General features: G+C 35.8%; 2 protein-coding genes, 1 long non-coding RNA gene and 2 pseudogenes across 3 annotated transcripts; all 5 read right to left on the minus strand.

Moving 5' to 3' along the window:
* Positions 1-25,814: 25,814 nt before the first annotated feature.
* On the minus strand, positions 25,815-26,372 carry LOC113305368 (F-box/kelch-repeat protein At3g06240-like). The gene has a single exon (XM_026554422.1). The coding sequence runs from the start codon at positions 26,370-26,372 to the stop codon at positions 25,815-25,817; it is 558 nt and encodes a 185-aa protein (XP_026410207.1).
* A 1,310-nt stretch (positions 26,373-27,682) lies between these two features.
* Positions 27,683-30,526, minus strand: LOC113305369 (annotated as a pseudogene).
* Positions 27,683-31,808, minus strand: LOC113305370 (annotated as a pseudogene).
* On the minus strand, positions 27,683-33,700 carry LOC113301132 (pentatricopeptide repeat-containing protein At5g43790-like). Its single transcript, XM_026549899.1, has 8 exons — positions 30,000-33,700; positions 29,794-29,881; positions 29,509-29,568; positions 29,374-29,413; positions 29,170-29,255; positions 28,300-28,359; positions 28,108-28,199; positions 27,683-28,016 (listed from the first exon to the last, which is right to left on the minus strand). Exon 1 carries the CDS (start codon positions 33,642-33,644, stop codon positions 31,824-31,826), a length of 1,821 nt encoding a protein of 606 aa, XP_026405684.1. The 5' UTR covers positions 33,645-33,700; the 3' UTR covers positions 27,683-28,016; positions 28,108-28,199; positions 28,300-28,359; positions 29,170-29,255; positions 29,374-29,413; positions 29,509-29,568; positions 29,794-29,881; positions 30,000-31,823.
* A 20,922-nt stretch (positions 33,701-54,622) lies between these two features.
* On the minus strand, positions 54,623-57,558 carry LOC113305475. Its single transcript, XR_003338504.1, has 2 exons — positions 57,351-57,558; positions 54,623-55,062 (listed from the first exon to the last, which is right to left on the minus strand). It is a non-coding gene; the product is annotated as an uncharacterized LOC113305475 (long non-coding RNA).
* Between the last annotated feature and the right edge of the window lie 14,531 nt (positions 57,559-72,089).

The following is a 72,089-nucleotide window of genomic DNA, read 5'->3' on the forward strand; positions in this document are numbered from 1 at the left end:
AGAATCTGTTAAGAATGGATTATCACAAGATCGTCTTTAGAACTAACAACAGTCTAAAGATCCCTGTCGAAACTCTGAACTAGTTTGAGTGAATCTTATATCAGAAGAGAAGATTCTCAAGCTTAAACAAACTAGGTGCAATCAAAGTTCAACCACCGTTAGTCAATCAAATCAATGAAAACAAAAGATAAACCGCAATTATCTAGTTTCCCACCAACGGTACACGCTAGAGCTTCTTAATCCCAAAGAAGACTTTAAACTGAGAGGCTGTCAGAGATTTCTCCTAATTAGGTTACTCTCCTCTCCGAATAGGCGTCTACACCAGTAACAACACAACAAAGAGGAATCTTGTATTTACAAAGGATTAGTTTGCTAGAAATGCAAACTTTAGTATTTATAGACTAGGAAGTTTGGACACCATGGAATTTCCAAAACCGAAAATATTCTCAAGATATTCATTAAAGCTCAAATTCGGTTTCCATAATTCTTGGAAATGCTCTGTCCAAAAATAATGATCGAAATCTCTTAGAAAATCTTTAATTAGTAAATGCACATTACTAATTCTTATTTTCCTAAAAATGAAATTAATAACCTTAATTAAAATATTTTTAACTTATTTATGTTTCTATCATGGGATTCTCTTCCCTTAGCTATTAAGGAATAACTTTAAATAATTAAATAATAAAAATTCACAGCATGTGTTCAAAGTATGTCGACATCCTAACTTTGTAAGTTCTCTTTCATACTTACAACCTTGAAACCGATTTTCCACACTTCCAAACAAGTTTAGATTGGTTCATATGACTTTCAAGAACTATGCGATTGATCAAATATCATTCAATCACAAATCATGGGTGTAACGGTTCTACGAAAAGAAGTTTCGGTTCTACCTCCATGTGAGTATTGTGCATAGTCACACTAGCTTTCCAAAATTCGGTTGACTAGGTACTAGGATGAGTTCCCCACATATATATGGTATCTAACTTGAATGTGTTGCACATGTCCATAGGATCGGTTCCCCTTTGCCTAAAAACGTGTTGCACATGTCCATAGGATCGGTTCCCCTTTCTGCTATAAACCTGTTGCACATCATACAAGGATCGGTTCCCCTTTGTGATGTACTGCACCTCGTACTAGGATCGGTTCCCCTTTTCCCAGTTCTGGTCAGACATAAAATCACAAACCCGATCACACCATCTCAGGTGATTACTTAAGATTGGTTTCATTAATAAAAGTCATACCAATACATAAGTCAGGCCTTTGTGAATAGTTTTACCAAGAACACAAACAAGTCATGAACGGTTCTACTAAATCACACATATTGGATGTTCACAAGATATGCAATGAATAACAATCCCAATAACGCCTGTCAATTTCCTTTTCGATGCACAAACAAGTTTATGAACTTACTTCCTTAGAACACATGTAAACATTGTTCCTTAGGATGAAATCCTCACCTCATACCCACACATAATCGCAATAACATTCAAATGATCATGGCGATGTCTTATCTACAAAGTTTAATGGTTAAGCAATAAACCTCGTATTGTATTCCTTAATACTATGTCTACCTAGAGTTCAAATAAGCTTCGCAGTTTTGTTTTCAATATGCACGACTTGTAAGATACGTTACGGAATGAAACAGTTCAAGTCAAATATCACAAACCTCAAGTGGAAGGATGATTGTTGTCGTTGTAGCTCCTTGTTTCTTCACATCTTCAAGTCTTCTCAATACTTGTAGTGTCTCATTATCCTAATACTTTCAAGCTAACCTATGCGAAGTTGACTCTAGTACATAATCAAGCGACTCTTAACATGAGTTTTGATTCACTAAAATATGACAACCAAACTTGACATACCAATGCTTGGTGGGTTCAACCGAGCAATGCTCTAACAATGTTCCCCTTTGTCAATATTAGTGACAAAACTCTTACATCACATGGATAAAAAAATTACAAGAATTCATTACACATACGCTTGATTCCCGAATTCAACAACACAATAAACTGCTTATATTCAATCCTTGAAAATGCCGTTGTTGACATTATAATAACAAAGATAATACTCCCCCTAAGGAATATAGGTAGATATTCAATATGCACGTCTTTGTTATACTAATTCATATGACATGTTATTCCCCCTTAGTCTGTGTTTTCACCTTTTTCGTTTAGATAAAACGTTTAAGCACCAATATTCTTTTCCTTAGCGATACCAATCAATATAAAATCAACGCCAGTATCACTTGTTTACTCCATATATTTCTCCCTCTTTTTGTTACAAAATGACAAAGGAAAGAAAAAATAAAGGACAACACGAAAAGAATCTTAGAAATCTCAAAATAGACTTGCAACATATAGAGTTAGGCACGAGGGTTCCACACATCATGTTTTGATAACCAATATCAAAACCGAAACTACAAGTAGTTTTATTTTGATATGTTACCAAGGAAACAATTGTCCGAAACAATTTTTCCAATTTAATTTAGCAAAACAAAAATCAACTAATCACCTTAGTCCCTTTGCTAAACCGATTGTTCAAAAACAGCCGCTTAATTCTATAAGACCAAAATAAAGATAACTCTATTTTTCTCATCAGGTTCTAATTATCCATAAACTTAGACCTTTCAATTTTAAACAAGACAAGTACTAGGTTAGTTAACTAGCATTTCTTGTTAAGGCATTCGATTAGACTTGAATAACTGAAACCTCACTTTGATAAGTCTAACTAAGATCAGAATTAACTTAGTTTCTCTTATCCGGAATCGAATTGGACTAAACAACTCATCCCGTAATCCTTTTATTTCGTTAAGCCATAAATAATTCATACAAACCAAGATAAATCAACTTGCATAATTATTCACCTCAACTGGAAGCAATTGAAACAACATAAGCATTAAAACACCGCAATTGCACCGAAATTTTGTAAGCCTAAACAATTGATACCACACAATAAAGCAAGATAACAATAGTTTTTCTTAACTGGAACTAATTGAATCACACACATCCACACACACATCATGGAATAAACATCAATTGAACCGAAATTTTGTTAAGCAAAAGCAATAAATATATATGATATAAACTCATGCTTTTCTTATATAAACAGGAAAACAATTAACTAACAAGATTGTTACCTCAAATTTTGCATCCACTTCTCCAATATGATTGCATCTTCGTCCAGGGAGAATTGATATCGAAATATCATCATGTTGTCATCCTTATGAAAAAACAAAAGAATAACAACAACCAACCTTTACCAGAGAAAGGTTGAAAATCGGTTTTAACAATTGCAATCAAAAGTTGAAAACCGTCGAAACACATATGCTTTTATGCTAAACCAAAACCGATTCAACATATTGTGACTTTTTCACATATTGTTTCTACCAGAACCCCTCATCATTCTTTGATAAAGCCTACCAACATGGGCTAGAACTTAATCCTTCTAAATCAAAAAGTCACCCAAACCACAAGGGTTCACAATATATGAGATCGAATATTAAGGTAGTAAAACCGAAATCAAACATCCCACAAACATACATAGCAATAATATAAAAGAATTCAAGCACAGGCTACGTAAACCGAAAACTATCACAAGAAAATTATAAATCAAATAATTTTATTCATTGAAGAAGCGGGGATATAACAACCGCACCCAATATTTAGATTAGCAATCTGTATGGACTAACTCCAATATACTTTCTAGAGAATCAACTAGACAGTCAGACTGAATCTAGATAAAAGTATATCAAAGGAGTTAATATCTCAATCTCTCGATTTGATCTATACTCAAGCAAATAGAAATCTGTGGGTCTTTATCAAATACCAGAGAGATAACTTGGATGGTACCAAAGACCAATATCCAAGTGTCAATCAATTTAAATCAACAACCAAAGGTTGGATATTCTAATTGATTGATATAACGCACAACCTGTGATATTTCAATTATATAACAAAATACAATGCAGAATAGAAATAACACAGACACCAGAATTTTGTTAACGAGGAAACCGCAAATGCAGAAAAACCCCGGGACTTAGTCCAGATTGAACACACTGTGTTAAGCCGCTACAGACACTAGCCTACTACAAACTAACTTCGGTCAGGACTGTAGTTGAACCCCAATCAATCTCACACTGATCCAAGGTACAGTTATGCTCCCTACATCTCTGATCCCAGCAGGATACTACGCACTTGATTCCCTTAGCTGATCTCACCCACAACTAAGAGTTGCTTCAACCCAAAATCAAAGACTTTAATAAAAAAATATGTATCACACAGAAAAGTCAATTGAAATAGATAAATCCGTCTCCCAGGAATATACCTATGAGTTTTGTTCCGTATTTTGTTAAAATCAAGGTGAACAAGAACCAATCAATAACCCGGAATTATATTCTCGAAGAACAGCCTAGAATTATCAATCACCTCACAATAAACTTAATCGACTAGCGAAACAAGTTATTGCGGAATCACAAACGATGAGACGAAGATGTTTGTGATTACTTTTTATCTTGCCTTTCGGAGATAGAAATCTCAAGCCAATTATTTCAATTGTACTCGTACGATAGAAACAGCAAGATCAGATCACACAACTACAAGAAATTAGTATCGGTCTGGCTTCACAATCCCAATGCAATCTTTAATTCGTTCACCCGTTTGAGAAAAGAAAACGAGAGGTTAAAGGAGAATCGACTCTAGGTACAACCAGTATCACACATAAGGTGTGGGGATTAGGTTTCCCAGTTGCCAGAGTTCTCCCTTATATAGTCTTTCAAATCAGGGTTTGCAATCAATGTTAGCTTAGTAACAAAGCATTCAATATTCACCGTTAGATGAAAACCTGATTAGATTCAAGCTAATATTTATCAACCGTTAGATCGAAAACATAGCTTGTCATATACAAATAAAATGCACGTTTCTAGGCTCGTGTAACCGTACCCAAACTTGTACATCAGTTGGTTCAACAATAGTTAACCAAATGGTTAGCCATATGATCACTTCCATATCAACCATATTCTTCTTCACCATAACTAGTTCAAATGACTCAAATGAACTAGTTAGAGAGTTGTTCAATTGCTTAGATCTTATGTAACTTCACAAGACACAATCGAAGCAAAAAAGATTTGATTCACTCGAATCGGTTCATGAACTTTATATCCACGGTTTGCAAAAGCATTTCTTAATAATATAAATATGAGTTCAAGAACAATCGTTTTTAGACATAACTTACTCAAGTTCGCGGACTGGGTTTGCGGACTTAAGTTCCCGGAAGGAGTTCACAAACTCCAGCAGAAATTCTCGGGTTTGAGAACTTCGCCAGTTCGCAGACTGAGTTTGCGGACTGAGCTTGCTGAGTGAGTTTTCAAACTCTAACAGATGTTCTCGGATGAGAACTTCCGCCAGTTCGCGGACTGAGTTCGCAAACTGTGCAAACAATTCCGGTTCTCTTGATCAACAAAGTTCGCAAACTTTGGTTCAAGGAATAAGACTTATACATATATGTGTTTCCACAACAATGCTTATATCCATCAATGGTTATATAATCTGAACTCTCATTTCAATCATTGGAGAATTCTCAGAGGACGTTATATAGTTGTTATTCACAAACCATTTTTCATCAGAGCAATGCTCTAACATTCATAATAGTTTTATTCATAATAGACCAATACAATCGTTGAAAGAAATCAAAAATTGATGTCTATTCTTTCTCTCAGTTTTTGTGAAGATTGTTTTCAAAAACTGGATTCAAATTCCTCTGAGCACTTCCCCTTTCAGAAGATTTGTTCATCTCCAGCAGTTGAGAATGAAGATTATCTAGTAATTCTTTTGAATCCTTTATCATCAGTTGATGATATCTAATACAACCTTTAACAGAGTGAATCTTTTTTCTTAGAGAGTCTTGAGAGTTATCATGAAGAGGAACATCATGAGTTTCAGTCATAACTGATGCACAGAGTGCTAAATCATCATGAGATGACCCTTCTTTTGCCGATTTCTCCATTGAAATAAGATACTTCTTTCGGACCGGAATAAGATATATAAGATGGGAGAAAATCAAGGAATAATTTGGTTTATGGAAACCGAAACCATTTTTCCCCAAAATAAAAGATATCTAATATTTTTCACTTAAGAAACAGTCATGAACAACCGGCCCAGATTTATGCTTCCTCACAATCAGAATTTTGGGAAATAAGTGAGGATGCATTCTTCAACACATTCAGTTTGTGTTGAGGTGAGAATTACTCTCACTATAGGTAACAAAAACATCCTTTGGATGACTTATAAGCACAATAGACTGTGCTTCCTTGCGTTCTTTCTTTCTCTTGTGATTTCATGATTTTGCAATTTCTTTTTGAGATATATTAAACTTATCAGCCTTCAAAAACTTTATCCCCTTAAGAAGAGTCTTGATAAGTATATTGTGATGGAGGTTTCCACGAGAGATTGTGGTGTGGTTATTTCCTCCATTTAAAGAGCGTGATGTCCTATTATTAAAAGTACTAGTTTCTGATACTTTTGGTATTTCACCAAATTTTTCTTTTTCAGATTTTACCATACATGTTTTATCTGAAAGGAACTTCAAAATGTTTTCAAGTACCGGGCTTAACCTTTCATTTTTCTTAATTCCCAACTCACGTTTTTCTAGGAGTTGATTATACTCACCGGAATCATCACAGTTAGAGTTGGCAAGAAGTGCATTGCAATTGGATATTTCTTCATTGGATTCTTCCTCCGGAATATCATCAAGGGTGGAGACATACGCCCTATTGCACTTTCTAGTTCTTCTGCTGGAACAGTGTTTTGCCATATGTCCGAATCTTCGGCACTTGAAGCATTGAACTTCATCATTACCCTTTTTATGGCAAACTGATAATGTATCAGGAATACGTTTATCAATAGATAAAATGTTCTTAATCCGTTGCGCTAGAAGCACAATAGTTGAGTCAAGATCTTTTTCAACGGGTGCCTTAATCTCTTGGCAACGTTTCTCAGTTTGATTCTTTAGCAGAATTTCTCTATCAAATATATTTAACTTTCTTACAAGAGATCTTCGATAAAGTGTAGAAATATCATTTCCTTCTATTATGGCATGTTTCTTAGACTCGTATCTGGACGTTAATGATCTGAGAATTTTGCATACTATTTCCTTTTCAGGTGTTTCCTTTCCAAGGAATAAAGATGCGTTAACAATCTCATAAAGTTTAGAGTTAAACTCCTCGAAAGTGTCGTTATCATCCATATTGAGATGTTCCCATTCAGATGAAAGGGAAATAAGTCTAGTTTCTTTTTCAGATTCATCTCCCTCGAATACAGTCTCAAGAATATCCCATGCTTCTTAGAAGTTCTACAAGCCAGTACATGATATATAAGATCATGACTAACTGCATGAATGATGGCATTCAAACCATCAGAATTCTTCTTTGCAAGAATCCTTTCTTCAAGAGTATAGGACGCTAAGCATTTAAACTCAGACTCCGAATAGTCTATCGAACCTTGGTATCCGTCTTCGATTAATAACCATGTAAATCTCGGGATTGAAGAAAGGTCTTCATAGCCGATTTCCATAATGGATAATTAGTCCCATTAAATCTTGGTGGTACGTTAACTGAATCACTCATTAGATTCATTCTTATAGGTTGGATAGCACCAAACACAGATTGTTAGATCTTTTCGTGTTTGCGTGCTCTGATACCAATTGGAAAGGAGAGGGTACCCAAATATACCTCAAGATAAAACTTTTCCTACCTGTAAGTCCTTTTTCCGAAAGTGATTGTCTATGGACTGAGTCGAGACAATACAACTAATCGATCACACGATGGATACGAGACCGAGACAATACAACAACGAAGTATATTACTTGATAAAAAGGTTTAGACTTAACCAAATACAATAGGATTCACTTATCAAGTAAATAGGAATTAACGTTTGTGTCATTTACTTTAATTATAATAAAACAGTTATAATGCGGAAATATAAAGTAAATGACACAACAAGATTTTGTTAACAAGGAAACCGCAAATGCAGAAAACCCCGGGACCTTGTCCAGAATTGAATACTCTCGGGATTAAGCCGCTACACAAAATTACACCTAACTTCGTATAGTTGAGACCAAGCAACTAAACCTATAGTTCACATAGTTTCGTCTGTATTTCCACGCCTCCAACTTATAAATAAGTCACGTACTTGGAACAATTCCTTTGGTTCGTATTCCAAACCGTAAAAGAACAACAAATCTGTTTGGTATCAACTCTATTCAACCAAGTGATATGAGTCGGACAAAGGCTCTTCTGTTTATCTTAACATAAACTCCTTCATCAGGTCCTTAGATCTATCTTATGTTCAATTACCGAAGTAATCGTTTAAGATTAAGCCAACAACACTATTAATCCAAAGAATTGTGTTGATGCCGATCTACTCAATTAATCAATCTAATCTATCACAAGGATAAACCGATTATTAATTGGATCCTCTTTTACCGAAACAAGTATTGTGCACACCACAGATTATGAACCCACAAATCAGAAATCTTCAATATCTTCTTCGTATTCAAATCTTCTTAGATATTCAATAATAACATGCACACAATCAATTGAATATCTTGTTATCAATCACGCAAATAACGGAGTATGTTAACAATCGATTATCACAAGATCGTCTTTAGAACTAACAACAGTCTAAATATCCCTGTCGAAACTCTGAACTAATTTGAGTGAATGTTATATCAGAAAAGAAGATTCTCAAGCATAAACAAACTAGATGCAATCAAAGTTCAACCACCGTTAGTCAATGAAATCAATGAAAACAAAAGATAAACCGAAATTATCTATTTTCCCACCAACGGTACACGCTAGAGCTTCTCAATCCCAAAGAAGACTTTAAACTGAGCGGTCGTAAGATATTTCGCCTAATTAGGTTACTCTCCTCTCCGAATAGGCGGCTACACCAATACAACAAAGAGGAAACTTGTTGTTACGAAGGATTTGCTTGTTAGAAATGCAAACTTCAGTATTTATAGACTCGAAGTTTGGACACCATAAAATTTCCAAAACCGAAAATATTCTCAAGATATTCATTAAAGCACACATTCGGTTTCCATAATTCCTGGAAATGCTCTGTCCAAAAATAATGATCGAAATCTCTCAGAAAATCTTTAATTAGTAAATGCACATTACTAATTCTTATTTTCCTAAAAATGAAATTAATAACCTTAATTAAAAGATTCTTAACTTATTTATGTTTCTATCATGGGATTCTCTTTCCTTAGCTATTAAGGAATAACTTTGAACAATTAAATAGTAAACATTCACAACACGTGTTCAAAGTATGTCGACATCCTAACTTTGTAAGTTCTCTTTCATACTTACAACCTTGAAACCGATTTTCCGCACTTCCAAACAAGTTTAGAATTGGTTCATCTGACTTTCAAGAACTATGCGATTGATCAAATAACATTCAATCATAAATCATGTGTATAACGGTTCTACCAAAACAAGTTTCGATTCTACCTCCATGTGAGTACTGTGCATAGTCCCACTAGCTTTCCAAAATTCGGTTGACTAGGTACTAAGATCGGTTCCCCACATATATATGGTATTTAACTTGAATGTGTTGCACATGTCCATAGGATCGGTTCCCCTTTGCCTAAAAACGTGTTGCACATGTCCATAGGATCGGTTCCCCTTTCTGCTATAAACCTTCTGCACATCATACAAGGATCGGTTCCCCTTTGTGATGTACTGCACCTCTTACTAGGATCGGTTCCCCTTTTCCTAGTTCTGGTCAGACATAAAATCACAAACCCGATCACACCATCTCAGGTGATTACTTAAGATTGGTTTCATTAATAAAAGTCATACCAATACATAAGTCAGGCCTTTGTGAATAGTTTTACCAAGAACACAAACAAGTCAAGAATGGTTCTACTAAATCACACATATTGGATGTTCACAAGATATGCAATGAATAACAATCCCAATAACGCCTGGCAATTTCCTTTTCGATTCACAAACAAGTTTATGAACTTACTTCCTTAGAACACATGTAAACATTGTTCCTTAGGATGAAATCCTCACCTCATACCCACACATAATCGCAATAACATTCAAATGATTATGACGATGTCTTATCTACAAAGTTTAATGGTTAAGCAATAAACCTCGTATTGTATTCCTTAATACTATGTCTACCTAGAGTTCAAATAAGCTTCGCAGTTTTGTTTTCAATATGAACGACTTGAAAGATACGTTACGGAATGAAACAGTTCAATTCAAATATCACAAACCTCAAGTGGAAGGATGATTGTTGTCATTGTAGCTCCTTGTTTCTTCACATCTTCAAGTCTTTTCAATACTTGTAATGTCTCATTACCCTAATACTTTCAAGCTAACCTATACGAAGTTGACTCTAGTACATAATCAAGCGACTCTTAACACGAGTTTTGATTCACTAAAACATGACAACCAAACTTGACATACCAACGCTTGGTGGGTTCAACCAAGCAATGCTCTAACAGAAGTTCCGAACTGATTGATACATGTGTATCTTCCTCTCCCCGGGAACTAGTAATCCTTAAGAAGGATTAGGGATAAAATTGTAATTTATGAGGGATTACTGATTTAAAAGCAGTATTCCTATAGAAGGAAAATAGATTCCTAGGAGGTTTGGGAAACCAAACCAAAGTAAGGAAATATACCTAGATAAGTAAATACTTCCTAGATAAGGTAATATACCTAGAAAAGGAATTATTCCTAGATAAGGAATTATTCCTAGAAGGTTTGAGAAACCAAGCCATCAGCTATAAATAGAGATGTTTATCTCATTGCTAAGACATATCTGGAGTGTGGTTTGTGATATAGACACACTTAAATGTAGAGAGTGTGGTTTTACCCCTAGAAAATGAGGTTTAACACACACAACTAGAGAGAAGTTTATGAGGCAATTGATTATTGCAAAAGCAAGCTTAGCAAATAGTTTAAGGTTATTTACCTAGAGAGATTGTGAGCGTAAGAAAGAGAGAATTATAATAGTTTACTTGTTCATAATCTAGAGATGATATTTTCTCCGAATTACTTTTTTTGGTGTTTTCGTTTTCTTCTATTATTATTTTGAGTTCTGCCTCTATAATAATAGTCACCAAGTTAAAGGGATCAAAATGTATCAAGTTGGTATCAGAGCAAGGTTCGTTTCTTTTAGGGAAGATTCCTGTGATTTATCGTATTCACTATATCTCTCTACAAACAGCTTGGTGAGTTATTCGAGAATCAAGAAGACGTTAAAAGAACAAGGGAACCACGGATGACTAAGTCAGACGATGATCCTACGAATAGCGAACCACAAACTGTGGAAGAAAAGGTGGCTGCGCTACAAACATACATTAAATTGATTCAAACTACCCTTAGAGAATTGATTGAATTTATTCGTTCCCGTACACCCAAGTCTAAGAAGAAGAAAAATCTTAAATCTTCACATAGAGTTTCAGAAGATGAGGAGGAAGAAGATGAGGAAGCAGAGGACGAAGAAGAAAAAGATGGTAAGTTTCTTAAACGTTCTACTTCAACTAAACTTCACGGTAAGAATCTGAAAATTGATTTTCGTGTTGATATTCCACTTTATGATGAGAGTGTCTTGGATGATTGGATTGAACGTCTAGAGACGTATTTTTCTTTTTTTGAATACAGTTCAAAAGAAAAGATTTCTTTCACGACATTGAAGCTACAAAAGCATGCTCTAACTTGGTGGAAATATTATCAAAGACAAAACCTAGGTAAGGGGATATTGTCGTGGAAAAGATTCAAGGAAGTTGTAAGGAAACAATTTTATCCAGTTGGATACCTTGAGGAAAGATGGTTCAAGTGGTACAACTTGAAGCAGTCATACAACCAAACCGTGCAAAAATATACTTCGGAATTTCAGAATCAAGCTATGGTTTTGGATTTAGACTTGGAATATCATGTTATCTATATGAAGTATATTTTCGGGTTCCATGAGTATATACTGAAGGAGTTGAAGATGTTTTCGGTGGATACTATCTCCGAAGCAAGCATAAAAGCTAATGCCATCGAAGGAAGGCATAGAAAATCTGATATTGAGGGTAACACCAAGGGGAAGTCTGGAGGTTCCGTCGCTAAAGGAGATGAAAGGAGCAAAGAGGATAGGAAGTCTAAAGACAAAAAAGGATTGATTTGCACTCATTGAAAACAAACAAGACATATTGTCGACAAGTGTTGGATGAAGTATCCTAATCTAAAACCAAAAGGGTTGCAGAAGAGAGAAGCCATGATGGAAACACTAGTCGCACAAGCTCCAATAGAAGTCCAAGGAATAATGGAACCCAACTCAAACCTCTCTCTTATGGAAGGAGCAAAATAAGGACCTTTAACAGATGACCTTAGGGAACGACTCTTCACAGTTAAGATGCAGGTTAAGACAACATTTATAGATGTTGTTATTAACCCGAGAAGTTATAAGAAGTTACTTTCACATTCTTTAGTACAAAAGTTGGGTTTCAAGACTTTCAAACATCCGAAACCCTATCCTTTCGGGTGGCTTCAAAAGGAAGGTGGGCTACAGATTGCAGAGCAGTGTACGTTCAAGTTTGCTTTTGATGAGTCATACATTGATGAGGTTATATGCGATGTGGTTCCATTAGATGTTTGTCAGGTAGTACTTGGTAGTCCTTACTTGTGGAATCAAGATGCGGTTTTACATAGGAGAGACCAGAAGTATACCTTTACCAAAGATGGGAAAGCTTTTGTAATACGAGCTATAGACTCTCCTCTTGAGGGAGCGATCTTGATTAAAACCACTCAGGATAAACGGTTGGTGAATGCTAGTACAAATTTCATTCTCCTTGTGACCCATTCTATTGAGGAGAAGCCGAATAGAGTTTGTTTGGAAACCCTAACCAAACAACAAGAACACGACCTAGGAAGGTTAAAGATGTTTGAACCACTATTAATTGATAATGACTGAGATGACAAGATGATATTTCCACATGTGGGATACTTTTGGTTTGATAGAGAAGAACCACTCGAAGAGGAATGCATTACGGAGCGAAGAGTGACTAAGACAAGACAAGAAGATAAGGACGCTTTTCTAATTGGAAAGTCAAAGTCAATTTCCCGGCAATGAGAGATGGTTCAGTACGGTGAAGGGAACTCTCGGGTTCCCTAACCACCAAATCTAACTTTCACAGGATTTCAAGTTCTTGAGGGGGGGCGCATGATACATGTGTATCTTCCTCTCCCGGGAACTAGTAATCCTTAAGACGGATTGAGGATAAAATTATAATTTAGGAGGGATTACTGATTTAAAGCAGTATTCCTATAGAAAGAAAATAGATTCCTATGAGGTTTGGGAAACCAAACCAAAGTAAGGAAATATACCTAGATAAGGAAATGCTTCCTAGATAAGGTAATATACCTAGAAAAGGAATTATTCCTAGAAGGTTTGAGAAACCAAACCAAAAGATATAAATAGAGATGTTTATCTCATTGCTAAGACATATCTGGAGTGTGGTTTGTGATACAGACACACTTAAATATACAGAGTGTGGTTTTACCCCTAGAAAATGAGGTTGAACACACATAACTAGAGAGAAGTTTATGATGCAATCGATTATTGCAAAAGCAAGCTTATCAAATAGTTTAAGGTTATTTACCTAGAGAGATTGTGAGCGTAAGAAAGAGAGAATTATAATAGTTTACTTGTTCATAATCTAGAGAAGATATTTTCTTCGAATTACTTTTTTTGGTGTTTTGTTTTCTAGTTTTCGTCTATTATTATTTTGAATTCCGCCTCTATAATAATAGTCACCAAGGTAAAGGGATCAAAACGTATCATTGATGCTACGCCACGACCATGTTGTATTGGATTTTTTATTCAGATCAAAAAGGTTTCCATATGGATAATACTCCGCCTTTAAAGATTTAGACATAATTGAAGACTGATCCTTACAGAGTTTCCAGCCCGAGTTAGCCGACAAGGCTCTGTTAAAAGTGTGCATATCATGGAAACCGAGACCACCTTCTGACTTAGGATGACAAACCCTTCTCCAAGTAACTATTTTCCAACCTTTATTAGTTTTTCTTATTTCTCCAGAAAGATTGTTGAGAGGAATTCATCTTGTTAATGGTGACTTCTGGTAGTTTAAAACTTTGCATATGATAGATAGGTATAGCATTAGAGACATTCTTAATCATTACAGATCGAGAAGCTTTTGACATAGTACTTGCATTCCAATTTGAAAAGCGACGATTCATCTTCTCTTGCAAGACACCAAAAGGCACTTTCCTATTTCTCCCAACGAAAAATGGCAATCCCAGATAATATTCCTCTTTTAGATTCATCTCACGTACCTGCAGAATACCACTGAAAGTTTGACAAGAAGAATGAGCCATCTTCGAACTAAAATAGACAGCAGACTTGTGGAAATTTATTAGTTGTCCAGAACACACACTAAACTCCTCAACAACTTGGAGAAGTTTGTTAGTCTGATCAAGAGTAGCCTTGCAGAATAAAATACAATCATCCGCGAAGAGTAGATGATTAATTTTAGGGGATGATCTTGATATCTCCATACCTGTGATTTTCTTAGTTCTTTCACAGTGAGCTAGAACTCTTGAGAAGGATTCCATAGCCAAGATGAATAAATATGGAGATAAAGGATCTCCTTGACGTATGCCTCTTGATGGATTAAAAGATTTAGATGGGCTGCCATTTAGAAGAACTTCAATCTGAGTTATACATATAATTGCTGTATGAGTTGACAAAACTTATCTCCAAAACCAAACTTTTTAAGAACATCAATCAGAAAATTCCACTCTAATTTTTCGAAAGCTTTCGACATATCCATCTTGAGTGTTAAGTGACCGCTGCGACCCTCTTTTCTTTTCATAGCTTGGAAAATCCCCTGAACAAGACAAACATTCTCAGAAATAATTCTCCCAGGAACATATGCAGCTTGCATTGGAGACATAATTTTTGTAACATGTTTCTTCATTCTAAGAGACATAATTTTTAAAATAATCCTGTATACTGTATTGAATAATGCAATTGACCTGAATTCCTTAGGTTTACTTGGAGATTTCACTTTGGGAATGAGTGAAATTCTAGTTTTGTTGAGTTCTTTGAGTAAAAAACCAGAGTGGAAGAATGACTTTATCATACTGCAAACATCTTCTTTGACGACTTGCCATTGTGACTGATAAAACTAGGGCTGCACAGGAACCGTCCCGTCCCGTCCCATGGAACCGTACCGGAACCGCAGGAACCGTACCGGTACCATCCCGGAACCGCGGTCAGATGGGACAGGTACAAGTACCAAAAACTGGTACCGTTCCTAGAGTAGATACAAGTAACGGTTCTAGGATATTCCCGTCCCGTCCCGTAGTACCGAGGATTTTTATTCATACTTCTTTTAGGTGCAACACTACTTTTGGACTGTTTTGGGAGCTTCATATACCTTTCCTTCATGGAAGATGAACAACACAGGCTACAAATTATGATCCTTCTGCATGAACTTTGGTGTAGTATATATGCATGTCTTCTGTTTAATTAAACTTTTCTTGTACTGATTGATATTCAAGATCATGTCTCAGGTAACACACACAACTTTCCTCCTCACTCACGTTTGCTTCTTGTATTACCATGTGGTGTCAATTATGACGCTTCGCCGACTATGGCATTCTATTGCTGACCTACCAGACTCAATTCGACGGGTTACTGAGCCTGTTTGGATTCTAGCTCTTTCTTATTTCATAGCATATCTCGAGACTGTAGCCATCGCCAGTGTACGTGGTTGCTTAAGTATCCTTTTACCGTTGTTACTTTGTTTCTTGTGAATATTAGTATTTTGTTAATGTAGCTTTGCAATGCCTTCGTTGTCTCCAGCTAACTAATTTTAGTGTTTCTTTTTCAAAATATGTGTAGTTCCTGTACTATGAGTTTTTCGACCGGGCGTCAATGTACAAAGTGGGATGCTTGTCTTACGCAATTTATTTCATCGCAAACTTTCCAATGTTTTTGAGGTAAAATGTGAATTCAAATTCTTGCAATGCATTCAATTTCTAGCTTATTAGGAAAAAGTGGATTTTTTTTTAACATATGGTACAGGTAAAGAACCGGTCCCGTCCCATCCCGTACCGAGTTGAATAGGTACAAGTCCCGTCCCGTACTACACGGGTACAGGTACAAGTACAAGGTACAGGTACCGGCCATAGGGAGGTACAAGTACTGAGCTAGGAAAAAACACGTACCGTTCCGTCCCATGTGCATCCCTCGATAAAACCCAGGTGGAAAGCCATCCAGAGCTGGGCTTGTCCACAGTTCCACAGCCATTAGAGCTTTTTGGATCTCTTCTTCTGAAGGAATTGCCTCGAGTTCTTGATTGTCAGCATTAGTGATGATAGAAGGAACGTGTTCCAAGAAATAATTGTTGTTTCCCGGAGTTGATGTGGTCAAGATTTTGTGAAAATTATCACAAAGGAGGTTCTCAAGTGAAGCTTTGTCTGTGCACCATGTACCATTTGGTGAGAGTAGAGCATCAATCCTGTTTCGAGATCTTCTTTTGTTGGATCTGATGTGGAAATACTTTGAGTTTTTATCCATATCATTGAAATAATGATCTCTCAACTTTTGCCTATTATAACTTGCAAGGATATCATTGCGTGAATTAATCTCTTTCTCCATATTGATTACTGCATTGGTGTTGGAACCCTCTCTATCTAAAGCTTGAAGTTGAGAAATATTAGCTTGTAAATTTGTAATCCTGGCTGCAATATCTCCGTAAGTGGCTTTACTCCATTTAGACAAAATGTGTCTAGTATTAGATAGCTTATTAGAAAACACAAAAGCATTAGATCCATGATAACAAGCAGACCAAGCAGTTTTGATTTCTTCATGGCACTGATTATTTTGGAGCCAATGCTCCCAAAATTTCCAAATTCTACCATTTCCCCTATGAGGTTTATACATGTCAAGTAAGGACAATGGTCTCAGCCTCTCTGAGGTAAATTGGTAAGAAGAGCATCATGGTAAACAAGACTCCAATCATTATTAATTAAGGCTCCATCAATACGAGATTTATATTCACCAGTTCCATGCTTGTTACTAGACCAAGTAAAATGATTTCCACTAAATATAAGATCTATTAATCCAGATTTATTGATGGCTTCTAGAACTTCTTAAGGAGTAGAATTATGGGATTGGGATTTTTTATCCTGGGGATCTATATTTAGGTCTCCTACGAGAACCCATGGAATTTTCATTGACTTACTAAGATCTAAGATATATGACCATTGATCTGGTTGTTCCTTTTTATAGGATGTACCATAGACAAAGGAGATAAACCACTCTACTTTACTGGGATCGTTAGAAACAATCGCATGGATCATTTTATCTGTTGAGCCAACAATATCCAAAGAAAAACCATCTTTCCAAAGTAACAGAAGGCCGCCAACTAAACCAATAGAAGGGACAAAAGTTCTATTAGGAAAACCTAAAAATTTGAAAGATCAATGATCCTTTCATCGTTGATTTTAGTTTCAGATAAAAATATTATGTCTGGGGAATGAAGCTTATTGAGATGCAATAGATGATCTATGGTATCTTTTCCTAGAAAACCCTGACAATTCCTCCTTAAAACTTTCATGCTTGTGAGATGATTGAGAACTACAACGTTAGGATGAAACTGAAGAATAAGAAAATTCAAAATTCAAAACTTCAAATAAGAAGGAAAGGTAAGATAAGAGTTTAAAAGGAATATTACCGCAACAACAAGGGCCTCGTCGGTGTCATGAAATAACTCCTTCTCATCCACTTCTCCTTTTTCAATCAAATCATGCTCCATCTCATCAGTCTCATTAGTAGATGACCTTTTTCCAGAATTCTTAACATTGATACCTGAATTAACATCTTGGTTATGAAGATTTTCATTCAGCTCTTCATCTTCTGACAAGAAAGAATCTAGCTCATTGTTTCCGGACCTCTTAAGTTTTCTACCCTCTTCCATTTCATCATTTTCTTTTTCATTCATATGGTTCTGACTAGCTTCACATATTTTGTGCACCAGTAAATCTAAATCCTCGATAATCTCCACCCCATAAGTTCTGGATAACTCATGAATATATGCATTATATTCTTCATTAGTGTAATGTCGTATTTTAAAATCTTCAGCAACATTGTCACATTCTTCATCATTATGATCAATTGCGAAGCACTCCTTACATAAATTACGGGTTTGCCTTTCCCAGTGGTAGCGTACCCAAGCGACTCCTCCTGCAGCAGTATTCCACCTACCCCCTCTATGAATAGGTTTTGACAAATTAATATTCACTCTTGCAGTTATTACACCCCCAACACTTGGTTTGCAATTCTCTGGTTCGATCCAGATCTTTTCACCAAGTTCATTGACTGCATCACCTACTATAGATTGAAAGTGGTATTTTAATAGGAGATGCTGAAATTGGACATTCCAAACTTGGTGTATAAACTTTTGGTCTTGTAATCTGATAGAAGGATCATAAATTTAAGATTAAGGAGACATTTAAGAACGTTCCAGGGTCCCTTTTTGAGAAAAACTCCCATTGTTTCAGCTGATTGAAACTTAAAAATAAAGATATTCTTTTCGATTCCACGAACCTCTTTGACCTTAAATCTCTTCCATAAATAAATGGTAGCTTTCCTAACTCTTCAGTGTCTATAGGGTCTTTGGAAAAAAGTTTTCCAATCAAGGTGTTCTTCCATTCATTTGAGACTTCAGTGATAAGAGTTTGCTTAGATCCCAAGTTTCTTCTCATTTGTCTTGCATAGAGATCTCGAATAGTAGAGTTCTACATCTTATTGGTGATGGCTGAAATCTGGTTATTGGATGAAGAAGCCATTTCTCTAGAATGTATGAGAGTCGACTGAGAAAGATGGAGATAGGGTTTCTTAGGATTTAGAAGTTTTCTTTTAAACGCAAAATGATTGAGAATAACAAAATCATAATTGCATATTCTGCTATAGTGAATGCTCAAGGAAGAGAATAACAGAATATAAGATAAGTATCCCGAATAATATCTATCCTTAAATGACTGCATGGTCAACTGAGTCATAGCCGGAGGACAGCTAATTTGATTGAACATTTTCCACTCCGCGAAATATGGATAGTTAGAAAATTTGAAATTCAAATTTCGGTTATGATTTTGATGAATCAGCCAAACCGAGTTGAACTGGAAAAAATTACAGGTATCCATGCGATCATACAGATGATTAGCTTGAATAGAATACTAGAACATACCGTTGAAGACCATCCTGAGACTGATGGATTGCAATACTGCTGTCGGAGATGATAACACTGTGTGATTGTAACAGTAAAGCTATCAGAAGAAGAAAAGAGGACCAAGAGGACCCATACTGGATGCTATTCATGATGAAGACGAGAGTCCCTGCAAAAGAATTTTATAACTCCATTAGATGTATGTCAGCCAATATCAGAAAACTTGAAAACTAGAAGAACGAACCAACAAAAAAAGTACTGAAAAAAAAAGTACACCTAGTTAAACATTTAAAGCAAAATTTCAAGAAGTAAAGAGTAAATGCATGGAAAATATAAAGACAAAAGAGAAGATTTAAGAAAATGGATCATAAGGAAGAAAAATTAAAATTGTTTAAGACCGATCTTCATTAACGAGTCAAATCATTAATCGCCGATTCGCAGAGAAGAGAAAGCATTGTCGTTCTCTAACAGTTAGATTGGATAAGCTACTGATGTGCAAAAATGCTCGTCCCAAAGCAGGGTGAGAATTGAGAAGACTGCTGCCTACTCTAAGCGCACCGGTACATAAGGCCCTTTTGCACATCAAGGGAAATATACTATTTAGAATTTTGTACAACATTTCAATTTCTCATAGAACAACTTTTTTTTTGTATAAATATTGCCCTACCCAACCATAATTCCTGAGTTCGTTCCAGGTCATACGTGTATCATGTCTTCAGTTATTCATCAATGAGCACTCCACATCATCGAATAACTGAATTTATTATACGTTTTTTTGTGTACTGTTATATCTTTGAACTTCTTATTCACTCTCCTATCAATCTACCAAATCAATGAGCACTCCACATCTACACGGACCAGGTGATCCCGTTGCGACTAAATGAAACAATAAGAATAGATAATTAAATGAAATACACTGACAATCAAGGACGGACCCAAAAATCTTCCAAGGACATGGCTGTGATATTACTTGTGGTCGAAGACTGCGACAATTTTTTTTTAGAAAGAATTACATGATCAGTAGTTAATTTGGATTTTCTTATAAAATACTATATAAAGAGACGAGTGAAAAACGAAAACCCACGAAACTAATAACAAAAACGTGATTGGAGAAGGAAGTTTATGATTTATGGGAAAAAAAGGAAGATAAATGGATGGATGAAGAAAGTTTCACTACTTTTTAAACAAAATCATGGGTTAAAAATTGAATTGATTCAGGTGGGCTAAATATGAAAAATAGGGACAGGCTAAATCTCGGGTTATTGGCCCCTCGCGATGCCCGTCCCTGCTGACAATGACAAGCAGATTATGGATCGTGGAGAAATATCACTGATAGAACAAACCAAGATGATGAAAGTGCGCCAAGCCGCTTACAAATATGTTGGAACTAGATAAAAGGGACTTGTAGTCCTCATGAACATTTGCAACCCCATACAACATGAAACATCTTTTCACAAGACTATCCCTGAGAAGATATGCGTACACCAAAGAGGTGCTCAAAATTAAATGAAGCCAATTGCATAAATTAAGGTTGCATTCATCCAGTTACCCTTATTGAACTTCTTCCTAGCTTATCTGGAATCCTTTGGCCGTATAAGTGCCTGAATTTAGTGAAACTAAGCTTTCCACATAAGTCTCCAAGTAAAAATAACAATCGTCGGTACCATCGATAGCCAGATATCTAACTGTCATTCTTTTGATCGTATAAACCAAAACGAGACCCAACCATTATAAGAATAGTATCACCATACCGATGTAACTTTAATATTCGTAGATATGGATATGTGGTAATTATTTCTTTGGTGGTGGTGAATTTCTTAGTCCAAGACTCATTCACTCTGTAGTTTTGCATGACCCATGCATCAACTCGACGAGTATAGACACCAAATTAATAAACAAAGGGAATCTCCCAACACAGTAAAAATATCCTCAGCAGATGGTATTCTAGTAAAATTCTCAGACAAATCATTAGATATAATTTTTGGAATAATATCATCAGGAAAATGTTGTAGATTAGAACTACTGACAGAGCTAAAATGTTAAATAAGAATATTAGCCATATCATCTCTCTTGTCATACCAGTTACCATCCATATCATATAAACAATCAATGTTTTTCCTATGCATTCTTCTATTTGCAAGAGTATGAAAGTACTTAAAATTGTTGTCTACATCAATGATAAACCTATCTCTAGATTTTTATTTATAAAAATCAGTTTTGATCCTAATCCAGAATTCTAGTTTTTTGTTTACCTCAATGAGTCTATCATTTTGTATACTAGATATAGGTTCATTCTGAAAGAAAGTAACTGGTCCTGCAGAGAATTGATATTATTGTCTATATCATCAAATTCTATCTTATTCCAATTGGAAAGTCTTTTCCTAGTTATCTTATGCTTCTCAGATAACTGATGAGCAGGAGAACCTAGAATGTTAGAGTTCCAAGCAATTTCAAGTTGGTTTTTAAAACCTGCATGTTTAATCCAAATTACAAAAAGTTTAAAAGGTTTCCACAATTTTTTATTATGATGGTCAGTGTTCAGCATAATGGGACAATGATTAGATTCAGCTTGAACAAGATGATACAATTTAGCATTAGGGAATTCGTTACACCACCGTTGATTGCTTAAAGCCATATCAATTCTAGATTTCCTAGTACCAGTACCTATATTGTTACTAGACAAGTAAAATCTCTACCAATATAACCTAAATCCATGAGGCCACATTCATTAATTTGGTCTTGAACAAATCTATCGTCTTGAGAGACTGAAGAAGTGACATCTAATCTATCAAGGTGCACATTCAGATCACCTATAACAAGCCATGACTGCATTATATTTTCACTTATTCTATTCATAAACTCCCATTGGATCTTTTTAATATCCGTATAAGTGGACCCATACATGAAAGAAATCAACACATCTGAACTTGTGAAAACTACAGGGAGACCCATTCTCCCAGATTTTTCCACTGTCAAACCCACGGACAGAAAAGTTCAGGAGCGCACCCATTTTCCCGTCAAAAATTCGTAGCAGACCCATAATTTATGAAATTCTGCTTCTCAGTTTTTAAAAGACCAAACTACCCTTTTCTTCGAGCGACGAACAGAGAGAAGCGAGAAGAAAACAATGGTGAACTCCGATTCTTCGTTTTTAACATTTGGATTTTTCCCTTTGTCAAATCTTTTCCCAAATCCTTTTCTGAATAATCTTCTCAATAAAACTAGGGTTTCTGTTTCAAAATCTGCGGTTTAAATCTGGGGATTTTGGGTTTCTGTTGTCTTTGATTATTCGAGAAGTAAAAAGAAATTAAAATTGAAGTTGAAAAGGGTAAGAAGTGTGTTGCAGTATTTCGATATCAACTGAATTGGAAATTTTCATACCTTATTTGTCTCCATGTTTTTGATCTCAATCGGAAATTTATGATTAGATTTGAATTAAAGATGTTATGCATAATGTCTTATGCATAACATCAGTTTTGTTTAGATGCATAAAACATTATGCATTATTTTGTTTTAGCTGCATAATGTCTTATGCATTACTTTTTCACTTTTCTGGTTATGCATCAGTTTTGTTTAGATGCATAAGACATTATGCATTATTTTGTTTTAGCTGCATAATGTCTTATGCATTACTTTTTCACTTTTCTGGTTATGCATCAGTATTTTTTAGATGCATAATACATTATGCATTATTTTTGTTTTAGCTGCATAATGTCTTATGCATTACTTTTTTTCACTTTCCTGGTTATGCATCAGTTTTTTTTAGATGCATAAGACATTATGCATTATTTTGTTTTAGTTGCATAATGTCTTATGCATTACTTTTTCTCACTTTTCTGGTTATGCATTAGTTTTTTTTTAGATGCATAAGACATTATGCATTATTTTGTTTTAGCTTCATATTGTCTTATGCATTACTTTTTTCACTTTTCTGATTTATGGATTTTTATGCACGTGCATAATGTCTTCTGCATCATTTTGTTTAGTGCATAAGACATTATGCCATTATTATTTCTGCATAAAACATTATGCATTATTTTTGTTTTAGCTGCATAATGTCTTATGCATTACTTTTTTCATTTTTCTGGTTATGCATCAGTTTTGTTTAGATGCATAAGACATTATGCATTATTTCGTTTTAGCTGCATAATGTCTTATGCATTACTTTTTCACTTTTCTGGTTATGCATCAGTTTTGTTTAGATGCATAAGACATTATGGATTATTTTGTTTTAGCTGCATAATGTCTTATGCATTACTTTTTCACTTTTCTGGTTATGCATCAGTTTTTTTTAGATGCATAATACATTATGCATTATTTTTGTTTTAGCTGCATAATGTCTTATGCATTACTTTTTTTCACTTTTCTGGTTATGCATCAGTTTTTCTTAGATGCATAAGACATTATGCATTATTTTGTTTTAGCTGCATAATGTCTTATGCATTACTTTTCTCACTTTTCTGGTTATGCATTAGTTTTTTTAGATGCATAAGACATTATGCATTATTTTGTTTTAGCTGCATATTGTCTTATGCATTACTTTTTTCACTTTTCTGATTTATGGATTTTTATGCACGTGCATAATGTCTTCTGCATCATTTTGTTTAGTGCATAAAATATTATGCCATTATTATTTCTGCATAAAACATTATGCATTATTTTTGTTTTAGCTGCATAATGTCTTATGCATTACATTTTTCATTTTTCTGGTTATGCATCAGTTTTGTTTAGATGCATAAGACATTATGCATTATTTCGTTTTAGCTGCATAATGTCTTATGCATTACTTTTTTTCACTTTTCAGGTTATGCATCAGTTTTTTTTAGATGCATAAGACATTATGAATTATTTTGTTTTAGCTGCATAATGTCTTATGCATTACTTTTTTTTCACTTTTCTGGTTATGCATCAGTTTTTTTAGATGCATAAGACATTATGCATTATTTTGTTTTAGCTGCATATTGTCTTATGCATTACTTTTTTCACTTTTCTGATTTATGAATTTTTATGCACGTGCATAATGTCTTCTGCATCATTTTGTTTAGTGCATAAGACAATATAAGGGAAAATTTAGCTGCATAACTTTTTTTCTGTTTCTTCTACTTGATTTTTTCTTCTTCGTCTGTTTCATCCATTTTTGTTGAAATGTATTCTAGGGTTTAGTAAAAAATGATTTACTTCTTTGAATCATCGATTTTAAATGATTTATTTCTTTAAATGATGGAGAAAAAATCTTTGCAGATCCGTTACAGAGATTAATGGAGGAATAGGAAAAGAAACCGGCGGAGAAGAAAAAAAATTATGCCCAAAAACGATGAAGGGTAATAGAGTCTTTTAGTACGTTTTAAATATTTTTAAATAATTATGGGTGCGACTGTATCAGAAATTAATTGTGGGCCTGGCGGTAAGAATTTTTTTTTTTTGGCCTGCGCCTAAGTTCCCCACCTGACTTAGTAGGATGAACTTCGATGAAGATTAAACTGATTGTCAATATGTTGGATGAAATATATCTTTGGGAATTTTTCTTACAACATAACTAAATCAAAACCCTAATTATGAAAATTAAAAGACATATAAAACAGAGGAAAAAAGAGATGGAGTAGAGACTGAAATGGAGATCTCAAATGAATCTAAAAGAGACGATACGAAAACTGAGATCCGAGAATCGTGCATATATAAATGTAATATTTTGTAATTTTCAAAAAATAAGAAAAAGAATAAAAATATAAAAACAGATAAGTTATTAAAGGAAGAAAGATAAGCGGTTTTATGATTTCTGTTGACAAATAAGAGAGGTCGGAATGTGCACCTCGGTTTTCTTCTAGGAATGCACAAATTTAGACTCCAAAATCATGGACTAAAAATTAAATTGATTGCAGGTGGACTAAATACAAATTATTACTAAATTCTTCGGCCAAAAATAGGGACAGGCTAAAGCCCGGGTTATTAGCCCCTTGCAAGGCCCATCCCTACTGATGCAGATTGTGGACTGTGGAGTGATATCACCGATAGAACAACCCAAGATAAGGAAAGTGTGCCATTCGAACAACTAAACAAAAAATACTCGTGCACAGAGTAAAGCTTATAGGCCGCTTAATTTCAAAGATGCTGGAAGTAGATAAAAGGGACTTGTAGTCCTCATGAACATTTGCAACCCCATACTACATGAAACATCTTTTCACAGGACTACCCCTGAGAAGATATGCGTACACCAAAGAGGTGCTCAAAATTAAATGAAGCCAATTGCATAAATTAAGGTTGCACATCCAGTTACCCTTCCTGAACTTCTTCCTAGCTTATCTGGAATCATTTTGCCGTATAAGTACCTGAATTTAGTGAAACTAAGCTTTCCACGTAAGTCTCCAAGTAAAAATAACAATCGTCGGTTCCATCGATAGCCAGATATCTAACTCTGTCATTCTTTTGATCGTATAAACCAAAACGAGAGCCAACCATTATAAGAATAGTATCACCATACCGATGTAACTTTAACATCCGTGGATATGGACATGTAGTAATTATTTCTTTGATGGTGGTGAATTTCTTAGTCCAAGACTCCATCACTCCGTAATTTTCCATGCATCAACTCGATGAGTATAGACACCACAAATTAATAAACAAAGGGAATCTCCCAACACTCTGAGATTAAAAGTGCTATCAGTTTGGCGTATGATAAATTCTTTTGGCAAAGGAAATTTCATGAACTTCTCACTGCTAATATCAAAAGCAACTACGGCTTTGGAGAATTCGCCGAGGCTCTTAGTAGTTTGTGTAAAATGAAGAGCACCATTTAGAAGCAAACCTACTCGTTCCCCAAGATTCACACAGGGGAAGGTGTTGACAACTTTTCTCCATGAACCTGTTTTTAACGTGAATGCGTGAAAATAAATCGAATCTATGCATACCAACTTGTAATCGTTATTTTTGCTATCATAACCAAACCCATAGGAAAGCAACAAATGGTAATCTGGTGGTATAATTACCTTATATTCTCTAGTTGACGGGTTCCAAAGAATTAGTGGATTACTGCCGATGGTACCTAAACAAAGCAAGCCATTACAAGATCCCAAAACTGTACTGAAAGCAACTCCTTTTAATTCTTTCACTGGATCATCCATTGGAATCACTCCGTCGCACTTGCAGGTCGCGGACCAGGATGATGGTGCTGACGCTAATAATATTGCATCAGAATCTAAGGAATAAAAGCAACTATGGCTTTGGACATCTGATCTGATCATGAGTTTAGGGTCTTTGTTAGCAACAATAAGATGATCCTCGACAAATTCAGGACTACAAATTAACTTACACCAATTCTTGCATACGGACTTGAAACGTAAGATGGATTTCACTGGTATCCTTAATAAAATTTCTTTTTCTATCTCTTGAGGAATGCTTGGCATTATTGTTTCTTCTCATGGGAATTAGGGTTTTTCAAGATTCATGTGCAGGTGTAATTTACTTTGACTTTTATCCGTGGTTAAATATCGGATCACTTTTAGGTGGAGTAATTAGGATAAGAGTTTTACTTTGAGCCGGCTCCACTCCAACCCGCCAAACAGGTGGACATAACATTTGAAAAGGCTCGGCTTCTACTTATTAGCACAAAACAATTCTCCGCCCCTAAAATTTGTTCTTGTCCTCAAGAGCAAAATCAAGAGTACGGCTTTTCGAAATCGTCCATAATACCAGCACATAACAATACTAAAAGAAAAATCAGGACACGATCATTTTAGTTAAGATTTTCCCAAATGGTATCTGCAGGACACTTGAAGCATCAGGAAACCAATTTTCGTTCCCCTAGTACAGACACAGCATTAGTATTAGTAAATATAAAGATATTTTTAGAGATTTTGATGCAGTACAAATGATTACCAGCATTGGCACTTAATGACACTTCACTTAAAGACTACTACTATTGATGAGATGAAAAGATAAAAAAAACCCTTGGCAAAAACAAAAATGCTGCCAATGGGTGCTACAAGAGGAATCCTAAGAGTGGCGGCCACTTGGTCAGTTGGGGGAACAGGAATTGACAAGGTTTGTTACCTCTGTACTCGTGATGATATTGAGAGGGTTAATTAACTTATTTGATTTATGTTCCCTTTGTTAATTGCGCTTTAAAGCGGGGTTCCTATTTGCATCTCCATTGTCCATTCATCTAAGTTCAGCTTTGGTTCATGTCTCTTTCTGTGCATTTGGAAGGCTAGCTGGGAAATTATGTGTGTTGGTGAGCTGGTTGTTCCAGATAGACTATAACTTCTGTGATTGTAAGGTAAATGATTAAATAGAAGCTAGAGAGGGCGCTCTACCAAGTTCCAAGGTTCAGAAGAATTCATGAACACTAACAAACCTGTTTAGAAGATCTTACTAAGTTTTCCCTATTCTCCATAATATCAAATCTCTTTAACCGGATCAATATACCATAACGCACCGAAACTTAAACTGTTGCATATTCAGTACGTAATACTTATACTTGTAGATAGTTACAGTCTTACAGATATAACATGTAAAATGAGTAGTGACCTTTTAAAGCTTGGGGATGTAAAAATGGTAAAAGCGGAGTCCTATAACATTATAATAGAACTAAGAAGCCAGAGTATTTAGAAGTTAGAACCTAATACTTACTGAAAGTAACTAGGGATGAGGAATTTTCAGGATGTTTTCAGAACTCATATACATTCATCAGCCGGGAGATCATCATCTGAGGCACCATCCAGGAATGAGCCGAGAGATTTGCGTAAAATGCTGAAAGATTTGTCGTCCTGCTTTTCAAAAATATATGAAAGATTTAATTCTGCTACGATCTCTACATAGATTTGTATTAGAATTTGCTTCTGTGGTAAGCTCAGTTACCTTCTTTTTCTTCTTTAGAAATTCTTCAGCTGCTGTGATTTTATCAGCACAGGTTTTCTCCATTTCAGATAACATACTCTTTTCTTTCTTCCCTGCAACATAGATAAATAATAAATTTCCTAAATCAACATGTAGAATAAAGTTCAGACAGAACAAAGAGTTCAAGTTATTGAGAAAGATTATGTCACTCACTCTGTTGTTCATAACGAAGGTACAGCTTTTCCTTTTCATTGTCAAATTTGGAGAATATATCTGTAAAAAGACGATCATAATTCAACTTCTTGTCTCCAACTTAGAGAGTAGAGTAAATGGTTTCAGGTTTTTGTTCTCAATTAGAGAGCATATCATTCTGTAGGTACAAGTATATGCAATCAGTGCTCCCATTTCGAGCCACTTTATGCAAGGCACTAGTGGGGTTGTAGCATATTCACAAACACTGCAGCAGTGGATTTCTTTGCAATTATACCTAGGTCACATTGATTCTGGCTTTCTATCACTTCTATCAAAGAGGTAATTATAGCAACCAAAATGCTTAAATTAGCTAAGCAAAGAAACATGCCAGTAAACTGGTAGACAACAACAGAAAATCTGGTCTACAGTTAAGCTGATGAGTAAGTGTTTAAATTCATCACAAGCCAATCAAATAGTCGATAGTCACAAAAGTGCGAGACTCATTTTAGCAACTTTGCTTTTCCTGTTAATTTGACCCTTTCAAGAATACCAATTACAGCTATATCGAGAATATCAGTCATCTTGTTCTGGGAACAAACCTAGTTACCTAAAGAGATTTATTGAAATGGATGACTACATTGGTCAGAAGCAATGAGTACACTCCGCCAGTTGAAGATTCAGTGTGATTTCCAAAATGAATGGCATAGTTATTAATGAATCTCATTTTTCGAACCAGTTAGGCTAACATTTTGAGATGAACAGCAATGATTTCCTGGTAAGATAATTTTTTCCCAGCGAAACATTTGCCACTGTAATGTTAATTTTGACATTACCAAAGTTCAAACAACAATCTACCAGCAAATGAAATCTCCTATTCTTAAAGACAGTTACCTTCAAACGCCTGCTGCTTTCTCCTTAGAAAATTTCTCATAAACTGACTGGAACTTGGCAAACTCATCCTTGAGAGAGTTCTCACACTGCAATTCAAGCAAACCATATTTATATAATCCACCAGAACCAGCATACTCAAGATATCTACTCATAATTTAACTGTCTATAAACCCAAAATATTAACAAAATTTTATCTGTTTATACCTCTTTAGAACTCTTTGAAAGTGCCTTCACAAAAGTCTGCCTGTAATTGAAAACATCATAAGACAACTTACGAGAGAGTGACGAAACCAAATACACAATCAGATCTAAAGAACATGAAATTGTTCAAGGTCTCACCGTTCTCTCTCGAGTTTTGATTTTGCATCATTTAGTATTGTCTTGACTTCTGAAGACACACTGATTAAGAAAATAAGTTCGAACCATGAAAATCACACCACAATTTCTTAAATAGAAATCAGATATAAACAAAACCAATCCGAATTAAGACTTAGCATTAGAAACTTAAGAGGAATTATAACAATCAAATCCCTAAATTCTTCAAATAAAATCAAATCCGAAACCGGTTTTCCCTTTGTCGCAATTTTCAGATCTGAAAATTATTAAAACAAAAAGAGATGTTACCTAGCAATCGTTTCTTCACTCTTCTTCTTATCATCTTTATGAGCTTATTCTCTAATATTTTGCAGTGCTGCAATAATACCTTGAATCACTGAAAAAAAATCAAAAAAAATAAAAATAAAAAAAATCATAAAACACAACATTATTCAATAGATCTTCCATAAACAGATCCGAGAGTTGAAATTACTGAAAGAGATAAAGATTACTACCTAGAAAGATTAAGATCTAAATCATCCTCTTCTCTCTTTCTTTTCTCTGTACTTAAAGCTTCAGTTGTTGTCTTGTCTTTCCCCTTCGTTTTCCACTACTTCCTTTAATAACTTCTGCCACTGAAATTTCTCGAAATCGACCTCTTCACTGAAACCCTTGCTTTTTACTCTCTCTCTTTCTCTCGGAGCAGAAGGAAAAGAAATTTTTTGGTTTTCAAATGAGATTTGAAATTTGAAATGAGATTTTCAACTTTTTAAGGGTTCGCGCTATTTTGGCCAGAGATGGGAGTGATATACTGTAACTTCGATGTACGGTCTGTCTCATATTTATGACACCTGTTGAACTAGAGTTCTCCTTGGGCAGTTCAACTACGGAACCAGTTTGGATACGAAGCGTTTTATCGGGTTTGTCACATCGGCTCCAGTAGATTGGAAGCCCAATAAATCATATAGAAATCTTTTTTGCTGCCGTTTTTACATGCTGCCGCAGCATTGCCAGCTCCACTGCACTGTTTGCGGATACCCATTTTTGGTACAGTAGTAAACTAGTGCTAGATCCAGAACAATATATTTGCTATTGTTATCTTTCTTTCTTTTCTGAAGCCACCTCCATCACCATCAAGTAGGCATAGGTGGTAAAATTATTACAGATCAAATATCCAATACAGAGACCTCTAAACAAGAATGGCGAATGGAGCCACCTCATTTTGATATCAATGTGTCGACAAGCAAGCATGATCTATAGGTAGTATTTGCCGCTGGAAGATCAGCAATAAACTTGTGCCTAGTTGAAGTAGTCAAGAGTTCTCCGGGTCACATCAAGCGCTCCTCTCCTTGGAGCTGGCTCCAACTGAATGAATGTGTGCCCTCTGGCGTCTGCAGTCATCAACTTCCAAGATAGATGCCATGTTTCCACAATGGCAGCAATAGTTAGGTGCACTAGATATGGTAACCTTTTTTTGTCCATGTCCCCAACTGAATCCTCCATGACAAGTTGATGCACTCGCACAATCAGCTTAAAATTGTTGGCATGGCTAAATTGCTCAGATGTCTTCGCCGAAAGTATATCCAACTCCATGGAGTGAAATACTCCATCCACTTCACTCTTCAGTCATCAGAGTCAGACCATAGGAGGTCACACATAGGCCCTTCAGGTGGGGGCTTCTTGAACACGGTCAAAATTTCGTATGTTTCAAGGGTCTGTATCAATGGAGGCAGTCCACCATGCAAACAAAATATCTCCAATCCAACCAAAGCTGTCAATGGAAAATAGTTGAAGAGATCCATGAAGGTTTTCCATACATTAGCACTGCCATACTTCCATAGGCATTTGTCATAAAACCCATAAACCTGTGTTATCTGACAACTTTCATGGTGGTTTCCTCGAAGAATGGTAATTCGCTGAGGTAACACACTTTCAGAGTCACAGTTTCAATGGAATAATACCTTCGATCCACATAATCTCCCATAAACAAGTACTGGTGTCTGGACACTTTCCTCCAATTCGGAGTTCTGCAAGATCATGAAACTGCCCACGAATATCCCTGCAAATTGTGACAGGGATTTTTACTTGCTGTACATAGCTCTCTTCCACGAGAACTTTCCAGTCATTCTATATTTTTTCCACCATTATTAACACGCCCATGTAACTGAACTTATAATGCATCAGAAACCTGAGATAGTTCATCATTTCTGTATTTGTATCAACAGTACTAGTTTAACGGCCTCTCGGTTTCATCTTCGTCGCAGTACTCATGCAGATCACTGTTGTCCGTAACACAACCTACTTAAGCAAATACACAACTTCATTCAGACAAACTAGTTTCACCAGTAATCCAAGCAAGAACAAGTCCCGTCTTTAAAATGGTGAAACCGATTTCTGTCTCTAACAATTATCCCTCTCCCATATATTTTCGATATAAGCTTAGTACTTTCATGACAATCGCTACAAACCCGAAGGTTCTTTATAATTCTAATCGGTACACTTGAATTACTAGGTACCTGTATAAGTGCAAAAGCAATTGCAAGCCTTTCACTGTGATAATTAAGAGCATCTTCTTTCTCCTCTTCTTCGATGTCAAATAGAACTTCTCTTGTAACTGAATTATACCCATATGTATTTAATCTCTTACTGGTCTCTTCAAGCTTCACATAAATTTCTTTTGAACTTGGGTGTGTCTTATCTCCCATCAAAAACTCATGTAAGACTCCATCAATCTCAATCAAACTAGAACCAGGCAATTTACTTACACCCAAATTTTTCATCGCCTTCCTCACCTCCTTTACACTATCCCATCTATTTATCTTTGCATACATATTTGATAAGAGTACATAATTCCCACTAGTTCTTGGTTCTAATTCTATCAAGTTTCGCAGTGCTAGTTCCCCTAACCCCAAATTTTCATGAACCCTTGATGCTCCTAGTAAAGACCTCCACAGAACTGCATTAGGCTTCATTGGCATGGTTGAAATCGTTCTGTGAGCCTCGTCAAGAAGCCCACCACGAGCCAAGAGGTCCACTAGGCACGCGTAGTGCTCAACCTTTGGTTCGATCCCATAAACATCTTTCATCGAGTTAAAACAACTATAACCATCCTCAACCAATCCAACATGTGCACAAGCACACAGAGCAACTACAAATGTTACATCATCCGGTTGAACCTTGGCGACTTTCATTTCATTGAACAGGCTAAGTGCTTGGTGACCATATCCATGCACTGCAAATCCCCGAATCATCACATTGTAACATAATACATCCTTGTCAGGAATTTGATCGAACAGTTGCTTCGCGAAATCAAGCCACCCACATTTCGCATACATATCAATCAATGAGGTAATAACAAAACGATTTAACTTAAGATTGTTCCTCAATATGTAAGAATAAGCCCATGAACCTTGAGTAAAAGCTCCCAACTTAGCACAAGCAGTAATTACAGCAACCAATGTGACTTCATTAGGCCTACACTGTGCTAACAACATTTCATTGAACAAACACAAAACTTCAATTGCCAAACCAGTCGTATCCTGTTCATCAACAGAAGTTGTAGTAGTATATGTAGTTGTTGGATTAGCATAAGCAGCTAAGATAGAATTCCAAGTAGCTAAATCTGGTTTCTTGATTTGGTTAAACAAAAATCTAGACAAACCCAGGTTACCAAACTTAGAGTAAAAATTAACCAAAGAAGCTTGAACAAAATGATCAAATGTATGAGGTTCAAGAAATTTCAAGACATGAGTATGGAGAGCTATACCATGATGAAGCCATGATGGATGAGAACCACAAGCTTTAAACAGAGATGGGTAAGTGAAATTATTTGGCTTAAGAGTTTTATGAGTGAGAATTTGAGAGTATAGAGAGAAAGCAATTTGGGGATTGTTATTGGAAGCAAATGAAGATATAAGAGTATTGTATAAGAAGATTGATGGGTTTATAATTTGGTTGAAGATTGTGAGAGAGTAAGTTAATGAAAGAGTTGATGAATAGAGAAGGATTCTACTGAGAGGGAATGTATGAAGTATTAGACCTGTTGTGATCATTTGAGCATGGATTTTTTTCAGAGTGGTTAAGGATTTGCAGTTTCCTAATAGTATTAGAGTTGGATGATTGATGAGATGTTCAGGTTTCATGGATGACCACTGAAGCATGGAAAGAGGACAGAGCGATGGAGATTCTATTCAGATTTAACAGCTCCATCTGCATCTATTCCCCCCTAGAGGGGTTAGGTACTTGGGTAATCCAAGTCCAACCGCTACAAATCAGTCGGGCCAGTGGGAAATGGGTCAGCAGTCAGCATTAAAGGGTCTGTTTGGGAACTGGGGAGAGGGATAACATTTTTTATTTTATTTTTTTATGCTAAGAAAATATAATACTCCCTCCGTTTCTGGAAAAAAGTTATTTTCACTTTTCCAATTTGGCTTATTTTTAGGTTAAAATGAAAAAGTGAAAGTAAAATGGAGGTAGTATTACTCGAGCAAACAGCCGACAATGTTTGCATCCCCGATAATGAAGTAGCAATAAAACTTGGAGATGTTAATCCAACATTTCGAAACCTTAAAAATTCTTGCATGCCTTGCTAATCTATCTACAGGCTTATTACATTCTCTTAATCGGTGGCGGAGTCAAAGGTGGGATAGACCTGGCTCTAACCCCCCTCTTTTTCTGGCAAAATCAGAACACGGTAGTGCATTTACCTTTAAATTCCAAAGAAAAAATGACTTAATCCACCAGCTTGTGAAGTTTTAGTCCACCCTTTCAAGAAATTTCAATCCACCAAAGAACCAAGGGCATTTTTTTATCTATCTCCTATGTCCTTCCGGGCTTTCCTTGACAAATATTAAAATATCATTTATTTTAATATAATTAAAATATTGAGCGGGAAAAATTCTTCTTGCTCACTTAAGCAAAATCGAGAGTTTTCAGTCAAGATCAGACTCTTTTGAAAATCCAAAATATTGCTCAAACGCACACCAGAAAATACCAAAATTCTCAGGATTGAGTCACGGACAATATGGTGACACGGGCATGCCGCCTTGACCGACCAAGGTCAGCCCTTAGGCTTGCAAAAGCCGGTTCCACATCCTAGTTAGAATGATTCGCGAATCATTCGCGAATTTTTCCGTATCACGAATTTTACCGTCTTATTCGCGTACGTTTGCAACTCCGAACCCAAGTCGCGTATTATGTGGCATTCCCGGATTATTCGCGAACCGTTCACGAATTTTACGTATTCCGAATGATACGTCCGCTTAATTCGCCATAAATTCTTTAGCTTTTACTTTTCAAAGACTCCACTTTTTGGGCTTTACTGCCTTCCGAGCATACACGACCGAATATTAGACGTGTTGTAATTTTTATGAAACAAAAACGACTGAAGAGATTTGAAGGTGAAGGTGAGAGAGATCTCAAACTCACTAACCAAGCATCTAAACCACCATACGACGTCCTCTTGGATAACTAATGTTGTATATATTATTGATATCATCATATTAAGTTTATTTTTTCTTTAAATAACTCACACATATGCATAAAAATTGGTCTATGACCTTATAAATACAAATTATTTGTTATATATAGATACCGAATTTTCAGAGCCGAACTCACATTTATAAATCGAATTATACACGTACGTATGCCGTTCTGAATTACTGACGAATCACGTCCCGTTGACCGAATTTTGGACCGAATCTGGATTTTACAAAACCGTATAATACTCGTACGTTTGCCGTTCCGTACGTTTGCCGAATCCCGAATTGCTAACTAGGTTCCACATCATATTAACGATTTTGACCTCATTAATCTTCTACAGTTCATATTGGATGCAAACTCTTTCCAACTAACTTGGAACTTGATCAATTGACCACCAGACGGTCCCACGACAACCAAGGGCCGGTTTCATACCCCTTGTCCGGTCCTCATCTCTCTATAATTATATTTTATCACCTAATGCTCAGACGAGCACTATTTTAATAATAATTAAACGAGCATTTAATCTTCTTTCACCAATTGGTCTACAAAGGACTTTGGTGCACGCTCATTCAAGCACTTGGGCGCTACATGGACGGCTATTATCCCATGTAGCCGGTCCGTCTCTCGCTCATTGGTTGATTTTCAGAAAATCATCAATTGATCAACAATCGACCAAAATTAGGGTTTCAAATCAATGCTCTGCAAAACATAAACCTGAACACGTTCAAACCCTAATAATTTTATGTTGACCTAGTAATCAACATTTTAATTAATAATATTCGGTCCAGCTACCATATTTTAATTAATATTTTACTTTGGTCCCACTACCAATAATTCATGAATCGAGCAATATTTGCTTAAACTCGCAATATTTATTTTGCTCGGGTTCAGAACTCATTGATTCAAATATCAATTGCTCGACCGAGCAATAATCCTCATGTTGATTCAACTATCAACATTCGAGAGTTCCATTGATCCAGCAAGCAATACTCTAATTTAATGTTTGGTCCTGCTACCAACATTTTTGCTCGACTGAGCAACATGGTTCGAATGGACGTCCATCTAATATATTTCTGATTCCCACTATGTCATTCTATCATTCATGATATACTAGATCATAAATGAACATTCTGCACAATTCAACAATATCTTTATTTCCTATCGAACATCAGAAATAATTCCTTTATCGAGCAACCTCATCGGACGATCATCCAAATTTCCAAAACATCATTACTATCTCGACTGGTAAAATGATATATCATAATTCATCGAGACTCAATGTCTGAGTGTATCTCAGCAAACATCTCACGCTCAATCCATGAGTCCCAAAGCATACCACATTTGTTCATTATGCTCGACTCATCAAGGCTAATACTCATTGTCTAGTCAAGTCAACAACTGACTAATTAAATACACGTCTTCCTTGCAGACTCCACATTCATGAGACATCAATCATGTCACATGGGGGGTTAATCACTAGGGTTTTGGTCTGGCGGGGCACGTGTGTTCACCCATGATGAGAAATGTAAGCAAGTTGTGCAAGCGGTTGAGGAATTTAGCAAAGTAGTGGATGGAAAATCAACCAAGTCTCCGCACGACATGGAACTGGTTTGACCGTGATTTCCCACTTTCCCACTCTTTCGCTCGAGAAACCGTCACACTTACTGGGATCAATTTGTCTACTATTCTTGTAATATAAATAAGTTTCTGAATCCACGATTAAACAACCAAGAATTATTATCCGAGCAATCACTCTAAAGAATTCAATCAATCAACCAGAACTTATTCGAACTCAACAGTTCACTGAAAACTTGCAGAAATCATCATAAATTCACAATCCTTGATCATCATTGATCTCATACACACTTCTCAGCTTCCCTCCTGCAGATCAACCCTCTTCCCTCTTTGGGACTGAATTGACTCTGAAACGACCATTGTCTTGGTTTAGGACGGAGTCCTACAGATTGATCTCTCGAACTCAAAGAACTCCCGTGCAGTGCATCTGTTAGAAGAAGGTTTAAGCAATTTTCTCGGTCGAGGAGTCCCCGTACACAAGGTCGTCTCTTCACTTTCCTAAAAAACTAGCAAATCGTTTTTCCCCATCAACAGTATTCGAAACGAAAGATAGATAATTTAAAAGAAGAGATTTGAAATATACTTGAGCAGGACCTCTATGACAAACTATTGCGGAGTTAGAAATGCTTGCTTCTGATGCACTTGAGTCCATCCTTGCATTATTATGCATTTCCACACTAGTAGAACCAGAATTTTCATGAGTATTAGGTGGTTGAATATGGATGTTATGGGGGTTCATAGCTGGTTCTTGGTTAAGAACGAATTTCTCATTCTCTTACTATTTCTTATATCCCCAGCAATATCTTCATCTTCCATTTCTTCTACAATAGAATTACTCAAGCTTCTTTCATCATTTCCTTCATTAACATCGACTTCTTCTCTTATATATACCTCATACTCTGCATGAGACAAGCTATCAAGATGCAAGAGATGTGACGTGTACAAAAAATTCTCATCATTGTGTTCAATAAAAAAGCATTTGTCATATATGTTTTTTGGCTGTAATCCCCAATTATGTCTGATCCAACACGTCATCTCCAGATATTTTCTTCCACCGTCCTCCACGATGCAAAGGTTTCTTCAGATCTATTTCAATCCTTGCTTTTACAATATTTCTATATCTCGGGTCTACACTTTTTAGGTTCTTTAAAAATTTCTTCCCCATAAAATCAATGTCTTCATTCAAAACTACTGCATTGATGTGCTCAAGCTTCAAATACTTAAAAAAGAGTGTGAACTCCTGATAAGAAAAAACATAATCCTTTAGAGGGATATTTGAGTAGTATTTCTTCACAATGAACAGAACTCCGTCAACAATCTATGGTTCATCCTTGATTACTTAATTTCGTTCTTCTTCACTATTCGGTTTTACCAACATGAGATTGTGACCCATTATACGAATCTCCTTGTTTCTGTATTTCCCCCATAAAGAGTTGATGTCTTCTCTGATTTGACTCATTTTTATTTTTCCTTTCACCATAAGTTTACCCAACAATCCGTGAGACCTCTCCTCGGAAACTTGATTGATAGTCTGAGTAGTTCCTACTGCTCTTCTATAGTTGGTAGGAATGTCAAGTACAACATTCCTTAGTTGTCTTGAAAGTTGATTGATTCAGTTTTCTGAGTATGATGCCATGATGCTAGAGCTAGAACTTGATAACAAATATTGTTTCTCTTGTGTTTGCAAACAACTTAAACCAAAAATATAAAGGTTTGGACTATTAGGGTTTAGCCGAGTAGCATAAAATAAAATATATATCTTTAACTGTCTTTCCTTAAAATTAGAGTACGCATACGGAGATATTGAGAGATATTTTTAGTCAGAGGTTGAAAAGGAAAGATAATCTTTTGAGAAGTACCAGACAAATTTAAAAAATGCATGTAACTGAAGACTAAGCTATTATCATGGCTTGTCTGCATCAGTTTAGGAGGCAAGGAATTTGAAATTTAAATTTATGATTGGATCTAAGTTTAGGGTTTTGATGATCATGAAGTTTATGTTGGATCTTTGTGTAATAGCAATATAATCTTTCCCGCTGAGGAAGATTCATAATGGATGGAAATTCTACTGTTAATCTACTAGTATGGACCATTATAAAATATAAAGATGGTTAACATCTTTTTGATGGTGGTTTGCTTAGGGAGAAAACTGTAAAAGTATGTCTACCTGACCCGGCATCAGAAGTAGTAGACCTTGATATATCTATATTTTGCAAGGAATTTGGAGAATATATCAGAATCTAATGAGTGCCTATGTCTCTCTTCACATTATATTGAAACTCAAGCTCCTATATGAATTGTTCACTAGTATAGATCCTAATGAGTATTTGAGCTCCTAGTTGCATTAATCACTAATTCTAGAGCATTCCCAGTGTTTTCCTATGCTATGTTCTCAGTTGAACTCTCAATATTGACATGAAATGACGATTAATGTTCACTCACAACATAGTAGCATAAATCTCCCGAAGTGTCAGTATTGAGACCTGCATGAAAACACTCATATATGCTACACCACCCTCTGACAAAGAGATCAATGTGTTTATGCACCTTTTGATTAAAAGTCAGCGCAATCGAACACGTTTAATTCTTTAAGGAAAATCTAGACTGTCCATATCAGTCTTAAAAGATGATCACAGCCGCACGATTTTTCCACGCAATTCAACCACCCTCTCCTACTACTAACGGAACTAGGAGATCGTCATGATAAACGCCGGCGGGTCCATTAACATCCCGACCGGTCGAAATTCCTTTAGCTCGTCCGCTACATCCTTGCACTCTCACCAAAACATGGGTGAGCGCTCTGTATAAAAAATAGCTCAAACGAGAAACGGTCTCAAAATCCATCGCATCCGTCCAACTTAGCCGGTCTAGTTGGACGGCTTAGATCGCGTCTCGAACGATCAAAGAGGTGGCAATGCATTCACCGTCGTCCCAATTTTATTCCCAATCGTTCGACTTGTTCATCGGAAGTCAATGACGCATCAACTATTCGATTGAACTAGGATGGACGCAGCCGTCTTAAAACCTTAATTTATATTTGCGGCAATATACTACTGCCGCAAATCGATCGTGACCACCCATCTTTGCCTTCCAAATCAAGTGGCTTAGATCTAATTTTAGATGGCCCAGGAGATGCTAACGCGTTCGTCGTCGACCCGACTCCACCCTTGGTCGGTCGACTTGCACATAGCAAGACCAAAGCACATCAAATCACCTTCCCAAAGTAGGGAGAACGCGCAGTTTGAAAACCCTAAAATTGCTTTGCGGAAACACGCTATTGTCGCAAACCGATCACAACCATCCATATTTTCCGGCCAGATCGAGTGGCTTAGATTCAATTTTAGACGGACCCGAAAGCATCAGTATGATCGCCGGTGACCCGTCTTTGCACATGATCAATCGTCATGTTTGAATTAACGTTCAGTTCCTTGAATCGCTCTCCCAAAAAGGGTTGGCCGCGCGGCCCCTAAGCATAAAGCCAGACGAGCAACAAAAACAGAAGAGGGTCGATACCCCTTTTCATATGAACGGAGTTTCCAGAGTTTGAACAGACGAAGGATTCCTTCTTGATCCATGAATGGGAATGGATGACTGAGCGCACCGCACTCATACCCCATAACTGAGCTAGCAACACGCTACTACGAAATCTACTGGCCGTATGACCCCGCTGATGAAGGTCGATTTGGATTTCCCTAGTAATATCTACCTCCTTCGTCTTTTCAATTTTATTTTTCGTCTGTCACCATCTAGTGCATACCCCGCAACAATGTCATTGGTACGTGCTAAGTAGGGGACTTAATATTGATGGTGGTTTTTAGCTAAGGGCGAAAACTGTAAAAGTCTGTCTACCTGACCTGGCACCAGAAGTAGTAGACCTTGATATATCTATATTTCGCAAGGAATTTGGAGAATATATCAGAATTTGATGAGTGCCTATGTCTCTATTAATATTATATTGAAACTCAAGCTCCTAGATGAATTTTTCACTAGTATAGAGCCTAATGAGTATTTAAGCTCCTAGTTGTATTACTCTCTAATACCGGAGCCTGCCTGGTGTTTTCCTAATCTATGTTCTCAGTTGAACTCTCAATATTGACATGACATGATGATTAATGTTCACTCATAACGGAGTAGCATAAATCTCCCAAAGTATCAGTATTGAGACCTGCATGAAAACACTCATATAGGCTACACCACCCTCTGACAAAGAGATCAGTGTGTTTACACACCTTTTAATTAAAAGTCAGCGCGATCGAACGCGTTTAATTCCTTAAGAAAAATCTAGACTGTCCATATCATTCTTAAAAGATGATCACGGCCACATGATTTGTCCACACAATTCAACCAGCTTCGCCTACTACTAACGGAACTAGGCGATCATCATGATAAACGCCGGCAGGCCCACTAACATCCCGACCGGTCGAAATTCCTTTAGCTCGTCCGCTACATCCTTGAACGCTCACCAAAACATGGGTGATCCCGGTGTATAAAAAATAGCTCAAACGAGCTAAGACCGACAAAAGTGGTCTCGAAATCCGTCGCATCCGTCCAACTTGGACAGCCTAGTTGAACGGCTTAGATCGCGTCTCGAACGGTCAAAGAGGTACCAATGCGTTCACCGTCCGCCCAATTTCATTCCAAATCGATCGACTTGCTCATGGGAAGTCAATGACGCATCAACTGTTCGATTGAACTAGGGTGGATGCGGCCGTCTTAAAACCCTAATTTATATTTGCGGCAATATGCTACTGCCGCAAATCGATCGTGACCACCCATCTTCTCCTGCCAAATCAAGTGGCTTAGATCTAATTTAAGATGGCCCAAGAGATGCAACGCATTAGCCGTCGACCCGACTCCACCCTTGGTCGATCGACTTGCTCATAGCAAGAAAAAAACACATCAAATCCAGAGTAGGGCGAACGCGTTGTTTGAAAACCCTAAAATTGCTTTGCGGAAGCAGGCTACTATCGCAAATCGATCACAACCATACATCTTTGTCGGCCAGAACGAGTGGCTTAGATTCAATTTTAGACGGCCCCGAAGGCATCAGCATGATCGCCGGCGACCCGTCTTTGCACATGATCAATCGACATGTTCGAACTAACGTTCAGTGCCTTGTATCGCTCGCCCAAAGAGGGTTGGACGCGTGGCCCCTAAACCCTAAATTACATCAACGACAATATGTAACTGCCGCAAATCATCTCGTCCGTCCAACTTCGCTAGCCTAGTTGGATGGTGTAGATTTATTTTCATAAAAACAAAAGGATAGCATTGTGATCACCGGCCATCCCTCCTCCAGAGGGAGTGATCGACCAAGTGATATATCGCCCATAGGGCCCTCAAACGATCAACCAAAGGTTTCCGGTCGTGCTATTTCTTTAAGACGATCAATTCGTGACTGATTCAATCGAGATCTAAAACAACGATGCTTCTAGCACATCGATTATTTTTCAGTCGCTTGTTTAAAATCGATGCTTCATACACATCGATTATAAGCGATGTTTTATAAATATTGGTTTCACAAATAATTTATTATTTGACCTAAAATCACTGTGTGCTTCTTTCAACGACGAGTCTCGCGACTCGACCCACTTACTCGAGACATCGAACATGTCACAAACTGGGGGATGTTCATTGGGGTATTGGTCTGGCGGTTTACAGCGTGCGGCGCGCAACGTGCCCATTATTAGAAAGTGTCAGGAAAGACAAACAGTTAATAGTAATAAGAGTAGTGGGTGAAAACGTGATCAATCTTCCTTCATAACGGAAACACGATGATCACCACCTTACGCACAACTCCACTACTTAACTTCCTCCACTTCCTATGAGATCAAGGTGTGCTCAATGACTTATAGTGGGTGAATTCGATTCTCATTCAACACACCCCAAATTTACCAAAAATAACAGAATCAGTTTTTACCCCAAAACACATCTGTAACACCACTGTTCTATATCCAGAAGCATGTAACATTCTGAATGCAACCACTGGATACCTCACAATCGCTATGTCAGGACACCTGCAACAAGATTTAAGATCCATGATTTTTTTTAGTTAGATGATAGATAAGAAAATATGATTCTGAGAAAAAGAAAACCAAAAGAAAATACTGCTAAACTCTGTGAGTATATAAAAAGATTAGAAAATATTGAAAAACATTAACAAAATATCAAGTATAAAGATTAAAATAACTAAACCAGAGAACGATTAGATCTTTAGAATGGCGGAAAAAGTTTGATTTGAGAAACCGATTTTTTGGATTGTGGTATCTCATAATCTGAGATAACATATCCTAAGATAGGTTATCTTAATTTAATTTATTTATGATAAACTTAGTGATGCTTGTCTGAAATTCTATCATATCCCGGGTTAACTCAAATTGTGTTTGTTTGACACGCTATCCAACAGAAAGTTAATATAAATGATGTTTGTTTCAAACTCCCGAGTGAGAATAGTATAAATTCCTCTAACGTGACAATTTCTATAAATCTCTATTGAATTTAATTAGGAGTTTCAACTAGAACCTAGCTTTTTTTGTGGAAATGTTTACATAATGCTATGTCAACAAACTCAAAAATAAAAGGTATCATCAGAGACATTAACCCAAAATGCAACTTTTGCGGTGAACATGAAGAGACTATAGAACACATTTTGCTGCAATTTCCTTTTGCAAAGGAAGTTTGGGAGTGAGAACCAAACGCTGTCCATATAAACTTTAGTGCTTCTACGAAAATAATTGACATCTGTAATAATTTGTTTCAAACACCCAATTCAGTGATACCCTTAAAACTGGTGGCTATGAAAATATGGTTTATTGGAAAGCAAGATGCAATAAAAATTTCCAAGGAAACACATAGACCTCTCAACAATTAGCAAAAGAAATCCAAAGACATGTAGACTTATGGACAAGAAAGGAGAGACCTACAAGTATCTTAAAAGGAAAGAAGAATAAGAAAAAGAACATCCCATGGACTCCCCCGGATAAAAATACAAAAAAGATTAATGTGGATGCTTCTTGGATATTTGAAACTATTCCATCCAGTTTTGCTTTAATCTTAAGAGGTGATACATGAACTTTTGAAGGAGGAAGAGCAGGACCATCAACTTGTTCATATCCACAAGATGCAGAAGCAGTGGGAATTTTGCAGGCAACATCTTGGGTAGAAGAGAAACATCTATAAGATTTCAACAAAGAAAGTGACTGTAAAATTTTAATCAGAAGTTTAAATGGCTGTTCAACAGACATGTCTTGGACCAACAAGGCTATTTTGGAGGAAGCAAATAAAAAAACTTCTAATTGTGTAAATTTTCTGGATTTCTATTTTGTTCCTAAATCCGAAAATGCAGTAGCAGATATTCTAACTAAAGAAGCAAAACATTTTGAAAATATTATTGAGTGGGATTAATCTCCCCTTATGTATTAATCTTAAACTCCAAGTATTAGATGGATCTACTTCAGATGTAATCACGGCTCCGGCCTCTTCTTAGTTTCCTAATCAAATCTTACTTACAAAAAATAAAAATAAAAGTTAACAAGAGTTCGATAAAATTAATAATAAAAAACTAGATGGTACAATGACGACGTAAATTATTCTACATTGTGTTATCGATTGAAGTACGAAATTCTGAAGCTAAATCTCGCTCTCTATTTCTCCCAAGTCTAGAACCTTTGTTATTATCTTCCGGTATCTCATGATCGATTTCTTGTATAGTTCCAACACTTCCATCATCAAGAAACAAATCATTTATACACTCCATGCGAAAGTGGTTACGGGTGAAAAGCTTATTAATCATAACAATCTATATTTTAATTTTGGTACATGAGATTTCTATAGAGAAAGAAATGTGAAGCTTGAAGAAGTATGTAGAAAGGAACGTATTTATAAAACCTTTGTGGGTTTAGTAGTGGAGTCTATTGCACTATTCCTGGTTGGAAAATGGGGAGAAAAATTTTATAATAGAATAATATAATTTTTTTCTTAGAGTTCGAAAATCACTAAAGGTTTTGATATCCCAGTCCACAGTTGGAATATGTAGGAAACAAACACATAATAACCGTATTTATAAGGATAACTCAACGTAAGTTGGGTTATTCAGGTTCCCAAACATGTTCTAAGTTTCGGTGATATGGAGATATATATCAAATAAGAGGGATTATCCCTCACACTATTAAATTCACACTATCTTATATTAGGATACATTTTTTTTAATAAAACTTGAACGGTAGCGTATTTGAAGCTAATAACTTGGGGATATTTTCTTCTTACATTGCTTTACACACCCTCAAAATAATGAGGAAATTCCTAAATACCAAATTTCACCATTCAGTATTAATTTTAACGGATGAAAAGTCATTGATTTTCGATGGTTGATTTTCAAAGTAGTGGATGGTGGAGTTATCGGGATGTGCTAATTTTTTGTGGGTATGTAGAGCTTTGTAAAACAAACATATCTTCAATATATTAGCTTCAAATACGCTGCTAATGTTTAGTTTTTATAAAAACAAATTAGTGTCCAGAGTGTGAGATATTGTGAAAATAGGAGTTTGAGGGGATCCTCCCTCATCAAATAATAAGTGGCATAAAGCGTGACTCACTATTTCAAAAGAAAAGTTTGTTACCCAAATTAGAATACAATGTTTTTTAGGTGTGAAAAATATCAGCAACTATTTTTTTTAATTTTTTTCATAAAATAGGATGAAACCTCAAGCATAAAGACATAGCAAACGCCTTCCAATGAAGTCGTTTGTGTTTGTAACTTGTAACGTTGTAGTTTTGTATGTTTAGGCAGTTCGTTATGGCTAGCAGACTCTCCTATCTCCAGTTAATCTGGATAGAAAATCTATTACAAAAAAGCGATAGGTTTGGTCCCCGAATGATATTGTATCTACTTGGTAATACAAAAGCCATAACTTTAAATTGATATCAAACTACAAATTATTTTGAAAGTCAGAGCTTTTTGGGGATCTTCTTTCTCTATCTTTGACATATACTCCTACTATCATCATGAAAGTGGGATACAAATTGTTTTGGAAGATGATATGGTAGATACTCATTTCAATTTCCCACTGAAAAGTTGTCTCAGCTCCTGTTACCTCTAATTGATCAATGATAGTACAGTTTCTCTAGCCACCCATACCTTAAATGGTTCTTCCTTGAAAGTCAATCATTGTTAATCCAAACCCAGAAATGGTTATATGATGATGCATGGATAAAGCCACATGTATCCTAATTTTCTTGTATCATGATGTGTCATGTGGTTGATTGCCATTAATAATCAAAGATTCATCATTTAATGGATTTTAGTACAAGGTTTGAACGATATTACAAACTCAAGTCTAACATCTAATAATACTGAGTTACCAACTAATTGAAGATTCTCAAACAAATGAATAGTCCTTAGATTTAATTTTTTTTAAAAAAGGTTCATAAAAGTTATCACAATAGATAAGACGATTTGCGAAGTTTTACCGGTAAGAGCTAATAGGCATCGCCATTGGTTTACTTTTCCTACGATGAATTACCATGATACTATCAAAATTGGGTTCATTCACTTACCGAGATTAACTTTCCCAACACCCGCACTAATGCTGATATTTGTAACATCCTTGATTCGAACTTGTTTGTAGTCGATGAACGTCCATATCAACGATTTATGAGGCAGTGATTTATCTGGCTCACTAGAACAATTATCCACTGTAATATCCAAGAGAGGTTTGTACGCCTCAACATGCATGTTTTCATCGTCGTCTACATCTTCATTTTCTCGAAAAATTGCACCATGCACATGATAGTTAGTTCGGGTGGGAAATACTCTTCGAGTCCCCAACTGAGAAGAATTCAACATCTGAACAATGTTTCTGGGTCTTTTCAACCTATTAAAAACTCCTTTTATAAATACTTTATTACTCAGAAAATCATCATCAAGATTATTTATGCCTCCACTTGTAAACAAACAAAAAAAAGTATTACATGATGAATAAACCCTAAATATGTTATTAAAAGGTAAATGACTCAAACCAAATCCGATGACGCTTTGAAGTTTAATTTTAATAAGGAAATAATGTAGAAGAAGATATTGATGAACAAGACCTGATTAAACACAAAATACAAGAATGGACATGTGTGAAAATAACAGAAAGCGCAAAAAACTGGATGAAGAATCAATGAATTCTTCAGAGATTATTAAGGATTTGTAAAATTTTTAGAAGGTTTATCATAACTCGACTGAAAGGAGAGGATCTACAGTCAAGGTGACGGGATTCAAACCTATGGCCCTTTGTACACAAAACAGATGCGCTGACCAAACTGCGCCCAAATCTCATACATGTGAGATTTTTTTGAAAAAAAAACTAACAAAATATATAGATACGACTAAATAACAAGAACTTACTGATTAAAAATGTGTATGTAAAGTGACAATTTTCAGCACTTCGTCCATTAGTGTGATTGTTGGCCTTGTTCATAATATTACATTATTAGTATTGATGGTTATGGTGATAGCGAACATCTTATTTGTTGTTTCTGTAATAAATCAACTAAGTTTTCATGAGTTGATTAAGAAAAATCAAAATCGTGTTTCGTTATAAACTTCTCCGACGACAAAAGGAGATTATCAGGACATAATTATCAAGTTTGAAATAACCTTGTGAAAATCTAAGTATAGACCCTTTTTTTTTTGTTTGCAAGATTACAATAATGATATGAAACTAAAAAAAAAAATAGTTACATAACACAATATAATTAAAGGTTGAATATAATTTAATAAAACTTTTACATCTCATCATTCAATTCATATGCTTTGTTGCACCTTTTATATATTCTTGATACTATTCTTGATAATCATATCTATCATCATCATCGTCTTCATTAACTTTGTGTTTATTTTTCACATACGTACTTGATTTCATTGATATATGCTGCCATATTCATTATCCTCTTTGACATCATACGATAAATCACCTTCGTCACTACCAAAATAAAAATTTCTTGATCTTCTTACTTGATGCGCAACATGTGTTTAACAAGATCGTCCAGTTATTGCTATTATATTTCCACATTTCTCAAAACCTGGTAATGAACAAGGCAATGGGTTATGGTAACAATATGGAAGAACAACTTCTCCAGAAGGATAACATGTTTAATTTTCCCTAATAAAATTACTTAAAATAATATAACATCTCATAATCAGTTTATAAGTTTTCAAATACTTACAAGGTGATTATAATTTATTATATTTGATTAAAGCACCCAAAAATACATACTCGACATCATTCCTCTTGGTAATTCAATACTTGTTAAACTTTATAATTGTTTAGGTTAATATTATCCTGGTAAGCTTGCATAATAGCATAAAATTTTATATCATATGCTAAAAAGATAACAATGGTGTTCTTTAGTCGTAAAATTGCAAGGTGGTGTTACACGATTTTGCATGTTTTTCAAATAAATATAATTTGATCAACAAATTGAAATCATCACTGTAAGAAAAAAAGTACTTGTGAGAATAATGCTTATGATTTTTTTCATTATTTTATTAGTAACTAAACGGCTTTTATATTGGCTTAAAAAAAATAAATACCCTAACTATATGAAATACTCACGTTTAAAATATAAATTGTAGATTCCCTAAAGACTATCAGGTTTAGATTTAATTCAAACTTCAAACTACTAACACCCTAAAATATTTATATGTCACAACCCCAGGGTTTGTTAGTTTTGTGATTCCTAATCATGTTTGTCACTTGCAGATGAGTTTATATGTCTTAAAACAGGCTCCTAGAGCCTGGTTTGATATAAGCAAATTTCTTCTCTGTTTTGGATTTGTCATGGATCATCATGTGATTATTCTAAGTTTACTTACACTACTGACTCTGAAATGTTTTTTTGTTGTTATATGGATGACATCATCCTAACCAGTAGTTCTGATTATTTGCTGACTACACTTTTAAGTACTGATTTGCAATGAAGATTTTTTGTGATCTTCATTACTTCTTGGGTATAAAAGAAGGTAGGAAATCTGATTCTCTGGTCTTGACCCAGAAAATATATGTTCTAAGTTACTTGTTAATGCTAATATGCTGGAATGTAAGATCTGTGATACATCGGTAGTTAAAACTGATCAAGAGCTTCTATTCATGATGGTACTTTACCTCCAAATCCAGAAGATTATACGTTAGTCCGTGGTTTGAATATTTGATTCTTACAAGACTTAATTTGTGTTACGGTGTGAACTATGTTTCAAAATTTACGCGTGCACCAACTCATGTGCATTTTCTTTTAGTTAAGAGGTCATTCTGATATACTTGAAGGGTATAATTAGTTCATGTATTACTTTAAGTGGTGGTGGTATTCATTCTCTAGAAGCTTATTCATATTCTGATTGGGCTGGTTGTCATGATACAAAAAGGTCTACTTATGGTTATGTTGTGTTTATGAGTTGTGGTCTAATCTCTTAGTCTTCCAAGAAACAACTAATTGTTTCTAGGTATTCTTGTGAAGTTGAATTCAAGTGTTTGTCTTCTACAGCTTCAGAACTTCAGTGGATTTCCTACTGAGTCCAATATTGTTATGAAGCATACTATTAAGTTATTTTATAATAATACAAGTTCTATTAGTCTTAGTTTTAACCCTGTTTATCATGCCAGGACGAATCCGGTGGAAATGGATTTTCATATCATACGAAAACTTGTCGACAATATTTTTCTGAAAATACTTAATATCAGGTCTGAAGGACAAGTGGTTGATCTATTTACCAAGGGTCTGTAATTTTTTGGGTGTTTTTGTTGATGAAGCTCCCACATCTTCCCTATCTCTTCTTACTAATGTTGAGTTGTTTCTTTTTCTTTTTCTTTGTTTCTTTGTCTAATAAAAGTAATATTTTTCTTTTATGTTTATTTTTTTGGTGTTAGCCTTTATCAATTTGAGGAGCGTGTATTAAGTAGAAGTCATGTTGAAAAGGAGAGGGTACAAAGTACACCACCAACTTTTTCATTAGGAAACCTGTATGGACAAACTTGTCACAATCAATAGCACATATCAACAGTAAATATCCACTACCTGATACGTAGACGAGTTTACTTGGACGATCTCAAAAATCAATATCCAAGAATCAACCTAGTATGTACCTGAACTATTAGCGAACAGAAATCCAACAAGAACATGTCTTATAATCTTCCTTTCAAGATACATTGGATTTTTATTTCTTGCACACTCTCCGACGAGGGTCTGCGTGACTTTTCAATTTCATTCTTCAATCTAATTTTGGAATTTATGTCGACGAGATTCCCTATGAGAGGGTCTAGATCCATAATATGCAGAAGCATTAGCGGTACTAGAAGCCATCAAGTGCATAAAGGAAATGGGAGATAATACTCTCGGTATGTATAAGAATACAGTCTGAGGGTAGTTAATGCTTTAAAAGGAAATAAGGGAGTAGTTAAATGGACCTCATCTAGTATTATCAATGATTATATATTTTTATTGTATAGTTTCGTCAGCTAGAGTTGTTCTTTTATCATAAAATTAATAAAGTTGTTTATACAGTAGCAGAACATCCTATGTCTATTAATGAGACAAATAATTGGTTTTCTTATGTTCCTAGTTGGCTTGTTTCAGCTGTTAATGCTCGTAACAGAACAATATATATCACTATTTCAACCAATGAATTTCTTTCGTATTAAAAAAAATACATACTTTCTCTGTCTTTTGTTAACCGTCCTAATTGACAAAGCCAAGATATTAAAGGGACCATTAGAAATGTCTTGACTAACCCTATTAAATGTTATATTATTACTAAAATTATAGCCAAAAAAATAAAAAATATTAATGGGATAACATTATTATCTTTGGAAATGTTTTAAGAAAATAAAAATAAAGATATCTTGGTTTTATTATGGAATCCATATTTAGAAGCTTTATTAGGAATTTTGTAGATGTCCATAAACATTTTTATTTAAAAAGGGAATGATGATTAATCTCTTTAAAACAAATGATTATTCTACATTATCAATGTTAGACAAGAAATTGGATGGGAGCCGAGTAAAAAGCTGAGCTCCAATCCCTTTTTAAATGACAACTCATCCCACGGAAAAGGAAATCTCCCACTTTTACATTTCGCATCATGAATAGCCATGTAATTTCGTAGTCTTTTCAGAAAATCTATAGTATCTCCACCTAATTCCCCCAAAGTAGTAAAAACAAGGACTCCAAAATCAAACCCCTAAGCAATACACTTTTCCAGATATTTGTTATGCTTCCGATCTACAACGTTACCAATTGCTTGTCTAGGCACAAAAGTGCATACATCACTTCCAGTAAAAGGGGAGACACCCGTTACATCCAAACATACATCATGGCCATTATCCCAATTATAGACCAGAATATCGGCCGGTTTCAAAGACATGCCATTATTGGAATGGAATCCTAAATCAAACTCTTTCCTAGTTGGCACTCCTTCCCGATAGCACATGTCGGCAAAGGTGTCGCTTACTAAATCATGCCTGAACTTAAGACCGATTTCATGAGAACAACGCAATGCATGGTCGCCAAAGATATCCATCTCCCCGTCAAAGATGGAGCATACCCCCCTTCTTTAAAAAGTGGAATGCCAAATATATATCGAATAACTGCACAAAACTGCCTAGGTCCACTTCTCTGGTTAAGCCTATATGAAAGATAATGAATAAATTCTTTTCTTTATATATGGTGATACTTAGTTAAGATTTTGGATTGAGTTTATATTTAAAATGATTTTATATGATTATAAAAAATAAAGGATATATTTGATAGTTTAAGCGGAAAATATATCTATAACCAGAACGGACAGATAAAAAAAGACAGACCAAAATAGAATATAGGACATATAAAAAACAACAGAGGGAGTATACGATAGTGAGACTACCCCTAACTACTTAACTAATCAAATCAGATCAGCGTATCAAGTTAACATTCTTTAAAAATAATGTGCACAAAAATGGATTTGAAATTTATTAAGGATGCACACGCGACACTTCTTTAAAAATAATCGGTCAAATTGAGGTATATTCAGATTGATTGGGGTATCCAAATTTTGTTCCCAACCTCAATAATGGGCTAAGGGGTGTCTAATATGTATGAAGTTACCTAATTACCCTTTCCCTTAAAGCATGGGCTATGGGTAGTCTCCAAATGAAGACTAACTCATTCATATGAAGGGCGACTAGTTCAATGGAAGGAGTGAAACCACTACGGACAAAAAAGAAAAAAAATACACTAGAAGGTAACTATCTCCCGTTTATAAAAAAAGAATTCAAAATAATGAAATAATGATTGGAGGGAAAGTTTAGTATTTAAAAATCTAAATTTAAACATACACAGGGGACGGTCCTTCTGTGAGATAGTAAAACACAATACCGACGGGGGACAACTCAGTTTTTTTTGCTATACGGAAGACTGTTTTCCGTGTAGCTTTATTTTCTCAAACGGAGGACAGTCCCCCATCTAGTGTACACGGAGAACGGGTGTACGAACGAACTGGGGGTGGAAGTGGGGTAAAAACTACCCATTACATCCTCCAATTAGAGCAAATTTGTAGTTCACTCCTTCAAATGAAAGAGTGACACTACTCATAGCCCTTGCTCTAATAACAACCAAAAAATTATTGTCTTTTTGATTTTAGACTTAAACCTTATTCTTTTACTTCTTCTTCTTCATCAATATAATGATCAATTCCTTTCTTCTTCTCAATATTTCATCGTTTTTAAACGGAAAAAAGAAATCGTAGACTAGATTTTTTTTTTTTATTGTTGATTAATTCTTTCATACTCTATCTAGTACTTTGTTTTGTTGTTTGAATGACATATTAGGTCGGAAAAAGCCAAAAATTGTTAAATTACAGTTATACAGTCGTCATGGTATCTCTTCGTCGAGCATGGAGACTTTTCATATTTTTAGTCGCCAAGGTTGTAGGGTGAATAGCGTGACGACTTTTTAAAGAATTTTATTTCTGAAAGTAACATTTACAGGGTCGTCATGGTCTTAACCCCTAAACCTTGGAGACTAGTGATGTAGCATGAATAGACCCCAAGTTTTGAAAAGTTAAACCTTGACGATTATTAACTCCCAGAAAACAAGTTTTCTTGTATCAAATTTTGTTGTTGGTCGTCATGGTTTTGTAAAAATAAGACGACGACTCATAAACAGTCGTCAGTGTGTTGCAATTTCGAACAAGACGACTGTAAATGCGGAAAACTCTGTTCGGTCGGCATGCCTTGTTTCTTGTCGAGCGTGCCGACTAAGTTTGGTCGGAATGCTTAGTTTCTTGTCGGGCGTGCTGACTTAGTTTGGTCGGCATACAAAAGTATGCCGACTGTTTTTGGACTGGGCTATGAAGGTACTTAGTCGGCATGCTTTTTTTTTTCAATCGAGCATGCCGACTTTTCATATTGTGATTTCTGAAAGTGTTGATTTCCTATGTAATTTGGAGAATCAAGCCATTAAACAGCTGTGCAATCCTCTTATTAGAAATGTTTGGCTAGTGTTGTTTCATTTTCCTTATAAAAAAATCTCAAAACAATTTTTTTTCTCAAAAATCTTCCAACAAAATCCATGATTTCAATCTAACAAAAACAAATTTTATAACTTTTAGTTCAACTAATTAATCTAACTATATTAACTAAGCTAAATATGTTTTATTCTACAATTCATCATGATATTTAGGAAAAATGTGCACATGCCATTATATTACTAGGATGGACCGAGAGGCCGTGTGGATACCGGCACATAGGATTTTGGGCCCTGTTACACGGTACAACAATGAATTGTTCGTAAAAGAAATTAAAATTGAGAGCAACAAACACAACATTACTTGGTGTTACGTTTTGTTTCTACTAATGTATTATGCTTTAATCTAGAGTTTTTGATTGGCGGTTTGACAAATTAAATGCAATCACTTAGGAGGTATCACTAGAATTGTGCATAACATGTTGCAAGTGACAGAGAATATTTTGTACAACGAGTCCTATCTTTAAATTTTCAAGCTGCACATTGATATCAATTTATATCTCGATTTCCAGATACACTGTATATTGGATGGTGAAGTATTTGTGATAAAATTGAAAATGAAGTTTTACACTACATGTTTGCTTAATTTTCAGTGTAGTTACTCTAGTGATGCAACAAAAATGATGACGGGTCATATTGATACCTGCAAAAACTTGAACCAGATGCCCTCTTAAGTCTTAATAGACCTTAGAACTTCCTTACTCAAACTGCTGATTGCTATGACAATGACCATCTTCGTTAATTTTCCATCCTAAATTTAGCTCTGGCTGAGGAAACAATAATTTAAGCCGGAAAGTATCAGTTCCATTCAAGTAGTACCTGAAGAGCCTTTTTGCCCTGATAAACCCAAGACGACCATACAACGCAAGTGTTCCCTTGTTTGATACTTCTGCTTCTAGTGTTACTTGTACATATAAATTCATAGTTAAGCTCAAGGATTGGCATTCTCTTCATGAAATCTGCACCAATATTGAACAAGAACCCACAGAACACTCGAAACCAAGAATAACATGCCATGTGATGTGATTCAAATGTTTGGTAAAACAGTAATATAGAGGAATTTAACCAAGATAAATGGAACGCGAAAATATCTTGATTGTTAACTGGAAGAACTCCTGACCACTGATAATAAACCAGTGTATAGTCTGATAGTGATAATGTAGAGCAAGCAGCGATTATACAATCACATAAAGAAAATCAATATTCACATAAAGATAAAACAGTGCAGCCTATAATTTACTAGACATCTCACTAAAAATTCACACGACGAGGAATATTGGTAAGTACACTTGTATACTAAAATATGACATAGTTACCTTTTCTTTTATGGTTTTCACCTGATTTTTTGTTCTTCCATTTTTGCCATCACATATCTACTGCCATTAAATTAACCAAAACTATATTTGAAAGTACCATCAGTTCACCTAATTTCATTGTCCAGGCCAACAACTATCTAAGCGGTCAACGTGCGCTAACCACTAGCCAACACATCCGTGTTAATCTATACAAATATTATAAAGCATCCAAGAAATAAAAATAAATGAAACCACATTGGAAATGAAACTCACTACACAAATGGTATAGTTCAAACCAAGACATTTCGTAGTATACTAATAATTTTTGGAAGGGTCAAGTTATTCAACCCAATACTGCACCCAACCCAAAGGCTTACAAGGGAATAATGACCCATAGATGGAAATGCTAAACATGAAATACTAAATTTTCATCTGATCTAAGGTAACAAATTTCCCGTAAATATCTGATCAGAGAACAAGGATATATCCCAATACCATATACATTATTTAGTTATGAATCTAATTAATATATTCAAAAAACTAAGGTCTAAATGACTTTACCTCAACTATCATATAATCACTCCATCTATTTTCTGTTCTTCGAGGATTTATCGTTGGTGTCAGGAGGTACATATTTCCTTATTGTATTGACCTTCTCTCATAGCTCTTTCACCTGTAATTTCGTCTTCTAAAAAGAAATTAAGTTTCCATTCATATCAAGACTCTAAAATATATTACAAATCAGTGAAAGGAAATCTAAAAAAAAATCTTATGTGAATGCAAAATGGTATATAACATAATGATGACACTATGAACTAAAAACTATCTATACTAAAATCGCACTACTGTTACATTACAAGTACTTTTATTACAGAATCTAAGATTATGAAAAGAAAGCAGACAAGATTAAGTGTATTTAGCTAAGAAAAATACTAAGCATAACCAAAAGCTATCTGATAGAGATTACGTACAACTTAATATCAACAACCTGTACTAGTGTATATACATCTACAAACAAGCTATAAGAGGGACAGAAAATTAATTAGATTCTTTGTACAGACAAATGAAACGACTAAAAGCTATAGAGTACACTGGACTAGCATTAAGTTAAGCTAAAGACAGTGAAAGCAAATAACAGAAATGTGAAAAGCTAAGATATTATGTACATAAACTATGAATTACAACTAACTGAGCTATTATGCAGTCAAGATGCTAAATATATTAAATAACGGAAAAATGCTAAGAGAAAGGTAAACTAAGAAAACAGAATACAAATGTGAACAAAGAAAGCTATAAACAAGCAGATAAATGGGGTACTAGGGAAGTCGAATCCACCACTTCACCTAGGCTAAGTCAATTCAGTTTCAAGCTACGTTCTTATCCTTTGTAATGGACACCGGTGAGGATGCAAGTCTGTCATTTATCCAGGGAGGTCGCAATTGGACGGTTAAATGTCAACTAAGATAACTAATCCCTAGCATTAGTTGTCTTCTTACAGCACAACTAATCACAGATTAGTTTGACAGATTAGTTTGATCACTTAAGCATGAGCTGAAGCACATCATAGAGTTTCTCTAAATACCTAGGTTGCATATGATTAAACCTTTCCTAAAACAATTGAACACAATAAGAACATAACATGAACACAACTAGCAATAGATTAATGGCTTCAGCTAAGCCCTAGTTATGAAATTAGAACATGATAGAAAAATACTGAAACTACTGTTTGGTGCACCGGATACCCAAGGCATGAGTTTTACATCACAGCCTCTCCTCTATTTATACACAAAAATCACTCAATTGGGTCTCAAGTCAACAATTAATAATCACGCACTCACCATCAACGTCTGAATTCGTTGTCTCCTCTTCATTTCTTCTCTGCAATTTAATTTAATTTGATGTTTCCCCAGCTGTTAAAGATAACCCTAACCCTAGTTCTCTCAATCTTAGCTTCTAGGTTTGAGTAAGATAGAATTAGGGTTATCACTTAAAGCTGGAGAAAACATGAATTGCAGGGAAGAATTGAAGAGGGTTAACATTTTAAAAGCATTGTTGGTGAGTGGGTGTCCATTAACTGTCGAATTGGAGTTGACTGATTGCATAACATCTATTGTAAACATGGCAAATACAGGTCGATCCCACAAGGAGTTGTTACGGTGATGCCAGACGTTTAAGTTCTACTAATACTACCTTAAAAACGAAAGGGTTGTCGATACGACTGAATGTTGGAAGGGATAAAACTAAGAAAACAGAATACAAAAATGGGTAAGTTGTAAAGAAGCAGATAAATAGGGTAATAGGGCAGTCGAATCCACCACTCAACCTACACTAAGTCAATTCAGTCTCAATACTATTCTTGTCCCTTATAATGGACACCGGTGAACTTCTAGGTTCTATCCACTATCCAGAAAGCTAATCTTCAGCATATCTAAGGGTAGTCTCAAATGGATGGTTTAGTGTCAACTAAGATAATATACCTAATCGGATAATCATAGTATTAGCTGTCTTCTCACAATACAACTAATCACAGATCAGTCACTTAGATGATTAAACCTTCTCTAAGATGGATATTCTAATCGCAACTAAGGTATATCTCCAAAGCACTAACTGTCTAATTAAGCACAATTAGTCAGAGGATGAATAACAATCAATTAAGCATGAGTTGTGACACATTCAACATAGAAGTATTCTAACCACAGTGGATGCATGACATACACTGTGAGAGTAAAATGATGAAGTGCTCAGAAAGCACAACAAGAATAATATCAGACGTGAATCAAACTTAGCAATAGATTAATGGTTTCATCTAAGCCCTAGTTTATCAGATTAGAACATGATGAAAATACTGAAAACAAACATAAACTACAGCTTGGTGCACCGGCTAATCCGTGCATGAGTTTTACATCACACTTCCTTCTCTATTTATACACAATAAACAGTCAACTCCAATTCGAAAATTAATGGAGACCCACTCACCAACAATGCTTTTAAGACGTTTCCCCTCTTCAATTCTTCCCTGCAATTGATGTTTTCTCCAGCTGTAAGTGATAGCCCTAAATCTATCCATCTCAAACCTAGCTTCTAGGTTTACTGTTTTTGATAAGATAAGATGACAAGGTTGAGAGAGATAAAAATTAGAGGTTCAATTGTGTTTATGATGGTGGTTGTGAGCAGAGATGGTGGGGGCGATGGAGGGAGATGAAGGTTAATGATTCCGTGAATGAAAATAAATGAAGGGGATTTGGGAAAGAAGGAAAGGGGTGCTATAGTGTTAAGCTGAAGCATCAAGCTCGGTGTTCTGGAATGGAAGTGGTGTTTGCTGTTTGACAGTTCCATCAGATTTTGATGCATCGGCTGTGGAAGTGGGCTAAGGCTTTGGGTCTTTTGATTATTCTTCTTCCAAGCTCATTGTTTAGCTCTTACAAGCGGCTTGCCCGTGAGTGCAAACAGACTATTCTTCTTCCAAGCCCATTGTTTAGCACTTTTCGGGCATATGGGCCACCACCTAGTAAGTCCCGAGAAAATGGTGCGGTTGTATTTGTCAATAGGGGTGCGCAAAAAATCCGGAACCGCGGATTTCACCCGTATCCTCCGCAAAATTGCGGGTGAAATTCAAACCGTAAAATATATGGACCGAACACGGATGAGATTTTCAAATCCGCACGGGGTACGGTTGCGGTTTCGGTTGTCCTTTGAAAACCGTGGATTACCCACACCGTAGAATAGTAATGTAAAACCTTACCATTGAAGCCCATAAATCGAACACCTTCATGGCTTCATCGCTGCAGGGAGGTGGGCAAAGAGAAAGAAGTAAAGTCTTCTTGGTCCATATACTCCTACTTCTATCATCCAATGTATATAAGTGAACCTTGCAATTTTTCTGACTTGTTCCCAGTGTCTTTTCTATACGTGCAACACACAATGATCCTTTAAACTCAAGATGACGTACTATCACTGCTTGTTGCTGATGTTCAGTTGAGGTAACAACGCACTCAGAAGGGATTTGAAAGACTTGAAATTTCTGGCTGTGGAGGTCGAACAAAATCACATCACGAGATTCTACAGTTGTTCCCCAATAGAGAACACCACCACAAGAGATGGCTGCTTTGTAAACATCATCACCACATGGTAAAATAGGAGGGTTAGGGATTTCATTATCCGCCGTTAATCCGCATCCGGACCGTACAATCCGCTGATCCGCAGAGGTCAAATTCGCGGTGATTGGACCGTTCACGGGTCAATTTTTCAAATCCACAACTTTGATAGGTTTGGTTGCCGTCCGTTGCACACCCCTGCTTGTCAATGATGCACGAACGGACACCCAAAATATGGATGAATGTGCAAATATGGAGACTCTTGTAAAATAAGAAACGAAAAGAAAAAAAAATGCACGGGTCGGGCCCATCGGCTGGCCGTGCCGCGCTCGATCCCGTAACTCTCACTTTTCCTTATTTTATTATTATTATTATTATTATTATTATTATTATTTTCGATTTCCCATATTTATGCAAACTCTTAATTTTCCATATTTCTCCAAATATTGCTCAATTCTCCAAAAAGCTTACAAAAATCAAATTGTCCCACAACCGTCAGGTCTTTTCACCAATAAATATTAAACTAACATTATTTTAGTATTGTATAAGAAAACTGGGTGCGCGAGCAAAGTCCTACTTGCTCATTCATGCACAATTGAGAGTTTCGGTCAAGATCAAGACTCTTCTGAAAATACAATATATTGCACAACTGTCAAACAAGAATACCTAAATTCTCAAGAATGGACGCACGTCCCACATGGTGGCCCGCGCACCACCATGGCCGGACCTGGTCGGTCCACTTGGCCATCATTACCGGCAGGCGCCACACTCTTTAATTATTTTGGATAATTAATCCTCCACTTTGGATAATCCTTCATATCTTGAATATTTATCTGACTCCTTTGGACAATTCTCCGTACACCACTCAGCCGGTATCTCCACCACCAATGCCGGTCCTCATACCCATTGGTTGGTCGATACTTCTCCACCCATATTGGACATCTTTCCATCTCCTGGATCCGGAGTTTTACAAAATTAGAGTTTCAGATTTACGATAATTTTAATAAACATCAATAATTTCCATATTGATCCAGCTATCAATATTTTAGTTAATATTTAATGTTATACCAACATTTTTGTTGCTCGACTGTCCGAGAAGCAACATGATTTGGACGGCCATCAACTTGGCCGACCATTTAATATTTTATTGGACGATTATCGAGTCAAGTACTTACTGATATTACAATTCCTACTTTGTCATTTGACAATTCATAACATATTAGATCAGGAATGAACACTCTACAATAATTCAACAGATTTCCTGTCGAATTCTCAGACATATAGGAATAGATCTATGATCGAAAAATCTCATTAGGCAGACACTCATTGATCCAAATCATAATACATCACAATTCATCGGACTCGATGTCTCTGCATTATTACTGTCCCAGCAGACACCTTATACTCGGTTCATAATCACGGAGCATATCAAATTCATCCATTATGCTCAACTCATCAGGGCTAAGACTCATGATCTAGACAAGTCAATAATTGACCAATAAATACATGTATTCCTTACAGACTCCACATTCATGAGACATCAATCATGTCACGTGGAGGGGATATTCGTTAGGGTTTTTGTCTAGCGTCCTACAACACGTGCGATGTAACAATACATCCACGATGAGAAATGTGAGCAAGTCGTGTAAGCAATTGAAGGAGTTAGCAAAGTAGTGGATGGACAATCAACCAAAATTTACCACTTCCACTCCTCTGCAACCGTCACACCTAATGGAGATCAATGTGTTAACTACTTATGCAATATAAATTCATCAAACTATGGACTGAACTTAACTCAACTTAACAATTCACTAAACTTGCAGAAGTCTCCAACACATCCACAATCCTTAAATCATCATTGATCTCACACACTTCTAAGCTTCCATCCTACAGATCGACCCTCATCCCTCTTTGTGACTGAATCCATTTCTGGCACTGTCGAAGTATATTTCTCACTAAGAGACTGTTAGAGCATTGCTCAGTCGAACTCACAAGTGTTGCTATCTCAAGATTGTTGTCAATTTTAGTTGTCAAAACTATATATTGATTTCTAGTCTACAATTAGTTAAGTCTCAAACTAGGATATAAATGTAATTGAGAAACAATGGATCACGAAAGTCATCATTGCATTCTACTGTTTGAAGGCGAAGATCAACCGAAGCTTTTGGACAACTTCATTAACAAAAGGCAAGTAAAGACTGAACCACCTATTTCTCAAGTTATATTCACTTTTATATCATTGAGACGATGTCACATAACTAATTAGACTATTATGCATAGACGAGAATTTCGAGTCAAGTTTATATTGATAACCAGTTATCGAAATACAATGACTAAGCTTAATAAACACTTGCTCATACTTGATGAATTCCAGTTAAGGAAAATTTATTGTTCGGAATCAAAATCATGATTCAAGTTTTATCTTTCGAAAATAGCCTGGAACAGTGATAAATGTCATTGATGTTATTCGGGAATGTTTCAAATCTATTTAGAGAGAAATATAGAACTACTATAGACTTAGATACAGTGTTATCAGTCTTACAAACTGTGAAAACTGTTATAAGTCTGAATTGGTATTACATGTACTCGTACACGTAGCGAAGTAGCTATATATCTCGACTCGCAGATTTGTGGTACGCATATTCTTATGTATATCATGTGAAAAATCTGTTCAACTGTTGAACCGAATCGGTACGCTTACTCGTAAGCAAACCATTTAGGAACGGTGGTCACGGAATCAGTTTAGTATCCAAACCGGTACACGTACCAAAATAGTTTTGTGTTCCGAACTCGGTTTAGTATCCATACCGGTACGCAAACCAAAATATTTATGTGGACTCCGGAACTGGTCATATTCTTAAAGTTCCAAACCGGTACGCATACCGAAATAGTTCTATTAACTCCGGAACTTGGTTTGTTTAAATGTTTACAAAGAGGTACGCGTACTCTGACTAGCTTGAGTCACGAACGGCTATGGTATTTGTACTTTGTGCATTTACTAACCATTTCGATTATCTTCAAGTGTGATTAAATTATTTTTACGAGATAATTAGTGTTTGATTAATTCTTTAAAAAACATTAGACTTATTTGATTAAATGATTGCGACTCAAGGATAATGTCTTAAGTGTTCATGAAAGTGAATATTAAGCTTTTAAGTTCAAATCGGCTAGTTTCGGCTAACCACCTTGAACATAGTATTTGTACACGGTTCGGTTACGGTTTGACCTAACAAAAGTGTATATCTTGTTTATGAAAATCAGATTCAAAGATTCATCTAACGGTGGATATTGTTTGCTTGGTTCCAAAGCTATCTTAGTTTAAACCTAAAGCGACCTATACTTTGAATCTCTATAAAAGGGGAACTCCAAGCAACTGGTATCTTTGAATCCTGACACTACTTTGGTGTGTCCTAGTTGTAACTAGAGGTGTCCTCTTCCTAACCCTTTTAGGGTTTAGTTACTACAAATACTTCTTAGGGATTCGTGAATCCAGGTCTAGTTATCTTTCCTTGATAAGTCGAGTATCCTGATCTTGATCGAGTGTTGAGTTGTTCACTCGATCAAGATAAATAGAAATCATCAAAGTTCTCTTCATCTCAAACTTTGTTGATTCCACAAGTTTTATACTTGTGAGGTGCATAATAATCTAGGCTGCACTTCAGGTTGCATAAGTCTGGATTTTGAGGTTAGATAGACTTTGTCTATTGCTATCGATTTCCACCACCTTTAATCAAACTTTTTGACTGTAAAAGAAAATAATATATAGGCTTAATATGTGGGAGGAATATTTGGTTTAAAGTATTAAATTGAGTGAAGCAAATCTTAGTTAGTGTGACGTCAGCTAAGGGAATCAATTGCGCGGAGTCCTGCTGGGACTCAAGAGGCGTAAGGAGCGCGACTGTACCTTAATTGGTGGGATACCTTTTAGGGATCTACTACATTCCAGTCTGAAGTTAATTGGTAGTAGGCTAGTGTCTGTAGAAGCTTAATATATTTTGGTGTTGAAAAGACGAGGGTATCCAAATACACCACAATCTTTTATTTATCCACTTCAAAGTCCTCTTAACGAAAGTGATCGTCTATGGACAAATTCGAGACAATGCAAAAAAATCGGTATTCACACTTTGTGTGATTGTCTATAGGTACGAGATTGAGACAATACGACTACCAAAGTGTGATACTTGATAATGAGTTCGGACTTAACCAAACTCTATCACTATCAAGTATATCAGAGTTAACGTTTGTGTAGTTTACTTGAAATTATATAACCAAATATAATTACGAAAAACAAAAGTAAATCACACAGCAAGATTTTGTTAACGAGGAAAATTGCAAATGTAGAAAAGCCCCGGGACCAAGTCCAGAATTGAATACTCTCGTAATTAAGCCGTTATACAAAATTCAAACCAACTTTGTATAATTTAGACCAAGCAATTACCCCTAGTTCACTTAGTTTCCTCAGTATCCCTGCGCTTCTGACTTCGATGAGTGCACGCACTGGAACAATTCCTTTGGATCGTATTCCAAACAGTAAAGGAACAACAAATCTGTTTGGTAACAACTCTTTCGATTCTTTCAAGATAAAGATATATCAAGTCATACACAAAGACTCTTCCGTTGAATCTAATAAACTCATTTTCCTAGTTAGATCAATCTATCCAATAGCTACAAAATTATTCAAGTTTAGATTCGCACTCAATCCAAATAAATCTCAAAGAGATATATTGAGAATGCCAATCTCACGCAACTAATCAATTGAAGAAATTTGATTATAGATGGATCTCAGTCGATCAAGGTTTGTGCACATCAAAGATATGAGAACTAAATCTTATTCGTCTTCAAATCTTCTTTGATCTTCAATAAACACATGCAAAACACCACTTGAAAATATTCTTTGATCTTCAATAAGCACATTCACACACAGAACTGAGTCTGTTAACAATGGATTATCACAAGATGTCTTTAGATCTACAAACAGTTCTAAAGATCCCGTTGATACTCCGATCTAGTTTGGGTGAATCTTATATCAGAAGAGAAGATTCTTAATAATAAACAAACTAAGTGAAATCAAAGTTTCAACAACCGTTAGTCAATCAAATCAATCAAAAACTAATAACACAACAATTATCTAGTTTCCCACCAACGGTACTCGTAGAGCTTCTTGATCCCACATAAGTCTTTTAAATGAGCGATCGTAAAGTTCACCTAATCAGGATACTTTCTTCTCCGATTAGATGGATCCACCAGAAACAACGAGAATGAAGTTTTCATAGATCTTAGGATGGTTTGATAAAAATGCAAACTTAGGTATTTATAGACCAAGGATGTCTGGACACCAAGGAATTTCCAAAACCGAAAATATTCTCAAGATATGCAATGAATAGCAAAATTCGGTTTTCCTAATTCCAATAAATGCTTGTCCAAAATTTCCGAAATCTCTCAATAGAAAATCTCAAATTAGTAAATTTTTTATTCTATAGAGATATGCATTTAATTGCTGGTAATTAAAGCATATAAAACCAAAAACCTTAATTAAAAAATTCTCAATTTATTTCAGCACAAGTTCTCCTTGAGTACTAAGGAATATCTTTGAGCAATAAATGATAAGAGCTAATTTACGTGTTCAAAGTATATTTACATCTCTTCACTTTAAATCCTTATTCATGTTTACATGGATTTACATTCTTGGAATCGGTTATACCACACTTCCAAAAAAGTTTAGAATTGGTTCACTTGTATTCTTAGATTACTATGTGATTGATCAAATCACATACATGGGTTCAATCGGCCTACCAATCACTAGGATCGGTTATACCTCAATATGGAAATACTTTTGATCGGCCACACTAGTTACCAGGACCGGTTACATCAGTTACCAAGACCGGTTACATCAATTACCAGGACCGGTTACCATATACTTATGTTATTGCTTGTGATCGATCTCCCCAGTTACCAGGATCAGTTACACCAATTACCAGGACCGGTTACACCAATTACAATGATCGATTACACAATTCTCTGTGATCGGTCACACCAATTACTAGGATCGGTCACACCTGAAAATGTGGGGGTCTAACAACCACACCCAACAATTCGTTTGGCAATCTGAGAGGACTTACTCCAATATACTTTCTAGAGAATCAACTAGACAGTCGGACTCAATCTAGAGAAAAGTATATCAAAGAGTTTATATCTCTAACTCTTTATTCAATCTGCAATCAACAAATAGAAATATGCGAGACCGATTGAATATAAAAGGAACAACTTGAACGATACCAAAGACCAATGTTCAAGGATCAATCAATTTCAATCAACAACCAAAGGTTGGATTTCCCAATTGTTCGATCAACGCACAACCTGTGATATTTCAATTATATAACAAAATATAATGCGGAAAAGAAATAACATAGACACCAGAATTTTGTTAACGAGGAAAACGGTAAATGCAGAAAAACCCCGAGACCTAGTCCATTTTGAACACCATATTGTGTTAAGCCGCTACAGACACTAGCCTACTACCAATGAACTTCAGACTGGACTGCAATTGAACCCTAATCAATTTCACACTGATTCTAGGTACATTTGCGCTCCTTACGTCTCTGATCCCAGCAGGATACTATGCAATTGATTCCCTTAGCTGATCTCACCCACAACTAAGAGTTTCTACGGCCCAAAGTCGAAGACTTGATAAACAAATCTGTCTCACACAGAAAAGTCTATTGGAATAGATAAATATGTCTCCCACAGAAATACCTACGAGTTTTTGTTCCGTCTTTTGATAAATCAAGGTGAACAGGAACCAATTGATAAACCGGACTTATATTCCCGAAGAACATCATAGTATTATGAATCACCTCACAATAATCTAAATCGTATGATGGCGAAACTAGATATTGTGGAATCACAAACGATGAGTCGAAGGTGTTTGTGATTACTTTTTATCTTGCCTATCGGAGATTAAATCTCGAGCAAATATTAGAAAAGATAGTACTCAAACGATAGAATCAGGCAAGATCAGAATACGCAACTACAAAGAAAATAGGTGGGCCTGGCTTCACAATCCCAATGAAGTCTTTGAAGTTGTTAACCTACAGGGTCTCGACAGAAACCTAAGGTTAAAGGAGAATTGACTCTAGTTGATGCAACTAGTAACACACATGAGGTGTGGGGATTAGGTTTCCCAGTTGCTAGAGTTCTCCCTTGTATAGTTTTCAAATCAGGGTTTGCAACCCAAGTTACCTTGGTAATAAAACATTCAATAATCACCGTTAGATGAAAAACCTGATTTAACCAAGCTAATATCTTTCAACCATTAGATCGAACTTAGCTTGTTACACACAAATGAAATGTACCCAAACGTAGCTTCTCATGCAAATGCTTGATCTCCTTGGCATCTTCAACAAGACTCGAAATTTTCGTCACTTCCCAGTACTCCATGATTTTAAAAGTGTTCTACCCAGCATCATAGTTGTTGAAGATCCGTACGTAGCAATAACAATGAGAAAACAAGTGCTCTCAATCATTGTTATACAATGGCATAATATTATTACACAACATCAAAGTTCAATTGCATCACAACTTTGACAACAATACTATGGTGATATGTATCACTCCCCCTAAGTCAATACTTCATCTCGACATGAAAACCACTCCCCCTTACATAATGATCCATAAACCATATGTATTTGTAGTATGAAACTACACATTAATTCTCCCCCTTTTTTTCAATATAAATTGGCAAAGGTACGAAAACTAGTGAGATCCTCATCAAATTTTCATAGAGATACTTCATGACCAAAAGATAATAACATACCAACTTATTTAGATGCAATCATAAAGCCGAAGCTAAATGCATTCATCAAGGAGTTTATAAAGATACAAGATAACCCCTATAATATACCACAGCCGCTCTCCCCACAAAGATTTGGCAATTAAGCACAAGTTCAAAAAAGAACTCTCCCCGGTAAAATGTCATTCCCGAAAAAACAACAAAGGCGACCTTGATTTTACAAGAAAATAAGGATTTTTTTGGACATAATCAAATCACATGAGAACATGAATTTGTATCCAAAAAATCTCAATCTCAATTGAATCAACCACAAAAATGATCAATTCAATTGGTCATGTTCAACATAAGAGAACTTACGGAGCAACACTGTATATACACAAAAATGTGGATTGGAGATAGACGAATACTGCGGAATAAACAAGGACTCATTCAGAAAAGGCGAGGGTACCCAAATATACCTCAAGCTAAAACTTTTCCTACCTATACGTCCTTTCTCCGAAAGTGATTGTCTTTGGACTGAGTCGAGACAATACAACTAATCGGTTCACACTTCGTGTGATCGTCTATGGATACGAGATCGAGACAATACAACAACGAAGTATGTTTACTTGATATAAAGGTTCGGACTTAACCAAACACAATAGGATTGCTTATCAAGTAAATAGGAATTAACGTTTGTGTAATTTACTTTAATTATAATAAAACAGTTATAATGCGGAAAATAAAAGTAAATGACACAGCAAGATTTTGTTAACGAGGAAACCGCAAATACAGAAAAACCTCGGGACCTAGTCCAGAATTGAATACTCTCAGGATTAAGCCGCTACACAAAATTACACTTAACTTCGTATAGTTGAGACCAAGTAACTAACCTTATAGTTCACCTAGTTCCGTCTGTATTCCCACGCCTCCGACTTATGAATAAGTAACGTACTTGGAACAATCCCTTTGGTTCGTATTCCAAACAGTAAAGGAACGAAAAATCTGTTTGGTATCAACTCTATTCAACCAAGTGATATGAGTCGGACAAAGGCTCTTCCGTTTATCTTAACATAAACTCCTTCATCGGGTCTAGATCTATCTTATGTTCAATCAACCAAAGGTAATCGATTAAGATTAAGCCAACAACACCTTTAATCCGAAGAACCTTGTTGATGCCGATCCACTCAATTAATCAATCCAATCTACCACAAGGATAAACCGATTTTTAATTGGATCCTCTTTTACCCAAACAAGTATTGTGTACACCAAAGATTATAAAAACCAAGTCAGATCTTCAGTATCTTCTTTGTATTCAAATCTTCTTAAATCTTCAATAAAAACCTGCACACAATGACTTGAATCTCTTGTGATCAATCACCCACAGAACGGAGTCTGTTAACAATGGATTCTCACAAGATCGTTTTTAGAACTAACAACAGTCTAAAGACCCATGTCGGAACTCTGAACTAGTTTGAGTGAATCTTATATCAGAAGAGAAGATTCTCAAGAATAAGCAAACTAGGTGCAATCATATTTCAACCAGTGTTAGTCAATCAAATCAATCGAAAACAAAGATAAACCGCAATTATCTAGTTTCCCACCAACGGGCCGCGCTAGAGATTCTCAATCCCAAAGAAGACTTTAAAAAGAGCGGCCGTAAGAGATTTCACCTAATTAGATTACTATCCTCTCCGTTTGGCGGCTACACCAGTAACAAAGACAAAAGAGGAAGTTTGTTGTTACGAATAATTAGTTTGCTAGAAAGGCAAACTTCATGTATTTATAGACAAGGAAGTTTGGACACCAAGGAATTTCCAAAACCGAAAATATTCTCAAGATATTCATTAAATCACAAATTCGGTTTCCATAATTCCTGGAAATGTTCTGTCCAAAAATAACAATCGAAATCTCTCGGAAAATCTAATTAGTAAATGCACATTACTAATTCTGTAATTTCCATATAAACTGAAATTAATAACCTTAATTAAAATATTCTTAACTTACTTATGTTTCGATCATGGGATTCTCTTCCCTTAGCCGTTAAGGAATATCTTTGAACAATTATAAAAATAAACATTCACAGCATATGTTCAAAGTTTGTTGACATCTTTACTTTGTAAGTTCTCTTTCACACTTAAAACCTTGAAACCGATTTTCCACACTTCCAAACAAGTTTAGAATTGGTTCATCTGACTTTCAAGAACTATGTGATTGATCAAACCAACATTCAATCATAATCATGGGTTTACGGTTCTACCAAAACAAGTTTCGGTTCTACCTCCATGTGAGTACTTCGCATAGTCACTCTAGCTTCCCAAAGATTCGGTCGACTAGGTACTAGGATCGGTTCCCCACATATATATGGTATCTAACTTATATGTGTTGCACATGTCCATAGGATCGGTTCCCCTTTCTGCTATAAACCTTGCTGCACCCCATACAAGGATCGGTTCCCTTTCCCTTATTAGGATCGGTTCCCTTTCCCTTACAAGGATAGGTTCCCTTTCCCTTACTAGGATCGGTTCCCTTTCCCCAAGGCAGACATAATCCGATCATACCACAGGTGATTACCTAAGATTGGTTTTACTAATAAAAGTTATACCAATACAAAAGTCAGGACTTTGTGAATAGTTCTACCAAGAACACAACAAGTTGTGAGCGGTTATACTCTATCACACATATTGGTTGTTCATAAAATATGCAATGAATAACAAAACCAATAACTCCTGGAAATTTCCATTTCGGTCCACAAACAAGTTTATGAACTTACTTCCTTAGAACACATGTAAACATTGTTCCCTGGGATGAAATCCTCACCTCATACCCATACATAATCACAATAGCATTCAAATAATTATGGCGATGTCTTATCTACAAAGTTTAATGGTTAATCAATAAACCTCGTATTGTATTCCTTAATACTATGTCTATCTAGAGTTCATATATGCTTCGCAGTTATGTTTTCAATATGCACGACTTGAAAGATACGTCAGGGAATGAAACAGTTCAAATCAAATATCACTAACCTCAAGTGGAAGGATGATTGTTGTCGCTGCAGCTCCTTGATTCTTCACATCTTCAAACTTCGCAATACTTGTAATGTCTCATATCCTAATGCTTTCAAGCTAACCTATACGAAGTTTAACTCTTGTACATAATCAAGCGACTCTTAATATGAGTTTTGATTCACTAAAATATGACAACCAAACTTGACATACCAAGCTTGGTGGGTTCAACCGAGAAATGCTCTAAAAATCTTCCCCTTTGTGAATTTTAGTGACAAAACTCTTACATCATATGGATAAACAAATTACAAGAATTCATTACACTCCGCTTGATTCCCGATTCAACAGCACAGTAAAACTGCTTACATTCAATCCTTGAAAATGCCGATGTTGACATTATAATAACAAAGCTAATACTCCCTCTAAGGAAGATAGGTAGATATTCAATCCGCACGTCTTTGTTATACCAATCAATATGACATGTTACTCCCCCTTAGTTTATGCTTTCACTCTTTCGTTAGATAAAATATTCAAGTATCCATGTTCTTTTCCTTAGTGATACCAATTAATATAAAATCAATGCCAGTGTCACTTGTTTACTCCATATATTTCTCCCCCTTTTTATCACAAAAATGACAAAGAAACAAAAAAATAAAGGACAACACGAAAAGAATCTTACAAATATCATAATAGACTTGCAAACCTGTATAGTTAGGCACGAGGGTTACACACATCATGTTCTGATAACCAATATCAAAACCAAAACTACAAGTAGTCTTATTTTGATATGTTACCAAGGAAACAATTGCCCGAAAAAAATTCCCATTTAGTTTAGCAAACCAAAAACAACTAATCACATTAGTCCCTTTGTTAAACCGATTGTTCAAAAACAACCGCTTAATTCGATAAGACCAAAATAAAGATAACTCCATTTTCTCATCAGGTTATAATTATCCATAAACTTAGACCTTTCAATTTTAAACAAACCAAATACTAGGTTAGTTAAGTAGCATTTCCTTGTTTATGCATTCGATTAGACTTGAACAACCGAAACCTCACTTTGATAAGACAAACTAAGATCAGAATTAACTTAGTTTCTTATCCGGAATCGAATTGGACTAAAAAACTCATCCCGTACACATATTATTTCGTTAAGACATAAATAATTCATACAAACCAACATAAATCAACTTGCATAATTATTCACCTCAACCGGAAGCAATTGAAACAACATAGACATTAAAAGCACCGCAATTGCACCGTAATTTTGTAAGCCTAAACCATTGAAGCTATACAACAACAAGATAACAATAGTTTTTCTTAACCGGAACTAATTGAATCACACATACATCAATTGTACCGAAATTTTGTAAGTCTAAACGATTGATACCACACAATAAAGCAAGATAACAATAGTTTTTCTTAACAGAAACCAATTGAAACACACATCCACACACACATCATGGAATAAATATCCATTGAACCTAAATTTTGTTAAGCAAAAGCAACAAATATATATAATATAAACTCAGGCTTTTCTTAAACAGGAAAACAATTAACTAACAAGATTGTTACCTCAAATTTTGCATCCACTTCCCCGATATGATAGCATCTTCGTCCAGGGAGAATTGATATCGAAATATCACCACGTTGTCATCCTTATGCATAAACAAAAGAATAACAACACACCTCAACCTTTACCGGAGAAAGGTTGAAAACCGGTTTTAACAATTGCAAGCAAAAGTTGAAAACCGTCGAAACACATATGCTTTTATGCTAAACCAAAACCGATTCAACATATTGTGACTTTTTCACATACTATTTCTATTAGAACCCCTCATAATCCTTTGATAAAGCCTACCTACTAGGGCTAGAACTTAATCCCTCTAAATCAAAAAGTCACCCAAACCATGAGGGTTCACCATATATGAGATCGAATATTAAGGTAGTAAAACCGAAATCAAACATCCCATAAACATACATAGCAATAAGATAAAAGCAATCAAGCACAGGCTATGTAAACCAAAAACTATCACAAGAAAAACTACTAATCAAATAATTTTATTCATAATAGACCAATACAATCAATGAAATAAATCAAAAATTGATGTCTATTATACTAGTGTTTGAGGGTGAAACCGGTTTCTGCTGATTTCGGTAATTTCGGGTGTGTGGGTGAGAAACGAGTCTAAACCCTAAACAATGTACTGCAAGGGAGTACTTTAGATTCAAGAGATCAATCTGTACAAATCCGTCCTAAACCAAGAAATGGACGTTCCAGACTTGCTTCGGTCACAAGAAGGAGGTGAAGGGTTGGTTTTGGGGAGGGAAGCGAAGAGAGTGTTGAGACCAGAAGAGTTGATCCTGAAAGAGTAGTTGTTTTGTGACTTGCATCAGAAAGTGGGAATCTAACAGATGGGAAAGCTAGCAAACATTTTCGGAGTGTTGTATGCTCCTGACCAGAACTTGTCGTTCGGTGGAAATAGGTAAGACCTATTTATATAAGTCGAAGTGAAACGTACTCTGGTCTCGTAAGAAATGGAAAATGGATGAGTAAATGGGAGGAGGTGGTAACCGGTAACGCCTGGAATTGATGTTCCATAAAAGAAAGCGTTTTACCATTACTCCCTGTATTTACTAACCGCCTCATCCTTATGACATTGTCTTGTAACGGGAGTAGTGTACGCCGCACGCTGTAAACCGCCAAACCATTGCCCAATGAGCATACCCCAGTTTGTGACCTATGTTGATGTCTCGAGTGTTTTCGTGGAAAACACGTAGCATGTTGTTGTTGTTTGGCAAGTTGAACTTGGGAGACTTTCCGGCTCGGTGGTGACCTTCGACG

Source organism: Papaver somniferum, chromosome 8 (assembly GCF_003573695.1).
Source record: "Papaver somniferum cultivar HN1 chromosome 8, ASM357369v1, whole genome shotgun sequence".
NCBI classification, from domain to species: domain Eukaryota; kingdom Viridiplantae; phylum Streptophyta; class Magnoliopsida; order Ranunculales; family Papaveraceae; genus Papaver; species Papaver somniferum.

Coding starts and splice junctions, on each gene's coding strand:
- LOC113305368 (XM_026554422.1), bottom strand. CDS start 26,372: ATGGATGATCCAGTGAAAGAATTAAAAGGAGTTGCTTTCAGTACAGTT.
- LOC113301132 (XM_026549899.1), bottom strand. CDS start 33,644: ATGCTTCAGTGGTCATCCATGAAACCTGAACATCTCATCAATCATCCA.